This window comes from Hevea brasiliensis, chromosome 17 (assembly GCF_030052815.1).
Source record: "Hevea brasiliensis isolate MT/VB/25A 57/8 chromosome 17, ASM3005281v1, whole genome shotgun sequence".
In the NCBI taxonomy this organism is placed as follows: Eukaryota; Viridiplantae; Streptophyta; class Magnoliopsida; order Malpighiales; family Euphorbiaceae; genus Hevea; species Hevea brasiliensis.
Window position 1 is genome coordinate 55,005,981 of NC_079509.1, and position 69,381 is coordinate 55,075,361.

The 69,381-nt window shown below is 28.9% G+C and overlaps 1 protein-coding gene, 1 non-coding gene and 1 pseudogene across 2 annotated transcripts; 2 read left to right on the forward strand and 1 right to left on the reverse strand.

Annotated features, from left to right (window-relative positions):
* Window positions 1-315: 315 nt before the first annotated feature.
* Window positions 316-24,508, forward strand: LOC110642844 (60S ribosomal protein L30-like; annotated as a pseudogene).
* On the forward strand, window positions 7,171-7,277 carry LOC131175647 (small nucleolar RNA R71). The gene has a single exon (XR_009145840.1). It is a non-coding gene; the product is annotated as a small nucleolar RNA R71 (small nucleolar RNA).
* LOC110642843 (uncharacterized) lies at window positions 23,767-25,560 on the reverse strand. Its single transcript, XM_021795021.2, has one exon. It carries the CDS (start codon window positions 25,456-25,458, stop codon window positions 24,673-24,675), a length of 786 nt encoding a protein of 261 aa, XP_021650713.2. The 5' UTR covers window positions 25,459-25,560; the 3' UTR covers window positions 23,767-24,672.
* Between the last annotated feature and the right edge of the window lie 43,821 nt (window positions 25,561-69,381).

Genomic DNA, 69,381 nt, shown 5'->3' on the forward strand with positions numbered 1-69,381 from the left:
GTTGTACCCTCCTATCCTTGAGTCTCTTAAAAGCTGCTTTTTGAATTGTATCAGGAAGAGGCCAAGGTAGCTTCGATACCTGTGAAGCTACTGAAATTGTCTTTTTGCTGGAAGAGGGTGTGGAGGCTGGAGTTTTTGGCTTTTTGGGTGGTGGTTCCGACAATGGGGTGGGTGGTTCTTTGCGTTTGGATAGAGGAGGGGCAGAGGACATGGGTCGCACAGATTTCGACTGGATTTTTCGTTTGTACGTGGTTGTGGGAGGTGGTGGGGGTGTCGCTTGTGGAGGGGAATCGGGATTGGGAGGTATCGTGGACAATGGCGAAACCTGGAGAGGGGAAACTGGACGGGAATGGGGAGGCGACTCCATGGGATCCCGATAGTGAGAATGGAGGAGGTGAGTGAAAAGAAGAAAATTGAAGAAGAATGAGAATTAGGGCAAATGTAGTGAGAATCAAAATGGAGAAGAAGGAGTGAGGAGGAGTTATGCCGGAATGAGGATCGTGAGAGGGGAACAGTGAACAGGGATATCGGGGGGGTGAAGGTGGGAAAGAAAAAAAAATTTGCCGAAAAGAAAAGTTTGATTTAAACGGGTTTTGTAAAAACTGCATAAGGGGAAAGTGAATGTGCATAGCTTATGCACTAGCTTATGCAAGTTTCGCCCTGTTTTGAAGTTCAGAAAAATATGTCATGCGGAAGTGCATAAGCTATGCACTCCCCTTATGCACCTCTCGGCAGCTTTTGAAATTTGGGAAGTGAAGTTATGCGGGAGTGCATAAGTCATGCACTCCCCTTATGCACCTCTCGGCAGCTTTTAAAATTTGGGAAATGAAGTTATGTGGGAGTGCATAAGTCATGCACTCCCCTTATGCACCTCTCGGCAGCTTTTAAAATTTGGGAAATGAAGTTATGCGGGAGTGCATAAGTCATGCACTCCCCTTATGCACCTCTCGGCAGATTTGGTTTTTCAGAGAATCGGGTCATGCAGAAGTGCATAGGTCATGCACGCTGCTCATGCAGACTTCGGCAACTTTTGGAATTTGGGTTGGTGGTCATGCAGAAGTGCATAAGCTATGCACTCTGCTTATGCACTCTTCGGTGGGTTTTGAGACTCAGAGTGTGAGGTCATGCAGAAGTGTATAAGTTATGCACTCTGCTTATGCACCTCTCGGCAGGTTTGGAGATTCAGAGTTTTTGGTCATGTGGAAGTGCATAAGTTATGCACCCTCCTTATGCAGACTTCGACAGAGAGAGAAAATGAGGAATTTGAAGTTATGCAAATGTGCATAGGTCATGCACTCTGCTTATGCAAGTTTCTAAAGATATGAAATTTGACAAAATTAGGCTATGCAGAGTTGCATAAGCTATGCACTCTTCTCATGCACTTTGCAACAGGGATGAAAATGGTAAAAATTGTGGTTATGCAGGATTGCATAAGCTATGCAGTTGCTTATGCACAATTCAACAAGATTAAGATTGCAATGGAACATGAATTGCAAGTGTGAAAAATACTTTAGAATGAAGAAATATAATTCCATGAAGCATAAACCATGAGAAATTTTCACCAAAAACACATCAATATATACAAAGTTCATCAAAAATGCATCACACAAGCTTGTAGAAGATGGATCCTGCATAAAAGGCATTTGTGACCCATGCCATTTTCACTCAAAATCTGTAAATCAACATTTAGCACATTAAAACTCAATAAAATCTGCATAAAGTTGTATCTATTCACAAATGATGAACTCCCCAAGTCATGCCAAAAAAAAATGCAGCATTTCCACCTTAAATCCCACAACCCAAATAAGCTCATAACTGCAAAAATGGCTCACTTACCACCATATTAACATTAAAAGCACATTTACTTAAAAGTTACACACCCAACCTCACCAAGAACATAAGCCATCTACTGCAGACACCCTCTTTACTGCAGAATGTCATTTTTTTGCTCTGCATAAATCAGGTAGCAACCCAAGGACATAATTCATCTGCTGCAGACCTTTCCTTGCTGCAGATTTCATTTTTCCTCTCTGCATAAACCAGGTAGCAGACCCTGCACTGGTTATGCAGCAAAAATCAATCAATTTGTAGGAGATTTAAAGAACATAATTTCAGGTTAAGGGTCACTCCCCAGCAGTTCACCAACCTTCCTCCATTGAAATACATCTACAAGGGACAAAATTCAACAAATGTCAAAAATTGAATTTGGGGAGATTCAAGATAAAAACAAAAGTAATGAAAGTAAAAGTAAATCAGCAAAATAAAAATAAAAGGACTTGGGATGCCTCCCAAGAGGGCTAATTTATAGTCCTTAGCTGGACTCTTCATGAATTTCAGTGAAAAAGAGGTGAGGGATTGGAGAGCTTATAACAGCTTGCTCCCTTTGTTGGGTCTCCAGTTATGTAATGCTTCAATCTATGCCCATTGACCTTAAAATTCCCAGATTTTTCACTCCAAACTTCAATTGCTCCATAAGGGAAAACCTTAGAAACTCTATATGGACCAGTCCACCTTGACTTAAGTTTTCTAGGGAACAATTTCAATCTAGAGTTGAACAACAAAACTAAATCACCCTCTTTGAATTCCTTTTTCCTAAGATGCTTATTATGCCAAACTTTAGTTCTTTCTTTGTAAATACGGGCATTTTCATAAGCATCCATCCTTAGTTCTTCAAGCTCATTAAGTTGTAATAATCTTTTCTTACCAGCTTGCTTAAGATCAAAATTCAAGGTCTGAATGGCCCAATATGCTCTATGTTCTAGCTCCACAGGTAAATGACAAGACTTACCATACACCAACCTAAAGGGAGTAGTTCCTATAGGGGTTTTGTAGGCAGTCCTATATGCCCATGAGGCATCATCTAGTTTGATAGACCAATCTTTCCGAGAATTGTTCACTGTTTTCTCCAAGATATGTTTGAGCTCTCTGTTAGAAATTTCAACTTGTCCTGAAGTTTGAGGATGGTATGGGGTAGCTATCTTGTGCACTACACCATACTTCCTCATTAAGCTCTCAAATTGCTTATTACAAAAATGGGAACCCCCATCACTAATTATAGCCCTAGGAGCTCCAAATCTGCTCAAGACAAATTTCTTCAAGAATTTCACTACCACTCTAGCATCATTAGTTGGAGTTGCAATGGCTTCCACCCACTTTGACACATAGTCAACCCCAACTAAGATGTATCTATTACCATATGAAGGAGGGAATGGCCCCATAAAATCTATTCCCCAAACATCAAATAATTCCACTTCAAGAATATTATTTAGGGGCATTTGATCTCTTTTTGACAAATTTCCACTCCTTTGACATTTATCACAATCCAACACAAATTTCCTCACATCCTTAAAAAGATTTGGCCAAAAGAAACCAGCTTGCAAAATTTTACTAGCTGTTTTAGAGATTCCAAAATGTCCTCCATAATCAGAAGCATGGCAATGATGCATAATACTCTGTATCTCCTCTTCAGGAATACATCTTCTAATTAGACCATCACAGCATCTCTTAAATAGTAAAGGATCATCCCATCTATAAAATTTCACCTCATACAAAAACTTTTTCTTTTGTTGCCATGTCATACCTAGGGGTAAAACTCCACAAGATAGATAATTCACAAAGTCTGCATACCAAGGTAGTTTAGCAACAAGAGAGAAAAGTTGTTCATCCAAGAAAAACTCATCAATAGGGATTTCATCCAATTCTTCTTCATCCAATTTCAACCTACTAAGATTATCAGCAACTACATTTTCAGCTCCCTTCTTATCTCTAATCTCCAAATCAAACTCTTGTAGCATCAGAATCCACCTAATGAGCCTAGGTTTAGCCTCCTTTTTACGGAGCAAATACCTGATGGCTGCATGATCTGAAAATATAACCACCTTTGAGTCAATAATGTAAGGTTTGAATTTTTCTAATGCAAAGACAATTGCTAAAAATTCCTTTTCAGTTGTTGCATAATTTGTTTGAGCCTCATCCAGTGTTCTACTAGCATAATAAATAGCATAAGCCTTTTTGTCCTTTCTTTGACCAAGAAACACCCCAATTGCATAGTTGCTAGCATCACACATAATTTCAAAAGGTAGGCTCCAATCGGTGGTTGCATGATTGGTGCGATGATAAGAGCTTGCTTCAACTCGCAAAAGGCATCCAAACACTCTTGGTCAAATACAAATGGTGTGTCATTACTTAACAAATTAGACAAAGGTTTGGCTATTTTAGAAAAATCCTTGATAAAGCGTCTGTAGAACCCGGCATGTCCTAGGAAACTTCGAATTCCTTTGACATTGGTAGGAGGAGCCATCTTCTCTATCACTTCAACCTTGGCTTTATCAACCTCTATTCCTCTGTTAGACACCAAATGTCCAAGCACTATCCCTTCCTGAACCATTAAATGACACTTTTTCCAGTTTAACACAAGGTCAGTATCTGCACATCGCTGCAAAACTTTAGAAAGGTTAGCCAAGCATATGTCAAATGAAGATCCATAAACAGAAAAATCGTCCATAAAAACCTCCATTATGTCTTCAATGAAATCTGAGAAGATTGCCATCATGCACCTTTGAAAAGTGGCTGGTGCATTACACAACCCAAATGGCATCCTCCTATAAGCAAAGGTTCCATATGGACAAGTGAAAGTGGTTTTCTCTTGATCATTTGGATGGATAGGGATTTGAAAAAAACCTGAGTATCCATCTAAATAGCAAAAATAAGAATGTCTAGCCAATCTTTCTAACATCTGATCAATGAAGGGAAGTGGAAAATGATCTTTTCTAGTGGCAACATTTAATTTTCTGTAATCTATGCACATTCGCCAACTAGTCACCGTTCTAGTGGGAATTAATTCATTATTTTCATTTTTGACTGCTGTCATTCCACCCTTTTTTGGAACAACATGTACTGGGCTCACCCAAGTACTGTCTGAGATAGGGTATATGATCCCTGCATCAAGCAACTTCAAAATTTCCTTTTTAACAACTTCTTTCATATTTGGGTTCAACCTCCTCTGATGTTCAATAGATGGCTTACAATTTTCTTCCAAAATGATTATGTGCATGCAAAAGTGTGGGCTTATTCCCTTAATGTCATCTATGGTGTATCCCAAAACTTTCCTAAATTGCCTCAACACTCTTAACAACTTATCAGCCTCTAAGGTACTCAAGTTTGCATTTACAATTACTGGATAAGTGTTATTAGTGCCAAGAAATTCATACCTGAGCTGAGAAGGAAGTTGCTTAAGTTCTACCTTAGGTGCATCTTCTTCCTTGAATGATGGTTGCTTAAATTCGGCTTTTTCCTTTTGTGTGAGTTGAAAAACTGGAGCAGAAATAAATGGTGGACTACCCTCTAAGTGTTGAGCATATGCAGCCACGTGAGGGTTGTCATAGTCTATGCCTCCTCCATGAACCAAACAATTTTCAAGTGGATCTTCTGGATATTTCTTTCTGAAATGTTCTTCAACCAGCTCATCAATAATATCATTTCTCAAACAAGTATCAGCTTCAGAATGATGCTTCTTCATAGTGTTATTAATGTTCAAAACCAATTGCTCTTCACCAACTCTAAGAGTCAGCTTTTCTCTCTTAACATCAATCAATGCTCCTGCTGTAGCTAGAAAGGGTCTCCCCAAGATAATTGGAATATTAGAATCCTCCTCCATGTCCAAGATGACAAAGTCAACAGGTATATAGAACTTTCCAACCTTCAGAGGCACATTCTCCAAAATCCCTTCAGGATACTTGATTGATCTGTCAGCTAACTGAAGAGAAATGTGGGTTGGCTTAAGATCTCCCATATTGAGCTTTTCATAAACGGAGAGGGACATAAGGCTAACACTAGCCCCTAAATCACATAAAGCTTTTGTAGAACATGATTCCCCAATGTGGCATGGAATTGAAAAACTCCCTGGATCCTTGAGCTTTGGAGGAAGTTTCCTTTGGAGGATAGCACTACATTCTTCTGTCAAAGCTACAGTTTCATGGTCTTCAAGTCTCCTCTTATTTGAGAGAATCTCTTTTAAGAATTTTGCATAAGAGGGCATTTGTGAAAGAGCATCAACAAAAGGCACATTAATGTAAAGCTTCTTCAAAACCTCTAAGAACTTCCCAAATTGCTTATCAAGCTTGGCTTTTTGAAATCTTTGTGGAAAGGGAAGCTGTGGCTTGTAGGGCTCAGGAGGTATATATTTCTCTTCTTTCTCTTCAACCTCCTCTTTACCTTTTTCTGCACTCTCTTGTTTTTCACTCTCATCAATTTCTTTCTCATTTTCTCTCTTCTCACTATTTTCACTTTTCTCATTTTTTTCACTCTTCTCATTATTTACAACTTTCCCACTTCTTAAAGTAATAGCTTGACACTGCTCTCTTGGGTTTTCTGGTTGACTTGGTAGTTTTCCAAAAGACTTGGCACTTGAGGAAGATGCTTGTTGTGCAATCTGATTTTCCAAAGATTCATTATGTGTTTGCATCTGTTCTAGCCTTGCTTTCATCTCTCTCATCTCCTCATCATACTTATTTTGGTTAGCAAGAATCTGTTGCAATAAAGCTTGATGGTGGAATTTTGTTCTTCTTTGTTTTGGTGGAGGATTCATATTTTTCTGAAAATTAGGCAATGGTTGCCTATTTTCTTGATATGGAACTCCTTCTTCTTTGTTGTGGTTGAAAATTCTGATTTGAAACTTGACTTTGCTGATTTCCCCATGAAAAGTTGGGATGATTCCTCCAATTTGGATTATAAGTTTGAGAATAAGAATTCCCCATTTGCTTGTTTCCATAATTACTAACATATGCAGCTTGTTCTCCATAATCTACTCCACAACTGGTAGTTCCTTCTGCATAAGCCACTTGTTGTGAACTTCCAGATGATGATGATGAACTAACCAACATACTCAAATCTTCCATCTTCTTAGCCAAAACATTTGTAAGTGCATCGAACTTTGCATTAATCATATTGAATGGATCAAGATCATACATTCTAGCAGCTTGCCTCCTTTGAGTTGGTGCTGGTCCTCTTGGACTACTCCAAAGATGAGTATTCTTTGCAATTTTCTCCAATAGCTCATAAGCTTCATCTTCATGCTTCATAATAAATTCTCCTCCTGTTTGAGCATCAATAATCCCTCTAATTGCAGGAGTGACATTTGTGTAAAAATTCTGGTTTATCATCCATTTCGGAATGGCATGATGTGGGCATAGTCTCTCTAATTCCTTCCATCTCATCCATGATTCATAAAGAGTTTCATCCTCTCTTGGTCTGAAAGCTGTCATTTGATTCCTCAGTTCTTGAGTTTTTCCAGGTGGAAAATATTGTGCAAGAAATGCATCAGTGAGTTGCTCCCAATTTGTAATGGAGTTGTGAGGTAAAGAATCAAGCCAATCCAATGCTCTATCTTTCAAAGAGAATGGGAATAGCTTCAATCTTGCTGCATCATCAGACACTCCAGGTTGTTTTTGCATGTCACAAATCATAGCAAACTTCTTCAGATGTGTGTGTGGATTTTCAGAAGGATGTCCTCCAAATTGAGAATTTTGAATCATTTGAAGAACTCCAAAATCCATCTTGTAACTATTTGCATCAATCCTTGGTCTTGCTATACTTTCTCTCAAGTCATCAAAACGTGGAAAAGCATGATCCATCATACTTCCCCTAGGCACGTTTGCATTAACAACTTCTTCACCTTGGGCTTCATTTTCATTGTTTCGATCATTTCCAATATTACCACCAATTCTAATTCTTTCATCAGCCATGTCTGTTTCTAATTCAATTTCTCTCAAAGCTTCTTTTCTTTTTCTGGTTTCTTTCTTGTTGGCCTTACAAAATTTCTCAATTTCAGGATCAAACAATAAGGATGTGTCACTTGTGCTTCTAGCTCTTCTCATAAAAGATTAAAAGTACCTGAAAAATAACAAACAAACACAAAATGAAAAGATAACAAAAACTAAAATAAAACTATAGACAATTAAAATAATCAAGAATTCAATCTTAAACAAACAACTCCCCGGCAACGGCGCCAAAAACTTGATGTGGCCCAACCGCAAGTGCACGGGTCGTACAAATATCTGAGAAAGATATCGTTCCCACGAGGAGTTGAGTTAATGATTGAATTTTTGATATAAAAGTTGACTAAATCGAAGTATTTTTTTGAAATTAAAGTAATGAATTGATGGGTATTGAGAATGTGAAATCTATATGTGCAAAATTAATATTCTATTCATCAATGTATTAATTAAACTAAAATTGCTTCAAATTGAAATAAGCAAGTTCAAATATGGCAAGATTCTAAAATGACAAGCAATTAAATTCAATTGAAAATTAGCAATGATAAAAAGGCGATTCCGGAGTTCGGGATTTCATATTCGAGCTATTTTGGGATTTTTAATTAGTTATCCAATCTTGTGAAACTAATGGGTTTTAAGGAGATTAATTCTTAAATCCTTTGAACTCCCTTTCGAGTGAGACAAAGAGTGTCTTAATCAATCTAATCCTACTTTCGTGGACTTAGAATTAATTAAGACCCATTAAGTTCTTTAATTAATATGTGAATCCTCTTAATCCTTAGCCTATTTCTAGGTCTAAGTTAATTAAGTCCAATTTCTTGATTATCTATCACAAGGCCTTCTCCTTTCGGTGCTTCAACCATGGATTAAGAACATTACTTAATGGGATCCTACACTAAGCATGTCATTAAGCACACAAGAAATGAATAAAACTCATTAAGACCACAAAATATGGATTACCCAATCAAAATCCACAAAATATCTCAAATATTACAACCCTTACTCCAGAATCAAAGGTAAAACTACTCACTATCCATAATGCTTACAAGATATATTGAGTTTAAATGGAAATAAAGCTTTAATCTAAGCTAAGGAATAAGAAATTAAATACTAGAAATATAGAAAAATGTAAGGGAAGAAAGAAATCTGCAAATCTTGGTTGAAAATGGTGTGGAAGGTGAAAGTGACTCTTCAAATTCTGCCTCTCCTGTCCTTTCCTTTTCTGCTCCTTGTCTCCTCCCCTAAAATGGGAAAATGAGACTATTTATAGCATTTTTCTGACATGGAGCCCTAAAATGGTATATTCTAGGAGGAATTATCTGAGGGAATCTTCTGCCAGCTCATTAATGAACTCTTTATGGGACTGCATAAGTGGACTGCATAAGTTATGCAGTCCCTTATGCGATTTTAGCGATCTGGTTCACTTATGCGAAACTGCATGACTTGGTGCATAGGTTATGCAAAATTCCGTGAAGGTGCATAAGGGAGGCGAGAATGTGCATAAGCTATGCAGTCTCCTTATGCACATTTCGGTTGGTTCTGGAATAGTGATTTTTCTCCTTATGCAGATCTGCATAGCTTATGCGGCAAGTTATGCACAATTTGATCAATGCATATTTCAGCTTGAAAACTTGTTTTTGACATCTTTGGCTGTAGAAGTCACTCCTCAATGGCAAAATTTCTCTTCAGTCCTTCAAAAACACCATTTTCCCTACAAAACAAAGTAAAAGATACAAATTAATCCAAAATTGACAATTATGGAAAACTAACTAATTAACTAATGAAATTAGCTAAAAAAATAACTAATAATAGAATAAAATAGCTATGAAATTAGACCTAAATGACTATGCAAAATGTATGCATCAAATTTCTAAAAGAATAGTGTTATAAAAAAAAAATTTTAATTGTCTTAGATGAAAAATGACGGATAATTATTCAAAAAATAATTTTTCTCTATTTAGATCATTTTTGTATAAAAATTTTTAAAGTTCATATTCACTTTTTTTTTCTCTTATAATAAGTTATATTATATTAATATTATGACACTTATTAATAAATTAATAAATTTTTTATGTGTAGAAGTTTATTAAAGAAAACAAAAACAATTACATATAGAATGTGTTAAATTTTGATTTCAACAATTAATTTAATTTGAATTATTTTATTTTGAAGTTATTCAAAGTTTATTTAATCTGTATAAAATGTGATAAAATTAAGGGTAAATTCAATGATTTATGTAATCGGATTCAAAACAGACTATTTAAATTGTCTCAATGTAACTCCAAAGTTATATGAATAAAATTAATATATATATATATATATTGAGAAAAAAAATATTCCGTAATTTGTAAATTACTTTCAGTTTAACATAAATTATTTTATTTTATAGCAAGTTGGATGGATAATCAAAATCTATTTAATTAATTCGTCATGAAGTCACCCAAAAGAAATAAATTTAAAATATTCGTAATTTAAAATAACCCAAATGGTCTAAAATGATTCATAATTATTTTATACTTGACACTATAAAATTAACTTATAATATTATTTTTAAAAAAATAAATAGTAAGAAAAATTATTATTTAGTCCATGTATTTTAATGGAACGAATTATTTAATTTCTGTATTTTGAAAAATATATTATTTAGTCTATGTATTTTACTTTTGTTAAATTCTTTAGTTCCTCAATCAAATTTTCTATTTGTAATTAGCAGTCAAACTATTATTTAGTCTATTTACTTTAGTAAAATTAATTATTTGGTACCTATATTTTAAAAAAATACTATTATTTAATCATCTATTTTAATAAAAATAATTAGTTGATCTTTGTAACTTAAAAAACACAATATTTTAAAAAATATATTCTTAGATGAAAATGAAAATTTTATTGTACGAAAAATAAATATGAATTTACATTTTTTAAAATTATTCAAATATTTTTTCAATTGTCTATACATCATTTTTATGTTTTTCTTTATTGGAAAATGTTTTGTTGGATTATCGCCTTAATTACTTGAAAATCTTAGGGAATTGATTAACCATTTTATATAAATAGCCTGTACTATTTTCTATTGAAAGAAAAAAATAGCAAGAAAATAAGAAGGAAAATAGTGTAAGTGTAAATGGAGCGAATTAAATATGGCAATAAAGAGAGTTGAAATAGTTTGGGCATAAATTACACTCTACTTTCATTTTGCTTTTATTTTTAAAATTATATTTTATATTATAATAAAGATTGACAATCTTCAGAAAATATGATTAATAGTTGAAACATCAGTTAATAATATTTAAAATATATAAAATATTTTTAATAATTTATAGAAAATAAAAAAATAAACTCTATATTTTTAATTTCAATTTAATTTCTAACAAGACGAGGGTGAAAATAGCAGAACGAGTTCTACATATTACATACCATTTCTATATATATATGATTCTTGGGAAAATTTTATCATAATTTAATAAAAAAAATTTTATCTGTGTAAAAAAAATTATTTTATCAATTACAATTTTTTATGTATTGAAAAAAATTCTATAATTAAATAAAAAATTTAAAAGTAAAGTTAAGATAGAGGCACCAATAATGATTTGTATATATGCTAAGTTAATATTGACAATTGAAGACTAATTAAGGAGGCAAAGGGCCATCAAGAGTTCTTTTTACTATAAACTCTCTCTTGTAGTTCAAGTTTAGAAAGCATGATTAACTCTCTCTCTCTCTCTCTCTCTCTATATATATATATAAAGGAGATTGAAAGAATATAAGATGTTAATTAAGAGTCAATTGTGTCATTGGTTGCGTATTTTAGCAGTCCATTTGATTTTGATGTATCCATTAATTAGCTTTGGAAATAACCTTCATTCTCATTATTGAATGCATACTTTCTTACTTCTTCAAGTCTACTATGCCATTATTGCCCGACAAAACCATGTCTAAGATTTTTGCCTTTCAGGAGAACGATTTTTAAAATAGTGTTTAATATTTTGATTTTAATTAAAATATTATTTATACTATTAAGCAGAATATTATTTATAGTTTAAAAAAAGTGAGATATTTTTACACTAGTATTTAGAGGTTGAGGTAATTTTTCATGAAATATTATCTTTTTTAACTTTTAGGCCTTGTTTAACAATAACTTTTAAAGCAGCATTTATTATGTTGACTATAGTTAAAATACTATCTCTCTTATTTATATTATTTGATGGAATATTATTTATACTAATATTTAGAAGTTGAGACTTTTAGGCCCTGTTTGACAACAACTTTTAAAGCGGCGTTTATTATTTTGACTATAGTTAAAACACTACCTCTTTTATTTATACTGTTTGATGGAATAATATTTATACTAATATTTAGAGATTGAGAGAGTGGCTCATGAAAATTTATCCCTCCTAACTTTTAGATATTGCATAAGTATTTTGATTAAAGTTAATAAGATTATATCACTATTTTCATATTTAACAACTAATCTAACAACTATTTTTACTGAACACTTCTGCTTTAATAATTATATGAATAGCTAACTACTAACAATTAATATCTAATAGATAATGGCTAGTAAAATAGTTAGTAGCTACTATAACAGAAGATGATACCACTATTTTTACATTTAATAGCTATTCAATAATTATTTTTATTGGACATTTCTAAATTATTATATAAATAATTAATATCTAATAGTTAGTAAAATAGTTGATAGCTATTATAACATCTAACGACTATTAAAACAATTAATATTATTGAACATATCTTTTATAACAAAATTTAAGAAAATATATAAATTATTAATAAATATAAACTCAATTTGAGGTTTTTTTTTTTTTTCTCATTTGTAAGTATAAAAGATATATTTATGTTGTAATATGTTTAATAATAGGTTGTAGAATATAATAATAGACTTAATAATTTATTGAGTCATATATATTTTTGTTAAGTTGTTTGTGTCTTTTTGGTAATGATTTGTTTTATTTTATCATATTTTTATGGAGTTGTTTTTTCTAACTGAGGATTTGTTCATAAAATATTTGGATTTTTTTTTTAATTGGATTGCAATATGAGGTGTAATTTTTTACCCTAATAAGATTATTAGATTGGACTTGTATAAATACTATAGAATCAAACAATGGGCGTAAATCATCACAAAGTATAATATTCCTTTTATCAATTGTTCAAACTAAATATTTGTTAATACGATTATGCTCTTTAAATTAAAATAATTATTATATTTATTTTTATATATGTGATTTATGTTAAATTTATTTATGTAAAAATATAATAACACAATGTTTTGTATTTTAAATTTATATTTATATTTTAATTAATAAAATATATTTTTTCTAAAATATTATTGAGTCATAGATTTAAGGCAAGTTTTTTCCCCTTTTTTTAGAAATTGAAATGCTAATTTGCGTTGAATGTTTCATTGAAAAGGACCAAGACCTTGAATAAATCAACAAAATTACTGCTTTCAGCTATTGAACCGAAAGCATCCTCTCACGTCTCAAATCAATCCATTTAATGACAATTTAATTCAAGGGAAAGACCCAAATCATCAAATTTCAAAGGACTATTTGTCAATCTTTGATTAAAAAACAGCCAATTATTTAAAATTTTTATAGTTATGTCAATTTTTTTAATTTTAAATTTATTTAATCATATTGAAATTTGAAGTTAAAAAATGCTTACATAATAGCTGAATGAAACAAAAATATTATTTTAAATTATGAAATCCATATAATTATAATTAAAACATTACTTTAAAAAAAATTTAGACCCAAATATATAATCCCACTAAAATAGAATTGCAAATAATTTTTGAAATTGAAATAAAATTACTATAATTTTTTTATATAATTGGATCTAACTGAAAAATTACTATAATTTTAATAAAATTATAAGCTAAAATTATAAGCACCATGAAAAAAAAAAATTCCTTCATTTTCTCATATTATAAATTCCTTGAAGAGTATGTTAGCATATATGGTATTTGTTTTGTGTTGTTTCCATTAGCAAAGTCATAATTCCAGCATTATAATTATTATTGACAACATTATATTTAGTGTAATGATTTGGGGAATGGGCACACTTCTCTAATCCTTTGCTTCATACACCAAAAAATAAAAATGTATTTGTTTCGCATGGCTATTAAGAATGAGTAGAAGAAAGCAATAATAGGCACCAAGCTATCATAATATGGCTTTAGTTTTATTATTATTACTATTATTCAAACCCTTTTAAAAGATAAATTAAATAGTATTATATAAGTTTGAGCCCCAACTAGTGTTTCAAGACCTTATTTTTTGGAATTTTAAAAAGTTGGGTTTATTAAAAATGATAATAATATATTTATTAATAAAAATTATTTTTTAATTTAAATTTAATTTCTAATCTTAATTCTTAATAAATGGTTTAGTGATTTGGAGAGAATGTTGAACAAATTATATATTAGTTTATTTTTAATATGAACTTATACGAGTTATTAAGTTATTTTGCATATTAAAACGACTAGTCAAATTAATATTGTAATCTATTTCATTATATTCACACTTTATTTTTTATAATTTTTGGATGTGAGATATGTAATCCCAACATATACATATTTATATTATATATTATATATAAAAAAATGAATATAACTTTTTTTATCTTGTAATATATTGTGTTAATTTATTGATTTTTTGCAATAATATATATATATAAATGGCCTTTTAATCAAAATTTCTGCTTATCATTGATCATTATTCAAATTTTAAAGAATTTTATTAATGAAAATAGCAATTTAAATATTCTTTGAGGAATACGAAATTTTAAAAGTTATAAATAGAGATTATATAAATTAACAACTCAATTTATTAAAATAAAACAGGTTTTGAGCAAGTTCTCATATAGTATATCCAAATAATTTTTTCTAGTTATATAGCAATATATTCAAATAGTAGAATTATTAAATAATATTTTTTTGAAAGATTTTATTATTATTAAATAAATTTAGATAAACAGTAAGGCAATTTTTTGCATACTCCACTTGTTACGTTTTTGTCCACTGTTAACCTTCTACTTTGTGAAAGTTTGATAATCTTTACGACTTTCTCTAATGATACCATCAAAGTTCTAATTAAGTACTGGCAATTATTGAGGTAATAATTAAGTACTTTGGGTTTCAATTTGTTTTTTAATGAGCTCTTTAATAATTTAAAATATAACATAAATTCTTAACTCTTTTTAATTAAAAATTTTAAATTTTTTAATATAAATAATAATTTTTTATCAAAAAAGTTAGGTAAAATGGTCTATTCCTTCATTAATATTTTTTGATTTATGTGACTACAAAAACAGCAAATTTTTAAAAGAATAATGTTGTAAAAGTTTTTTTAATTGTTTAAGATAAAAAATGACGTGCTATTATTAAGAAAATTGTTATTTAGATCATCTATGAATAGAAATTTTTAATTTTTAATTTTATATTTTTTTTTTCTTATGTTATATTTATGTTATGATGTTTATTAATAAATTAATAATTTTTTTATTTAAAAGAAAATTATATGTAGAAACTTGTTAAAGAAAAAAAAATTATATATAGAAGGTGGTAAATTTTGATTCGAACATTAATTTAATTTGAATTATTTTATTTTGAAGTTATTCAAAATTTATTTAATCTGTATAAAATGTGATAAAATTAAGGGTAAATTCAAATTCAATGATTTATATAATTAGATTCAAAACAGACTAATTTAAATTGTCTCAATGTAACTCGAAAGTTATATGAATAAAATTAATTTAAAAAAAATAGTTTGAGAAAAAAAAAAATCCGCAATTTGCAAATTACTTTCAGTTTAACATAAATTATTTTTTTTTTTATAACAACTTGGATGGATAATCAAAATCTATTTAATTAATTCGTCGTGAAGTCACCCAAAAAAAATTTAAAAATATTCGTAATTTAAAGTAACCCAAATGGTCTAAAATGATTCATAATTATTTTATATTTGACACTATAAAATTAATTTATAATATTATTTTTTCAAAAATAATTATTAGAAAAAATTATTATTTAATGTATATATTTTAATGAAATAAATTATTTAATTCCTATATTTTAAAAAATACACTGGTCAATACATTTTACTTTTATTAAATTCTTTAGTTCCTCAATCAAAATTTCTATTTGTAATTGACAATCAAACTATTATTTAGTTTATTTACTTTTGTGAAATAAATTATTTAGTATTTACATTTTAAAAAATATTACTACTTAATTTATCTATTTTAATAAAAATAATTAGTTGATCTTTGTAACTTGAAAAATATAATATTTTAAAAAATATATTCTTAGATGAAAATGAAAATTTTATTATATATAGACTAAATCTGAATTTGTATTTTTTAAATAATTCAAATATTTTTTTTTAATTCTCTAGACATCTTTTTTATGTTTTTCTCTATTGAAAAATATTTTCTTGGATTATCGTCTTAATTACTTAAAAATCTTAAGAAATTGATTAACCATTTTACATAGACAGCTTGTACTATTTTCTATTAAAAGAAAAAAAATAGCGAGAAAATGAGAATAAAAAAGTGTGAGAGCAAATGGGAAGAATCAAACATGGTGATAGAAAAATAAAGGAAGGTAAAAGAAAAAAGACGAAGAGAAAATTAGGGTAAGTTGGGTATAAAAAGTAATCAAATTGACTAAAGAGTTAATAAAATAAAATTATATAAATTAACTAGTGAGTTTTTCTAAATATAAGGATAGACTAATTAATTTTACTAAAATATAATAATCAAATTATATTTTGATTGACATTAAAATTTTTAATTATTAAAAAAATTAAATAATTTAATTGATTAAAAATAAAGAAACTAAATAATAAATTTTTTAAAATAATAAAATTAAATAATTAATTTTAATAAAATATAAATAATAAATAATAATTTTTCCTAAATATTATCGTCTAGTGCTCGACCAGCAGACTAGTCGAGCTGACTGGTCGACAATAATAAAAGCACAACCAAAAAGTTGAAACGCAAATATTTTTAATGATTTATACAAAATTAAAAAATAAACTATATATTTTTAATTTCAATTTAATTTCTAACAAGGCGAGAGCGAGAGTGAAAATAGCAAAACGAGTTCTATTTATTACATACAATTTCTATATATGATTCTTGGGAAAATTTTATCATAATTTAAATTTTGAACAAAATAAAATTTATTTTATCTGTGTAAAAAAAAATTATTTGATCAATTACAATTTTTTATGCATTGAAAAAAATCCTATAATTAATTAAAAAAATTAAAAGTAAAGTTAGGGTAGAAGCACCAACAATGATTTGTATATATGCTAAATTAATATTGACAATTGAAGAACTAATTAAGGAGGCAAAGAGCCATCAAGAGTTCTTTTTACTATAAACTCTCTCTTGTAGTTCAAGTTTAGAGAGCATGATTAACTCTATATATATAAATGAAGTTGAAAGAAACTATAAGATTCTAATTAAGAGTCAATTATGTCATTAGTTGCGTATTTTAGCAGTCCATTTGATTTTGATGTATTCATTAATTAGCTTTGGAAATAATCTTCCTTCTCATTATTGAATGCATACTTTCTTACTTCTTCAAGTCTACTATGCCATTATTGCCCGACAAAACGGTGCCTATGATTTTTGCCTTTGTGATAATTTTTAAAATAGCGTTTAATATTTTATATTTAATTAAAATATTATTTATATTATTCGGTATGATAGTATTTGTAGTTCAAAAAAAAGTAAGGTATTATTTATACTAATAGTGATTTATAAAACTTACTCTGAACTTTTAGGCCTTATTTGACAATAATTTTTAAAGTAATATTTATTATTTTGACTATAATTAAAATATTATTTCTCTTTATTTACACTGTTAGATGACATAATATTTATATTAAGATGTAAAAGTTAAAAGAGTAACTCTTGAAAAGTTGCCCCTCTTAAATTTTAGAGATTAAATATGTATTTTATCTAAAGTTAACAAGATTATATCACTGTTTTTATATTTAACAGCTAATCTAACAGATATTTTTACTGAACACTTCTGCTTTAACAATTATATAATAGCTAACCACTAACAGCTAATATTTAACAATTAATAGCTAGTAAAATAGCTGATAGCTACTAAAACAGTTAACAACTACTAGAATGAAAGATAATACCACTATTTTTACATTTAATAGCTGATTAATAATTAGTTTTATCGGACTCTTCTAAATCGCTATAAGCTAATATCTAATAGTTAATAAAATATTTGATAGCTACTATAATAATTAACGGCTATTAAAATAATTAATATTACTGAACACATCCTATATAATAAAATTCAAAAAAATATATACAAATTATTAATAAATATACATTCAATTCGAGTTTTTTTTTTTTTTTCTCATCCGTAAGTATAAAAGGTCTTTTTATGTTGGCATATGTTTAATAATAAATTGTGGACTATAATAATAGACTTAATAATTTATTGAGTCATATATATTTTTGTTAAGTTATTTGTATCTTTTTAGTAAGGATTTGTTTTATTTATCATATTTTTATAGAGTTATTTTTTCTAATTGAGGATTTGTTCATAAAATATTTGGATGTGTCTTTTGTTTATTTGAATTGGATTGCAGTATGAGTTGTAAATTTTTGCTCTAATAAGATTATTAGATTGGACTCGTAAATCATCACCAAGTGTACCTTTTATCAATCGGTCAAACTAATATATTTATTTTTATATATGTGATTTAGATTGAATTTGCTTATGTAAAAATATAATAACACAACTTTAAATTTATATTTATTTTTTAATTAATAAAATATATTTTCTGTAAAATATTATTGAGTCATAGATTTAAGGGAAGTTTTTTTTCCCCTTTTTTTAGAAATTGAAATGCTAATTTGCGTTGAATGTTTCGTTGAAAAGGACTAAGACCTTGAATAATTCAACAAAAGTACTGCCCATTACAATTTTCTGCTATTGAATCCAAAGCTTACTCTCATGTCTCAAATCAATCCATTTAATGACAATTTAATTCAAGGGAAAGATACAAATCATCAAATTTCAAAGGACTATTTGTCAGCCTTTGATTAAAAAAAAGTCAATTATTTAAAATTTTTATAGTTATGTCAATTTTTTTTAATTTTAAATTTATTTAATCATATTGAAAATTGAAGTTAAACATTGCTTACATAATAGCTGAATGAAATAAAAATATTATTTTAAATTATGAATTCATATGATTATTATTAAAACATTACTTTAAAAAAAAATTTTAGACCCAAATATATAATCCCACTAAATAGAATTGCAAATTATTTTTGAAATTGAAACAAATTACTATATTTTCTTTTATATAATTGGATCTAACTGAAAAATTACTATAATTTTAATAAAATTATAAACGCCATGAAAAAAAAAATTCCTTCATTTTCTCATATTAAAAATTCCTTGGAAAGTATGTTAGCATAGGGTATTTGTTTTGTGTTGTTTCCATTAGCAGAGTCATAATTCCAGCATTATAATTATTGTTGACAACATTATATTTAGTGTAATGATTTAGGGAATGGGATTAAAAAATAAAAATGTATTTGTTTCGCATGGCTATTAAGAATGAGTAGAAGCAAGCAATAATAGGCCCCAAACCATCATAATATGGCTTTAGTTTTATTACTATTACCATTATTCAAACCCTTTTAAAAGATAAATTAAAGAGTATTATATAAGTTGAACTCCAACTTGTGCTTCAAGACTATATTTTTGGGAATTTCCAAAAGTTGGGATTATTAAAAATGACAAAAATATATTTATTAATTTTTTTTTTGTCTAAATTCAAATTGTAATCTTAATTCTTAATAAATAGCTTAGTGATTAAACTGTTAAATTTAAAAAGAGTATTGGTCAAATTATGTATTAGTTTATTTTTAATCTTTTGAACTTATATAAGTGATTAAATTACTTTATATATCAAAATGATTAGTCAAGTCAACATTGCAATCTATTCACTTATATTCACCCTTTAGTTTTTATATTTTCCAGATTTGGAATATGTAATTCCAACGTATAGATATTTATATTATGTATTATATATAAAAAAATAGATATAATTTTTTTTTTATCTTGCAATATATTGTGTTAATTTATTGATTTTTTGCAATAATATATATATATATATATAATTTTAAATGGCCTTTTAATTAAAATTTCTGCTTATCATTGATCGTTATTAAAATTTTAAAGAATTTTATTAATCAAAATAGCAGTTTAAATATTCTTTGAGGAATACTAAATTTAAAAATTATAAATAGAGATAATATAAATTAACAACTCAATTTATTAAAATAAAACAAGTTTTGAGCAAGTTCTCATATAGTATATCCAAATAATTTTATTCTAGTTATATAGCAATATATTTAAATTGTAAAATTATTAAACAATATATTTTTAAAAGATTTTATTATTATTATTATCATTAATTAGATTTAGATATACAGTAAGGCAATTTTTTGCATACTCCACTTGTTACATTTTTGTCCCCTGTTAACCCTATACTTTGGGAAAGTTTGATCATCTTTATGACTTTCTCTAATGATACCATCAAAGTTCTAATTAAGCACTGGCAATTATTGAGGTAATCAAACAGTGGTTAATTATCCATTTGTTTAAGTCCTTAATTACACCAAATTATTTTTTTAGGGATCATATTAAAAATACTTATCAAATTTGAAAATTTTTTCTTTCATTTTTACTTATTATTATAGATAGCTTAATTATGACTACAAATGCAGCAATATAACTTACAACCTCTATCTACTTTTATCTATTACTTTTTAAAAATTATGTTGTCTAAAATTATTTATTATTTTAAGAATATTAAAGTGTATTAATTAATATTTTTTAAAAAATTTTATCTTATTTCTAGTAATGAAAATAATTATTTTTACAATTTTTTATGACTCATCTTATCACATTCTCTCTTTTAATTAAGTGAGATAAATGGTAATTTAATTAAATTAAGAAAAAAATTTTTATAATTTAGATAATTTATTTATTTGATCATTGTTACCAAGTATATTTATTCTCCACTTAATTAATTAGGGTGTTTAATTCATGGGCCAATATCAAGAAAGTAATATTTGACATATACTAAGCGCTAGGGTGTGTTTTTTGAGAGATTATATGGTGACACTCGACCCATTAATTATTTAACACGTGGATATTTATAGTTACTTTAAAAAAATTACTCCCTCCATGTTTTTTAAAGTTTTTTTTATAAAAAAATATTAATAATTGATTAAATTATCTTTATATTTAATTAAAATAGAGAAAGGTGATAAGGAATAGATAAATGTGTGAGGATAGCATAGAAATGAATAAAGTTAAAAAAAAAATTAATGCTTCCTTAATCTTCTAAAATAACAAGTAAAATAAGAAAAAAATTTTTGAAAAAATATCACTTGAAATGAAACGGAGAGAGTATTTGATAGTATTTATTACTAGAGTCCACTTTCATATTTACCGGACTTACTTTCATCTATATATTTTAAATTTATTGGTTTAGCATCTTATGATCTGTTCGCTAACAATTTTTAAGGTAGCGTTTAACGTTTTTATTATAGTCAAAATACTATTTTTCTTATTTATACTGTTCGGTAATAGTGTTTATATTGACTTTTACTAGTTGAGAGAGTGATTAATGAAAAATTATCCCTACTGACTTTTACAGGTTGAGAGAGTGATTAATGAAAAATTATCCCTTCTATCTTTTATAGGTTGAGAGAGCGTTTAACTAAAGTCAATAAAATTTTATCATTATTTTTATATTTAATGCTATTTTTACTGAACATTTTTACTTTAACATCTATATAAGCAGCTAATCACTAATAACTAATATATAACATCTTATTGCCAGTAAAATAATTGATAACTATTAAAACAGCTAACAACTATTAAAACAGTAAATATTACCGAACAATGGCCTATGTAGAATTGCTTATATGTTTTACTTCCTTTTTCTTGTTTACATGTTTTCACTTTATTAATTTAAATTTACTTATTTAAATATTAAAATCTTCAATTATATTTTTAAATAAAATTAAAAATTTTAATACTAAAAATGCCTTCAATATCATTCATCAATTTTTCTTGAATGATTCATGCTTTAAATTATCAAAAAATCTTATTTTAAAGAAAAATAAATTTTGTGTTTTTAATGCCAACAGCATCTTTAATATATATTTTTTTAATCAAAGATCAAACAGCTCATTTTTTCACTAGAAATAACTCAGCTAATTTTTTTTTTTTAATACCAGAATATTATAGAATCAAACTTCTTAATAATTTGATATCAATTAATAAGTAAGGCATGAATCCAAAAGAAAACGTTTTTATTGAGAAAGCACCTTATTTTTATATATGCCATATGCAAACTTCTAATAAGAATATGAAAGAGGTCCTTATCTTTGTCATCTTAGGATATGGCTCTCTCTTGTATAATTGACAAATTAATGGGGATCATTCTTATGCTCTTCACATTAATTCAACAATGGCAATGTCATTAATTTTTTTCTTTTGGGTATAGTAAGCTCTAACTAAAATTTGAGCTAAAGACCTCACAATCATGGAAATTAAGAGTGGAACCATTCAATGACCAGAGGACTATAGCCTCCAAAAGTTTTTAAAATTAAAATTGCATCCATAAATTTCAATTTATTTTTTCAAAAAATTATTATTTACCTCTCAAAATTTTTAAAATTAAAAATTTTTATATAAATTTTAGTGTATTTTTTAAAAAATTATTGTTTGCCCACCAATATTTTTATATATATTTTAGCTTCTACGTAAATTTTATTCATATTTTTCATATTATTTAATTTTAATATTTTATATTTTTATTTTAATCTCTATAGTTTTATTAAGATTTTATTTAATTTCTTTTTAATAATTATTTTTTACTCTCAGATAAATTTTTGGTTCTACTCTTGTTATAGACAATTAACTGAGTTAAAGTTTTTAACTTTTTAATGATTATAAAGAAATTTTCCTTTTTATATAGCATTGTCTTCGACTTAAATGAATCATAAAAGACTTTTATCTTAATTTAAACTTATTAAATCAACTTATAAGCCTTAAAAATATACTAACATATTTATTTATAATAATTTTTTACTTTATAAATTATGCTTAAAAACTAAAAAAAAATAAGTTGAAGACCCAATTTGAGTTTGATAAAATATTTTAATTATTTTCATTTAATTTTTAAAATTTTATCATAAATTTTATTTAATATTTTTTAATTATTTTAATAATAATATATTTATAAATTATTTTTTATTAAATACATTAATTATTTATCAACCACTTATATATACTTTAATTATATATATAATTACTTAAAATTTTAAATATTTATAAGCCATTAATTTTTATAACATAAGCCTAACACCTCCATAATAACTTAATAATATAATATATTCAGTAATTATTTTATTAAATATAATCTTTTACTTTCTATATAAGTAAAAGGTGTTGCGTCTAATCATCTCTTCTACCTAAAAGGTGTAAAAGCCAAATCCAAAATAAAACATTTATGCGTAATATCAAATGTCCCATTAGAATTGTACCAAAATGAAACAATTTTCTAGTAAAAAAAAAACAATTTTATGAGAAAATTTCGTCACATCTCTTATCCTCCAACAAGACAATTTTGAATGTTCAATAAAACAAAGTTTGATATAAAACTATTTTATGGTAAAGTTTATTTATCATATTATGGCCGGATTTCCTTATACTTCACCAACTCCAAAAATAAAGAGGCAAAACACATAATTAATTATAATATATAATTTTTTTATTATAAAATATAATTAATACAATTCTAAAAAAAAATTAATAATTATATTATTAATAAAGAAATAAACATGGAATTTTATGTCAATATTGACATCCTTGTGATCAGCATTCAATGCCATGGCCAACTAACCACACAACAAATTAAATAAAATATATATTAAAAAATTTTAATTTTCATCCACTAAAGGGGAACATTATAAGCCATGTTCCGTCGGTGTACCCTATCATCCTCCCTTCTAGGTCGAAGCAATATTTTGTCTTTTTTACCCTTTCAATCTATAATAAAATATCTACTTTCTGACCTATTTACCCCTCTGACTTCAAGCCACCATCAAACTCTTATAGGGACAAGATTGTCCATAAAATCACATGCGCGCACGTCCATGGCACGTGACAACTATCAACTGTGTCTCAACCGCGAGTAGTTATACGGCAGCCTAGAATTGTGGGGTTTCGGCGGCGGGACTCCCACTGAAGCAAATCCCTAATCAACTCAAAGATATCAGCTTTAATCCACTGCGAAAATGGCTAGCTGTTGGCAAGAAAGCTAAAAAGACCCATGAGAGCATCAACAACAAGCTCGCTCTGGTGATGAAGAGCGGAAATTTCACTCTCTGCTACAAAACCGTGCTTCGCTCTCTCAGGAATTCTGAAGGCAAACCTATTATAATTTCAAACAATTGCCCACCGCTCAGAAAATCGGAGATTGAGTAATATGACATGCTTGCAAAGGTCGGCGTCGACCATTACAATGGAAACAATATTAACTTGGAAACTGCTAGTGGCAAGTATTTCCGTGTTTTCTTGCTTGAGAAATATTGACCCAGGTGATTCTGATATCACGAAGAGCCTCCCTGGTGATCACTGATCGGATTGCATATCTAGTTTTATCTTGCAGCAGAATTGTCTCTTTCGGCATCTTCTTTTCTTCATAGAACATGTCCAATACCCTTCAATGTGTATTGTTTTTCCCCATAAAGTGCTTGTTTATCAAAAAAAAAAAACAAAAGAAAAAACTACCAACTGTGTCTTTTATGCCGGGGGTATGTAAAACGACGTCGTTACTGCAACGCTGGCGTGATCCCTGCAGCTCAATACTCTGAGAAGCTTACTAGAGCCCTTGCCAACCGGAGGCTTCTTCACGGTATCGGAAAGAGGTGGCGGAAACATCATAGTTGAAGAATTCCGTCGAACCTGACGGCTTTTTATATCTCTTAGCTCCATCTCTGTAGGAGGCTTCACCACTCCAAACATAAGCACGTACCATCTTGGCTTCGCCGCCTTTTTAACCATTCCATCAACTTTTCCAATACTTCTTACGGAGGAGTTCCGGTCAATAGTTTTATAGGATTCCGGTGAAGTTCTAGAGGTGGAAAACCTCTCAAGTTTACGGTAATCAAGAGAGCGACTATTTCTCATCATGAGTTTGGTAGCATTGATACTATTTGAACGAGAAACAGAGCTATGCAACCCAGAAAGAGACTCAGATCGGCGGCAAAAGGAATTGCGCCGTTTGTCTTGATGAGGGTGAGTTTTGAGGGTTTGGATTGGAGGGGAGAGGTCTTTATTTAAGGGTACAAGCTTGCCGCAGAAGATGACGTCATCAGCTGAGCACATCTCGGAGCTGAGGTCGCTGAAGAACTCGAAGAATTCAGACGGCTCTGAGGATGTTCTTCGACTGTGGGTGGACATATTTGAAATCATTTCTCTATTGTCATCTTCTAGTGGAAGGTCGCAAAGAGAGAGTGCCTCTTCTTCTTCCTCTTCTTCTACTTCTTCTTCTTCTCGGTGGCAGCGGACACCTGTGTATTCTCCCATTGATTTTGGAAGAGAGAGAGAGAGAGCAAATGTTGAAGAGGTGAAGTTTGAATTGTGTTTTCCAAATGGAAAAGAGGTCAATGGTATATATATATATATATATATATATATATATATATATATATATATATAATTTTTCTTAATTAAATCATATCATACATATAACATATGAGATATATATCAAAATTCACCTATAAATATTATATCTTCGAGCTAAGAAATCATATTATAAAATTGTGATTTTATGTGAACAGTTTACAAGAAATGGCAAGCTAATAGAAATTAAACGTATAAACAATTGTAATTATTAAATTTTAAAAAAGAATATTTAATAATTATTTAGTAATTATAATTTTATATAATTTACTTATTTATATATAGCTAAGTTTTATTTATTTGTCATTATGTATAGGTTATATAATTATTTTTTGGATTCATAATTTTATATATATATAAATTATTTATATTTTTATTATTGGTTAAATTTAAAAAATAATAATAAGAAAATGAAAGAAAAAATTGTGCATTCAAATTTCAAACCCATCCCCAACAAGCGGCTTAGACCATTATACCAAAGAGTCAAACCATCATTTTCTAAATTGGCCCCGTTTTCTTAATATAATAATATTATATAGCAAAATAAAAAATAATTTAAATAAGCTACGCACGTCAACATGGCATTATCATGCGTTTATTCAGAAAAAAAAAAGAAAAAAAGATTATCATGTGTTTCCTCATGGTTCATAATTCTCTATCAAACTATACACGATGATAATGTCAATTTAACTTGATTGTCTTTATTTATTTTTTATTTTTTCTTAAAGTGTGGTTGGTTTTGAGCTTACTCCACCTTATAAACAATTATATATACAAAAGCCTTTATTATTTTTTTCTAGAAACTCTTCTTTTTCTCTATATGCCTCATTATTTCTCTTTCTTTCATTTCTTCTTTTTCTCTTTTAAATCTCTTTTTGAGTTTTTTCGAATTAATGTTTTTATTATTTTATTATTATTATTATTATTTTCTTTTAATAAACTCTTATATCTATATCTATTTAAAATCACTGTAACAAATATTAGAATTAACAACAAAATTTTATAGTAATATTAATTTTATTGCCTATAAAGCTAATATAAAAATGTAACATGAACAGTTAATACTAATAGTAAATAAAAAAAAATATGGCAAGAATTGTTTTTATTATTAAAAAATTTTTACAACAATAATTGTTACTACCGGTAATTTTTATTTTTCAATAATTATAATTTTATTATAAAATATTTATAATCATAATTTTATAACAGTAGCATACAGCAATTCAAATATTGCATTTTCAATCTTATTTTAATTTCTAACAACGTGGGGTTGAAAATGGCAAAATGAGTTGTTTACATTACATGTCATTTTTATTCCTTTACTTGGGATATAGAATTTTATAAGAATTTAATTTAATTGATTTCTTTTTTTTTTCAATTTTTATGTTTAAAATAAAAAATTTATAACTTAAAAAAATATTTTTAAATAAATAAAAAATAAGTATTGACTGTATGAGAATTCAAATGAATTCTTTTATTGCATTATTGATTTATTCCAAATGAAGATAATATGATTTTTTTAGAAAAATTTTAATTTTATTTTTGAACAAAATAAAATTTGTTTTACCGATTACAATTTATTGTGAATTAAAAAAAAATTCTACAATTAATTAAAAAAAAACTTAAAAGTAAAGTTAGGATATAGGAGGCACCAATAATGCTTTGTATATATGCTAAAATAATAATGAGAATTGAAGCATTAAAAAGCCATCAAGGATCCTTTTTACTGTAAACTCTCTCTTGTAGCTCAAGTTTAGAGAGCATGATTAACTATATATATATAAAAATGAAATTGAAAGAAACTATAAGATGCTAATTTGGAGTCAATTATGTCATTACTTGCGTATTTTGGCAGTCCTTATGATTTTGAAGTATCCGTTAATTAGCTTTGGAAATAATTTTCCTTGTCATTATTGAATGCATATTTTCTTACATCCTCAAGTCTACGATGCCATTATTGCCCAACAAAACCATGTCTGCGATTTTATAACAAAATTCAAGAAAATATATAAATTATTATTAATAAATATAAATTCAATTTGAGTTTTTTTTTTCTCTCATTTACAAATTTTAAAAGATCTTTTTATGTTGGGATATGTTAATAATAAGTTGTGGACAATGTTAATAATAAGTTGTGGACAATGATTATATATATATATATATATATATATATATATATATATATATATCAACTTTAATGAGTTAGAATTAATACTATTCACGTTGAATCGGTTTATTAAAGGATAAAACGTTTTTAATGTATATCTTTTTTATTTATAAGAATAAAAAATATAATATTATTTAAGGGATAAAAGTCCTGAATCATTCATATTAAGCAGTTGTTTGTATAAGAATAGACTTAATAATTTATTAATAGATGTTAAATTATTTATTTTTATAGATTTATTTTATTTTATCTTATTTTTATCGAGTTATTTTTTGTTTATTGAGATTTGTCCTGTCTTCATTTTATAAAACAAGTAGTTTGAAATTTATTTATTTGCAACAAATAAGCAAAATGCAAACTCCAAATTATTCATAATGTTGAATATGTCATTGAAAAGGACAAAGACCTTGAATAATTCAACAAATTACTGTGCCTATTAGGATTTTCTCCCATTGAACCCAAAGCTTACACTCATGTCTCAAATCAATCAATTTAATGACAATTTAATTTAAGGCGGAGACACAATTCGTAAAATTTCAAAGCACTCGTTGTCAACCTTTTATTAAAAAGAAGTCAATTATTTAAAGTTTTTATAGTTAGGTCATCTTTTTTAAATTTTAAAATTATTTAATGATATGGTAAATTGAAGTTAAAAAATGCTTAAATAATAGCTGAAAGAAATAAAAATATTATTTTAAATTATGAAATTCATATAATTATAATTAAGGCTCTGTTTTTTTTTTTAAATTAACTTATATATGAAAAATATTTTTTATGAAAAATGTTTTCTAAAATAATATTTTTTATAAAAATATTTTTATTATTTAATTATAATATTAAATTAATAATATGTATTTATATCATATATGTATAAGTATTTTTATATTTTAATAAAATTATCAAAGTATAAAAAATAAAAAATAATTTTCTCTTTTAAAAAGAGAAAGTCATTTTCCTTAAAATTAATTTAATTTTTTCTTCTGCTAGAAAAATATTTTTTGTTAATTTATTTTTTTGAGTGACTCAAATGTTAAAAAATATGAAAAATAGTTTTCTAGAAAATATTTTCCATGAAGCTAGTGGCGGATAAGAAAAAAAAATCTCTTCGGGGCCGATATATAAGTAAATTATATAATATATTTAGTACACTAAAAAATAATACATTTAATACTCATATAAAAGCAATTTAGTCTTAAATTTAGAAAAATAATATTTACACTATAAACTACAAGCACATAATAATTTACTCAATTAATTAATTTTCGGGATTAATACTTAAATTTATAAAAAATCAATTTAAATAGATATATAAATATATAAGGGTAATTTAAGAAAAGAGAGGTGGATTTGCTCTGCGTAGAGCAAATGGAGCCTCAAACATTATTTTAAAAAATTTTAGACCCAAATATATAATCCCACAAAATAATATTTTCATCCTAATCAACCATATAAGCACCTCTAACTTTAATTTTGGCTGTGGAATAGAATTACAAATAGTTTATGAAATTGAAATAAAATTATTGTAATTTTAATAAATTATACTTACAAAAAAAAAAGAGTGTTACGACCCAAATTCCTGGGCCTGATTGGCACTAGAATTTGGGTCAGCATGAGGCCCTCAAATCCCGTAGTAAGCCTAACTATCCCTAACCCAACCATAAGGCCCATAACTGTAGTCCAAATTTAAGAAATCAAATAGACAGAGTCCGATCATAAATTAGACTACCCAATAGAGAGTATTAACTCACTTGACCTGTAAATACAAAAATAACTCAACTTGGGGAGCTCAACTCATCCTCACGATCCTCAAAACAATAAATAATCAAATGGGAGCTCGGCTCCCTCATTCAAAGTGGATACTCATCTCATACATTCCAACATATCCATATAATAGGTTTACAATTTTAAAAGAAATAGATTATTACAATTCTAAAAAGATTAAAAAACTACTAGCAAATGCGTAGTTCTATATTATAAATCAAGGAAATAAAATATAACTAGGCTGCTGCTAGTAAACTTGCGAGAAATGAAGCAGGTTATTCACAAAAAGCATCCATCTGTTACCTGAGGAAAAATAGTTGAACAAGTGGTGAGCATTCAACTCATAGAACAAGATATTGATTTTAAATACAATTTCTATAACTATCTAAAACTAATGCATTGCCTGGATCTGAAATGTAGCATAGTCACATAATATCAAATAATTCAAGCAATATTAGCACAAAAGATAATTTGGAGTACACACACGGTCACATAGTATCAAACAATTCAAGCAATATTTGCACAAAAGATAATTTGGAGCACACACACACCATGTGTCTCATCAACATATATATATATATGGGAGCTGATTCCAACGAGGTTAACTTAAGCCAGACTGTCGCTTAATAATCCAACTGCAGGAGTCAATGAGATCAACTAAAACCTGTACTCACCCCAACTTATCTATATATAAGAATCGGGTCCCAGCGAGTCAAGCTCCAGTCGCGACTACCCGTCTTACTCATATCCATATCCACACCACATGCACGCCGACACACGCGCACAACTCCAAATTATCTTAAGGCGACATTCACAATAATTTCAACAAATAACTATGCAATACTGTAGACCCTTATTTTGTGATTTATTATGAGTATGTGCATTGAGGCTGTGGAGAACCCAATGATGAAAAATTATATGAATGTAAGATGTAATTGGAGGCATGGAGCTGAATTATTAATTCTATGGCAAGATCTTGAAAAACAATAATAATATATTTTTGAAAAATTAATTTAATTAAATTTAAATAAAATTTTATTTTATTTAAATTTAATATGGGTAATTCTTAAATGGACATGATTAAGTTTAATTGGGTCCCATGGGCTTAAAAAAGCCTAGTTAAAAATTTTAAATAAAACTAATTTAATTTATTTTCTAAAAATTAAAATAAAAAAATATATTTTTCTCTCTCCCTCTCCCATACAAACTCTGTCTCCCACTTGTCCCCACTCTCTTCCTCACTCTCTATTGGTACCGCCCCCTTTTTCCTCTCTTCCTATTGGTTGAAATACCTCACCCATATCCCAGTCTCACCCAAATTCCCCAATCCCAGTTGTTTAAGTTATCTGAACCTTATTACCCTAGGACTCCAAACCCTACCACACCTCTTTTCCTCTCACATACAAACTTTCTCTCCCACTCGGCTCCACTCTCTTCCTCACTCCTTATTGGTGCTGCTCTCTTTCCCTCTCTTCCTATTGGTTTAAACACCTCACCAATATCCTAGTCTTATCCAAATTCTGCAATCTCAGTTGTTTAAGTTATCTGAACCTTATCACCCTAGGACTCCAAACCCTATCACACCTTTCTCCCAAAACTCTATAAATACCCTACTGGGGTAGAGAAAGAATGGGAGGAGGAAGAAAAAAAGAGGAAAAAAAAGAGAAAAAAAATGGAAAAAGAGGAGAAAAAAAGAGAAAGAGAGAAAAAAAGGAAAAAAAAAAAGAAAAAGAAAGGAAAGATTCATAAATATTTAGAGCTATTTAGAGATATTTTAGAGCTATAAAAAATTTAGAGATATTCAAAAACTCTTTTAGTTTTTTCTTATCTTTAAGAAGATTTTCCTGCAAGATTTCTTTAAGGTTGGTTTTTGTTATTTTCTTTTGAAGATCTATGCCACGTAATATTAATTCTATATTCTTTGTTTTTTTAATTTATCTTGCATGTTCATGTGGATAATGTAAACATGTTTAATTTGAGGGGATACACAACTCTGTACATATTTAGTTTTCTACCTTCTAGTTTTTATTACTTTCCGTTATCTTATGAATCTGTAAAAATTTTAAAAAAATTATACTCATATTTTACACAAAATTTTATTAATTTTAGGCTTAAGAATCACTGAAAAAGTTTTTGTATTTTGTAAGTTAGGACTATTTGAAGTTAGGGTTCCTGCAAAATCTGATTTGTAGCATATTCGAATTGTGAAGCCCATATCTCCCTCGTTTCTTAACGTTTTTGTATGAATATCATATCTAAAATTAAGTTTAGAATCTTATGAATCTTTTCTAATTAGTTTTGCATTTATATTTATTGTGGTTGATGAGTTATGAATTTTACAAAAAAGTAGTGCGATTCTGTCACTAGAAAAAGTTATGATTTGTATAGACCATTCGGCTAGGGTTTTATTTGGTCTATAAATTTTATGATCTTGTATGATGTTTTGGCTATCTTCAGTAATTTTTTTCATAATTTTTAGGCATGTTTAACTATTTTTAAAAAATTAGATTTCTTACTACTATCAATCTACTAGAATCTGAAAATTGTATATTTTTATATGTTCTTGCGTGTTCTTAGGTTCTAAATGATATTTGATCTATTTTTCTGTGTTCATTTAATTCAAGAAGTGTTATGAAGTGTTTGGAATATGTTAAAAGACTTGGACCCTTAGGTAGTCGTAACTAATTAGGAATCTTAACCTTTTAGGAGACTAGAGTGAGAATCCAATGTGAATTGTTATTAATATTAATAACAATTTACATTGGATTCTAACTCTAGTCTCCTAAACTATCTCAGGGTTCAAATCTTCTAACATATTCCAAGCACTTCATAACACTTTTTTGAATTAAAAGAACACAAAAAAATAGATCAAATATTAATTAGAACCCAAGAACACACAAGAATATACAAAAACATATAATTTTCAGATTCTGGCAGATTAACAGTAGTAAGTAATCTAATTTTTAAAAAGTAGTTAGACATGCCTAAAAATTATGAAAAAATTATAGAAGATAGCCAAAACATTATACAAGATTATAAAATTTATAAACCAAACAAAACTCTAGCCAAATGGTCTATACAAATCGTAACTTTTTCTAGTGACAGAATCACACTACTTTTTTGTAAAATTCATAACTCATCAACCACAATAGATATGAATGCAAAACCAATTGGAAAAGATTTATAAGATTCTGAACTTAATTTTAGATACGAGATTCACACAAAAACATTTAGCAACAAGAGAGATATAGGCTTCAAAATTTAGGTATACTGCAAATTGGATTTTGCAGGAACCTTAACTTCAAACTGCCATAACTTACAAAATACAAAATCTTTTTCAGTGATTATTGAGCCTAAAATTAATAAAATTTCGTGTACAATATGAGTATAATTTTTTTAAAATTTTTACAAATTCATAAAATAACAGAAAGTAATAAAAACCTAGAAGGTAGAAAACTGAATATGTGCATAGTTGTGTATCCCCTCAAATTAAACATGATTACATGATCCACATGAACATGCAAGATAAATTAAAAAAAATAAAGAATATAGAATTAAATATTACGTGGTATAGATTTTGAAAAAAAAAAAAACAAAAATCAACATTCAAGAAATCTTGCAAGAAAATTTTATTGAAGAAAAAAAGAAACAAGAAAGAACTAAAAGAGTTTTTGAATGTCTCTAAATTTTTTATAGCTCTAAAATATCTATAAATGACCCTGAATAATTTTGAATGTTTCTTTTTTTTTTTTCTCCTTTTTTCCTGTCTTTCATTTTTTTTCTCCTCTTTTTCTTTTTTTTTTTCTCTTTTTTTCTTCCTCCCCCCATTCTTTCTCTACCCCAGTAGGGTATTTATAGAGTTTTGGGAGAAAAGTGTGATAGGGTTTGAAGTCTTAGGGTGATAAGGTTCAAATAACTTAAACAATTGGGATTGCAGAATTTGGGTTAGACAGAGATATGGGTGAGGTGTTTAAACCAATAGGAAGAGAGGGAAAGGAGGCAGCACTAATAAGGAGTGAGGAAGAGAGTGGGGCCGAGTGGGAGAGAGAGTTTGTATGGAGAGGAAAAGAGGTGTGGTAGGGTTTGAAGTCTTAGGGTGATAAGGTTCAGATAACTTAAACAACTGAGATTAGGGAATTTGAGTGGGACCGGGATATAGGTGAGATGTTTCAACCAATAGGAAGAGAGGGAAAGGGAGGCAGCACCAATAGGGAGTGAGGAAGAGAGTGGGGCCGAGTGAGAGAGAGAGTTTGCATGGGAGAGGGAGAGAGAAAGATATTTTCTTATTTTAATTTTCAGAAAATAAATTAAATAGGTTTTATTTAAAATTCCTAACTAGACATTCTTAAGCCTATGGGACTCAATTAAACTTAATTAGGTCTATTTAAGAACTGCCCATATTAAATTTAAACAAAACAAAATTTTATTTAAATTTAGTTAAATTAATTTTCCAAAATATATATATATATATATATATATATATATATATATATATATATTTTTTTTTCAAGATCATGCCACGAAATTAATAATTCAACTCTACATCTCTAATTGCATCTTACAGTCATACAATTTTTCATCATCGGGTTCCCCATAGCCTCAATGCACATACTCATAATAAATCACAAAATAAGGATCTACAAATACAAGGCGAACCTAGAATTTAACGATATGCATATATTTATAAGTGAATGCATGGACATGCCTTGAATATATAATAGTATTAAAATTATAAATAAAATTAATATCTACTCATAGATTATCCAAATATCACTAGGGTGGCTGAGAAGATGAGGAAGGTTGACTCGGATCACCTAAACAATCATATTCAAGAAATTTATCAATATTAACTCAAAATAAAGAATTAAAGAGCCTAAGACACCCTAGGTTTATGCCGAAAATCCAGCAGAGTTTCTCCTATACTTAGGACTTACCCAACCTGCAAAATAACTCAACTAACACTTCTCGATCTAAAAGGACTCAGACCTACAACACAACACAATAGCCCTCCTAGGCCTGCCAAACCAATCAATCCTCACATAAAATAATTATTTAAAAATTTAGGACGTTACATTCTTTCTTCCTCATAGAAAATTCATCCTTGAATTTTTATACAAGGCAGAATAAATACACTGAGTTACATACTAAACAAGTATGAGTACTTGTTGCGCATTTCCCACTCTGACTCCCAGGTGCATTCCTCTACAGATTGACTTCTCCACAGGACTTTAACCATAGAGATCTATTTTGACCAAAGCTGCCTCATTTGATAATCCACTATGGCCACTGGTGGTTCCTCAAAGTCAAGTTCTCATTTAACTCTACTATGTCTAGTTGCAGCATATGAGAAGGGTTGGGAACATATTTCCTAAGCATGGAAATATGAAACACTAGGTGGACATGAGAAAGGTTTGGTGGCAACTCCAACTGATAAAAACTGCTCCCACTCTATCCGTGATCTCAAAAGGTCCTATATAATGGGGTGCCAACTTGCCTTTCTTTCCAAATTTCATAAATCTTTTCATAGGAGAGGCCTTTAAGAATACATAATTACCCACTGTAAATTCTACATCTTTCCTCCTAGGATCTGCATAACTCTTCTGCCTGCTGAAAGCTGTCTTTAAATGTTCCCTTATCAAAGGAAACATCTCTAAAGTGTACTGCACCAGATCTAAATCATGGACTCTCACCTCTCCAACTTCTGTCTAACACAGAGGGGACTTATACTTCCTGCCATATAATGCCTCATAGGGTGTCATTCCAATACTAGAATGAGAGCTGTTATTATAAGCAAACTCCACTAATGGTAGCTGATCATCCTATTAACCTCCAAAATCCATGACACACATGCAAAGCATATCCTCTAACATCTGAATTATCCTTCTAGACTGCCCGTTTATCTGAGAGTGGAAGGTTGTACTAAAATTCAACTGTGTTCCAAGTACCTCCTAAAGTTTCCTCTAAAACTGAGAAGTGAACTAGGGCCCTCTATCACATATTATAGAAGTAAAAACTCCATACAATCTGACTATCTTATGGATGTACAACCTTGCATACTGAGCAACAGAATAGGTGGTTCGTACAGACAAAAAGTGAGATGATTTCGTCAAATGATCCACAATCACCCATATAGAGTCATACCCACAAGTAGTGCAAGGCAACCATGTCACGAAGTCCATGGTGATCATTTTCCATTTTCACTCAGGGATGGGAATCTCCTGTAGCTTCTCTAAAGGCCTCTGATGCTTAAACTTTACTTTCTGAGAAGTTAAGCACTTGGACACAAAATCTGCTATGTCTCTCTTTATGCCATTTCACTAGTACTTATCTTTCACATTGTGGTACATCTTTGTAGATCCTAGATGAACACTGTAAGGTGTATAGTGTGCCTCCTGCATAATTTCATTTCTTATGTTGTCCACATCTGACACACATACCCTGGAGCCTTGCATAAGGGTACCATCTCTATGAAATCCAAATTCACAATCTTCTCCCCACTGTACCTTTCCATAATTCCCATTAATTGTGGATCTCTGTGCTGGGAAACCCTAATCCTGTCTCATAGATCCTATCTTACTTTGAAATGAGCCAAAAGTGCATCTAAATTAGTCATATCCAAAATCAAACCCTGATCCAATAACTCACGTAACTCTCAAAACAATAGACTCCTCTCCATTGATATATGTGCCAATCTGCCAAAAGGTTTTTTGCTCAAAGCTTCTGCTACCACATTTGCTCTCCCTAAATGGTATTGGATGGTACAGTTATAGTCCTTCAGAAGCTCCATCCATCTCCTCTACTTTAAATTTAAATCTCTCTATTAGAAGATGTACTTTAAGCTTTTATGGTCGGTGTATATCTTACACACTTCACCATACAGATAATGTCTCCATATTTTTAGTGCAAAGACTACAGTCGCCATTTTCAGGTCATAAGTGGGGTAGTTCTGCTTGTGTTTCTTTAATTGCCTCGAAGTATAAGTCACCACTTTACCATGCTGCATCAAGACACACTCCAATCCCACTCTAGATGCATCATAGTACACTGTATATCCTTCTCCATTCACAGGCAAAGTCAATACAGGAGCTGTGGTTAAACAGTCCTTAAGCTTCTGGAATCTTTCCTCACATTCATCTGACTAGAAGAATGGGACATTCTTTCATGTCAATCAAGACAGAGGGGCTGCTATTTTGGAGAAATTTTGCACAAAAGGCCTATAACAACCTACTAGGCCTAGAAAACTTCGCACCTCAGTGACTGTGGTAGGCCTAAGCCAATTAGTTACTACTTTAATTTTCTTGGGATCTACCTAAATACCTTCACTGGGGACTACATGTCCCAAGAATGAAATACTCTCTAGCTAGAATTCACATTTTGAAAATTTAGCATACAGCTGGTGCTCTCTCAAGGTCTGCAACACCATCCTTAAATGCGAAGCATGTTCTTTCTTGGTTCAAGAATATACTAAAATGTTATCTATGAAAAAAATGACAAAGCAATCTAAGAATGGTCTAAACACCCTGTTCATTAGATCTATAAAGGTTGCTAGTGCATTAGTGAGTCCAATCGATATCATTAAGAACTCATAATGACTATACCTAGTCCTGAATGTTGTTTTTGACACATCCCCACTCCTTATTCTCAGCTAATGATAGCCCATTTGTAGGTTTACCTTAAAGAAGTATCTTACTCCTTGTAGCTAGTTAAACAAGTCATCAATTTAAGGGAATCGATACTTATTCTTAACTGTCACCTTGTTCAACTGTCTGTAGTCAATGCACAACCTCAATGACCCATCCTTCTTCCTTACAAATAAAATAGGAGCACCCCAAGGTGATGTGCTTGGCCAAATAAAACTCTTGTGTAGAAGCTCCTGTAGCTATTCTTTCAATTCTTTTAACTTCGCTAGTGCCATCCTAGAGGGTGGTACAGAATAGGGTTTGTACCTTGCACAGTATTTATACAGAATTCAATCTCCCTATTAGGTGGCATCCCAGGAAGCTCTTTAAGAAAAACATCCATAAATTCTTTAACAATAGGTACATTTTTCACACAAGTACCTTCAATAGATGTGTCCCTCACTAGTGCCACATGACCTTGACAGCCACGCCTTAACATTTTTTTGGCACTTATGGCTGACACTAGATTGTATGGAGCTACACTCCTATCACCATCAAAGCTAAACTCTTCCACTCCAGAATATGAAAATACACTTTTTTATTATTTCTTAATCCTAACTCTGTGATTGGTTTCCACCAACACATCCACCATATAGTAACATACTATAGTACTAATCTACTACTCATTTTATGGAATACAGGCCATTCACCATGGATGATTCTTCCTGTATCTTCTTCTTAACATGACCATCAAAACATTATCGTTCCCTACTATCCTTTGTAAGGAATTGCTCTTCATGGTTAGATAAGTTTTCTTGAACCTATAATCTCCACCTGAACTATCATGGTACTGAGAAATGGGTGTTGTACCACAATTCCAGACAAGATACTTTACATATTCATTCTTCTTGATATAGCCACATCTATTGGCTATAGCTTTCTAGACTTTAGCCTCAAATTTACCCATATCTCTTGATCCTCCTTTTCAATTTTCATCATCTCTTCACAATTATTGTGCTCTACCTATAAGATTTCATTGTACCAACTCCTTATTGTACCATTACTCTGCCTGGCATATAATCTTATAATTTACTATATTTGTTTACACTCCATTTGTATTTCATACCTAGCATCATTATTCTATGTCCCTGTCTTCTGTGGTATTCTAGAAGATACCTCTCATTATCAAATCCTTCCAGAACTATTTCTAGTTTTACATTTATTATTTTGATCTTTGTACTTCTTAGTAACTTGTGAGTAACATTTATACCTATCCTGTCCTCTACTATTGTTCTGTTACCTATTATCAAACTGTCACTCATGTTTCCTCATAAAGTTACCCAGTTGGTCACACTGAAAACAATTGCTTAACTCTCGATTACAGATTCTAAGTCTCACCATTTTGAATTCTAGTATCAAATTGCTGTGCCATTATCCCTCATTCTTTTCTCTCATTAGGCATATTTGAATCCATTAGGTTGAGTTTTATTCAACTTACTATCCACTGACTTCGCTTCTTTGTCTGATAAGACAGTTCAAGTTACCATTGCACACCCTCTGGTTACTACTTACTTTGGTTGCATATCTCACCTAACTTTCCTTATACTATTAACAATCTAAAAGGTTCTCATCGCATTGTTCCTTATTCTACGTTAGGGATAGAAAACAGACAAAGTCTATTTCAAATCCTACAATTCTGAGCTTCATGTTTTAGCTCCTAACACTGCACCAACTACGACCTGCTCTGAGTTTTGCATTTTTGGATTCTATACCGTGACAAATGTTCTCCTTAATGTCCTCCTTTTCTAAGCTCTCTATCTTTACTTTTCTTATTACGTCGTTTACTTGTCCTAGAATCCCATTTTGTCTCCTCTAAATCCTGACTCTTCTCTTCCTAATCTTATCCTAATTTAGGCCTTTCAGTTTGTTATTTAGCCAACTCCTTTTATCTTACGCAAATTTGAACTTTGACTATTTTATTCTTTAGCTCTATTCTCTTTCTTGACCTGACTGTCATATCAGAAATTTATACATTTTCACTGTCTTTACCAAGTCATCTACACCTTAATATTACTCAGAATTGGTCCTTTGACCACTCTAGCTAGTATTTCCACTGGCATTCAGGTTATGCTGTATCTGCAACCAACTGTTAAAATTTTCATTTCTACACTTCCTATATTTACTGGCATTCTGTAATTTTCCTTTGATGATTTACTGCCCTTAACATTATTCTGTTTAGAGTATACTTTTTTCTTGAGTAATAAGAAGTTGAAAAGGAACTCAGGGAATTGCAGCCATGCATTTATTGTGTGATCTCTGTCTATATCCTTTAGAGTACATACTACCGCCTATTACCTCAAGAAGGGGATCTGCAGGGATTCTATTTTTCCAAATCCACTCAATTAGCTAAAACTTAAGATATTGGGTACCTAAACCCATCATTCAATTTAAAGGCTTTATATCCATCATGATTTGATCACTTATCATTCCTACAATGGAACTTGTACCCATTCTAGGATACCTGAGATAATAACTCTCTACCTCACTCTACAATCCCATTTGGGGTATTATTCCGTAGGTCACCATCACCAGTAGTAACCTTCTGTCTGTCCTGAAATGATAAGACTATATACTACATCACAACGAACTGCAAAGGAGGTACTGCATCTGTTACCTTGCCACAACCATGTCAGGCTATATGCTCTTTTATCATACTATAAACTCCTTAAAGCGTCATTTCACAGGCTATGAACACTATTCATAACATATGGTCTCTTTTTTAGGGGAGTAAAGTCATACTCTATGCCTTGCTGCCATACAAAGAAGATACTATTTTCACTAAACTTTAGGCAAAATGTCAATTGTAATGCTAAAACTATCTAAGACCCCATATTGGAGACCAGATGGTCTCACTCTGCAGGTGCTACCTTTACTTGCGATTATACTGGAACCTCTAATCTTATGATAACTCTTGACGTAACTCTAACTCATGTTAGGGTAACTGAGTCACTGACTCTAGTTACCACCTAACTGGGACTTTCGATATTCTAACTAGGAGTTTCAAACTCCTTTGCAAAAACAAAACTCTATTTTGGTATATCCATATCAAAACAAAGGCTAGCTGTAAACATCCGCATAGAAAACATTAGGGATACATGTAGTTCTACACAATAATCTCATGTCAGTACCGTAATCTACAGCTTACCGCACAAACAATGAGAGCATTACGAAGGTTACTATGATACGTCCCAATAGATCAAGTTTTCTAACCTCTTATCTCTCTTTAACCCACTGATACCATAAACTTGCCCTGACTAGGCTGTCCACTGATAATTGCTAGCAATGGTACCCTTACCTCCATCTAGGGCAGCTATACTACTATAACTCACATTTATGTACTCATGCCTTACACTAGATAGGCACGCTGATTAGCCCTATTTTGACAGAAACATGACATTTCTTAGAGTGTGTATCCTCTTGGCAGACCTTAACATATTTGCTAGCTCAAAGTCACATCACCATGTACTCCATGAAGACTGAGACACTAAACTGAAGCACTCTTACACTACCCAAAGAGTAACGTAGAATCTAGAAACAAAGAGTTATAGGAAAAGATAAAATAGGAACCTATACTCTGTATGTAACAACTCTAGGTGCACACTTTCCCATAAATCTAAAGCCTAAGCTCTAATACCAACTTTTGTCACCACCCAAATTCTGGGTCGGATCGACACTAGGACTTAGGTTAGCATAAGGCACCCAAAGGTCATAGTAAGCCTAGCTATCCCTAGCCCAACCATAAGGCCCATAACTGTAGTTCAAATTTAAGAAATCAAATGGATAGAATCTGACCATAAATTGGACTACTCAATGAGAAGTATTAACTCACCCGACTTGTAAACACAAAAATAACTCAACTTGGGGAGCTTAGCTTATCCTCACAATCCACAAAACAACAAATAATTAAATGGGAGCTTGGCTTCCTAATCTAAAGTGGATACTCATCTCATACATTCCAACATATCCATATAATAGGTTTATAATTTCAAAAGAAATAGATTATTACAATCCCAATAAGATTAGAACACTACTAGCACATGCGGAGTTCTAGATTATAAATCAAGAAAATAAAATATAAATAGGCTGTTGCTGGTAAACCTGCGAGAAAGGAAATAAGTTATTCGCAAAAAGAGTCCAACTGTCTCCTAAGAAAAAAATAGTTGAACAGGGGGTGAGCGTTCAACTCATAGAGTAAGATAATGATTTTAAATACAATTTCTATAACTATCTAGAACTAATGCATTGCTTGGATATGAAATGTAGCATAGTCACATAGTATCAAACAATTCAAGCAATATTCACACCAAAGATAATTTGGAGCACGCACACACCTGTGTGTCTCATCAATATATATACATATGAGAGTTGATCTCCTATACAGCTCTCTTAATTTCAATACTCGCCAGCGATGTCAACTTAAGCCAGACTTTTGCTTAATAATCCAAGTGCAAGGGTTAGCGAGATCAACTCAAAGCCGTACTCACCCCTACTTACACTACAAGAAAAGGGTTTTTTAGGGAAGGGAAATCCGGTAGCTAAAAGATATGTTCCTGTTGCTAAAATTCAATAGCGTTAAAAAATATCTCGCCACATGCCGTTGCAATAGGCTTCGCCGTTAAAAGTTTTACGGGGTGGGAAAAAGTCATCGATCGCAATTGGATTTTAGTGAAAATATGTATCACGGTCGCTAAAACATCAATTTGCGACCGTATCTTAATGGTAATAGCGACAATAATACCTTAGCAAAGTGAAAATCATGGATTTGTATTCTTAAAAAATTGCGATGGTTTGTTAAAGCTAATTGCGATGGTAATACTCTCACTATTGGAAATAATGAATTTATATTCATGTACAATTGCGACCGAAAATTTTGATCGCTCTAAGCTATTATCCTACACTTTTGCGACCATATACTATGGTCATAATTTTGTTCATGAATAAGAAGCTCAATGTTGAATCTACTTGAACCTAATTATTTAAAAAATTAAAAATATTTCACATAATGTAAATAATAAAGAAGAAATTATTAAGCATTATAAAACTATTTTCATATCTGGCACTTAAAATGTAGTTGTCATACAAAATTTGTCCAAAATACATTGTCATATATAATCAATATAAAGTAGCCCTAAACAAAATAACAAAATGCTAACCCCGACTAAAATATTAACATTCCTAATTATATCAAAAAAGAATGCAGATGAAGTTCATTCCTAAAAGAAGCTAAATGAACTTCATATCCAAAACGAATTGTTGCATATGGTTGACTTCATTCAGACACCTGCAATAAACAATAACATATAACATTTAGAATGTTTCAAAAAGAGGAAAATGAATTGTAATAAAGAAAAATAAACTTCCAAGTGCCAATAAGTGTGGAATTGAATATTTACCTCAAAGAAGTCATTAAATTCACTAGAGTCAATTATCTATACTTCAAAATATCATACTTAATTGGAGAAGGGGATGGAAAAAAACATAAACGACCTAAATATTAAAAAAGTAACTCTAAATGGAGCACATGAAATCTGAATCAAGAGCACAATAATAGGAAGAACATTAAAAATAAGAAAATAGAATGATAAGGTAAGAACATAAAATAAAATCATGCTTCAAACTAAGGGAAAGTTTCAAGAATTTCAATATGAAACAAAAATGAATGTCGTAGAAAGATAGTAAAGGACCTTTCATTGATCTATGTTGAAGTTGATGGTGATTTGGTAGAGGGTGAGGAAGTTGGAGGTGGGGCATTGTGTTGGGACAACAACATTTCTTTAAGCATTTGAAGTTCATTTTCCAATGTATTTAAGCTACTTTTCATGGTTTTATTTTCTTCTCGACTTTCATGAAGTTGAGCTTTTTAACAAGATGATTCCCTTAGATGTTTAAGCTTTACTCCAGCACCAAAGCCAACCGCATGACTATATCGTTGAGGTCCAAAACACTTTTCAACAACTTCCACATTAGAAAGATGGGGCTCCAATTGCATTGCTTCTTGAATTTCATCCTATAAGATATATAAGAAGAGCAAAAAATATAGTTGCCAAATTTGGTAGATTACCATCTTTGCCTCTCTTTACAAAAAAAAAAAAAAAAAAAAAGGTAGCCATATTAGTATGTATTATTTTTTTTCTGTGCCGATTCAAGTTCATTTGCTATGCTTGTATTGCCTTACCAATTTATAAATGAGCTCTCTCATATGCTTGCTACCGGTATGAGGAGGCATTGTTAAATTGACCCTATTCTTTGAGTTTCGAACACTTAAATCCTAAATATACAAGTCAAATAAAAAGAAATCAGATATGTTAACTAATATAAAACATTAGAAGAATAGTTAAAAATTAAATTAATAAATCGATAACTAGGAAATTAAATTAAACGAAGTTAGAGCTGGATTTAATTATGAAAAGGATAAATTCTAGTCCATTATCTCATTATCAACCAAATGCATGAATTTAAACCAAACAAAGATCCAATGCCATTTTCTATTAATCAAAGAATTGATAAAGTAGAAGCAAGCACATGTATAATTCTCACAAACATCCAATTTTAATTTAGCAAAATAGGACAAACCAAAAGTATAATTTTGTTAGACCTTGAATTTTTCACTATATGTACCTTGAATTTTTCAGCATTAAAATGATCCTTCACTAACCATTCCCAATCATCTTTATTTATGCCAGTAGGCACTTTCTTCAAAGCTTCTTGTGTGGTTTTGTTTTTTACGTATGTGATATGCAACCTTCCTCTCTAATTATTCCATAACTCTTGCATGTGTTTAAGAACATCATCTTTATGACTTTCTAAATCTTCACTCTCAAATGATTCCTATAGGCATTGTCAAATGTTTAAGAACACATTCAATTAAAGGAAAATAAAAAAGAAATACGAATTTTCTGTCAATACCTTGACTGCTTCCCACATATGGTCCTTTTTATCACCATCAATATGTGCCCATGAGCAGCTCACTCGTACAGGACAAATTTATCGATTACGAATAATCTTCCCTAAGTGCCTATAAAATGACTTGAGATACTTTCCAACATTGCGATTGTTGTAAAATATGACTTTCAGCTTCTCCCTCTTTTTCAAACTTGCCACATCTTTCACTAGATTCCTTCCTCTTACCTTTTTCTTCTTCGGGTAGCACTTGAACCTGTAGTCATGTTATGTTTTGCTATTATAAATAGTCTATGTGCTACTATAAGCAGAATATGAAAATAAAGAATAAAATGTATCTAAAAATCCGCAGAAATATCTTAGTAAGAAAAATAAAGAATGAAATGTATCTAACCATTAAATTTTGAATCCATAATAAAATCAATTCATACTACATATGACCCTTCACATTGTGTAGCCAAATTGTTTTGCCAAACAAGTTATAATATTAGGTGCTTCAGCTTCTTTGAATAGGTTTTTTTTTTTTTTGTTTTTTAAGATTATGGTAAAATAAAATAAAATAAAGAGAGAAATTGTTGTGGGTTGCTTTTCATTTTCTAGGTGCTAGTTAATGTGTTACATGAGACGACAAGTGGGCCTTAGGTTGTTTTAAATTAGTGGTAGATGGTTTTGTAATTTAAAATTTTCTATGTCTAATTTCATTTTTTTTTTTTGAAAATGTAGAGCCTTTGGTGCTAGTTTATCCAACATGAAGTACTTCTCAGAAGCATGTTGCATGACTACGTGTCCTATTATTTCTATGTATTCTTTATACCTAGTCATTATTCATGTTTTATTGTCTCTTAAAGTCTCTTAATCTAATGAAAACCTGACAAATTCTAAATCCAAAAGGAAATATAGTACTAATTTTCTAGAAAGCAGTACCTGTGACATTTTTTCAGCAATCCGCCACCTTTTATTGGTGCAGATTCTTGAGTTAAAGAAGCATGGTTTGTCATTAGCATGGTTGGATTACTTTTAGTTGGTCCACATTCCCCATGCAAAGGCACTTGATTGTATTGATAAGTCTAAGCAAATCAAACCATAAAAAAATATAATAGAGCCAAATCAGTATTCAATGATTGTTTCAAGATGAAAAATGAAAATGCACCATACAAGAAAAGAAGAATACATTTACTAATTTCCCCTACATCGTTATCTTCATATACACCAAACCTTGAACGCATAGTCGAAGTACTTAAAGATATTTTCAATGAGTTGGGTGCACCAATGTTATTTTGGGAGCATACTGATCTCAAACCTAGTCCACGCATCACACTCAATGCACCTGGTTTCACGTACGCATGCTTACTTGGCCTCAAGTTAGAATCCAATCCATTTCTTGCTGTGGTTGGCTTCATCATTATCCTAATAAGAGTTAAAATATGTGTATAGTATTATCAATAAAAGAAACTTCAACCATTACATAATAGCAACAAACAAAAAGTCAATTCAATCAAAATAACTAATACAATCAAGGCTAACAAAAATGACAATTTGTTGCTTCTTAAATTGTAATTAGGTTTAGACCTTCAATATTTTCTTTTTCTTTTTCTTTTTCTTTTCCTTTTCTGTTGTGAAGATGCTCCATCTACAACCATCGGCTCCAAATCCTTTCTACTCAAACTGATTTCACCTTCAATGTCCATTGAAGTGATTGGATCAAAATTTGGATGAAAGGATTCACCATTTTGATAAGCTTCATTTGCATGGTTAAGATTTTCAACATCATCCTCCATTTGTAGTGGCATTGCATATGAATCACAAGGCTGGATCTTTCTCATAACTTGCCAACCTTTGTAATTATTGTCATTAGCATAAAACACTTATGATGCTCGGCTAGCTAATACAAATGGCTCTTTTTTTTTCAAAATTCGTTGGGAGTCAACACTAAAAATTTCATATTCATCTATTTTAACTCCTTTTTCTCTATCATATAGAAGGGGAAATATATATAAAAAGTTAATAAACTAAGTATATTAGATTAAAGTTCAAAAAAGTATGAATTTTATAACTATTTAGTTATGTTATTATTTCTAATAGTCATACATGTTAATAAAATTAAAGGAATTTTATAACTATTTAGTTATGTTATTATTTCTAATAATCATAAATATTAATAAAATTAAATCATTTTAACGTTATTTTTTTTATCTTGTTCTGTAGATAACAATCCAAATATCCCTTTAAACTAGTTTTTTTATCCAGCTTTTCACGAGAGCAATCTAAAAACCTAACCGATGATGAATTCTATCCTGTGAATTGGAAAAGGTATTATCAAAACATAAACTTATGTACACTACAACAGCACAAATTGTCCCTTAGTACCAATTCTATTCTTTCTTCACAATCTAAAAGGAGAATGGTGTATATGAAACAAATGGATGTGAATTTATATTTCAAATCAAAACTAAATGAAAATCAGATTTATGCTTAAATTAAAATATACTATAACATGCTAATGAAAAAAATAGAGTGCAAGTTTCTGCTTCATGCCTGTATGAGTATAAATATCCATGTATAAACAATCTCTTTGATATAGTATCTCTACAAAGATGTGTTTAATTACAAGCAAGGAAAAAAGGGAAAGGGGGGAGTCGGCAGCCAAATTGAATGCAAAGCTTATAATTATTAATCAAAGAGGCGAATAGCAGCAAATAGATGGAATTCATCAACTATATGTTTATGCAAATGCATGTAGAACATGAGATTTTACTAAAACTTTAGAAGAAAGAAATTAGCAAGGATAATTTAATATAATATGTACTATTAACATGTAACACCCCTCACCCGTCTACAGTGTAGCCGAGCAAAGTGTGCTACATTCGGTGCTGGAGCACCCTATCCTTTCTTATCGTGTACAATAGTAATTTAATTATATTATCTTATGTATAGGAAATTTTTTTTTTATCCCATTTCATTTTTTTTATGGAGACTCGGGTAGAGTCTCTTCTGTTCTTAATTAGTGCATAGCGGCTTTTTACTGTTACCTGTTAAAACAATTTATATCTATTTCATCTATTAATTCATCACATCATGTCTCATTTGCTCATATAAATTTTTCAAGAAAATAGAATAACTCATGTCATTCATATAAAGTTTACATATACAATAATTTACAATTTATATACAATCCAAAATTATTTATATCATTTAATTACATACAATATCAAAATGCAAAATCTAATATGTACATGAGCCCTACCAAAATAACTGATGAGGTGACAACCCACATTGTAGCATATCTGGTCCAAGTCCGGTCTAGGCACTACTGCTGCTACTGCTCTCCAGTACCTATGTGTGGTGAGAACCAACGCGCTAAGCATATTGCTTAGTGGTGCATAAATTGAAATAAAAATATCAAAATAATTGAAATAATTATCCTGCGTATAACATTATAAAGAAATATACAATTATATGAATTTATAGTCTTTTACATGTTTATAAAGCTTTGGAAGCAATTAAGTTAATTGGGATCTTTTTATTCATGTATATTATATTCGGTCTTATTAAATCCATGACAGTGATCTCTTAATGTACTTATTTAAATTTAAGATGTGTTACTCATATCTGCGCCCAAGTAACCTATGACAGACTATAAAGACTGGATACTTGGGAGTTTACTAGTTAGACATCCGTATGTCTATCCAGTATACAACGGTCATGTCAGGCACAAGGCTAGCGGGCAGGCATAAGCCAGAAATAATGAAAATTGCCACTATAGCCATCGGGCAGGCATAAAGCCAGTAGAACAATCATCTTAGACATATGTTGTCTGTTAATGATTATCCTGTGGGCAGTACTGCAATATGTAGTCCTTAATTGGTAAACCAATTGATCCAAGCTATATAAATGAGTCTAGGTGTACTTTGGGCATAATAATATTATTAAGTATTTATAATTTCATTAATTCTTGTTATTTTTATGTTCAACAATTTATTCTAATTCATTTCATCTCATATACTCAGTTATTTTATGGACCTTTCTCAAGGTCCAGATTTAGTGTCTTCAATTCATCTAACCAATTGGCCAAGATGTGGCCACTGTTTGGCTATACTTCCTTCATGGAAGTTGTCCCTCTATGTCTTGTCTTTGTTTTTCTTTTTGAATCATGTCATTTGAAGTTTTAGAACTCAAGTTATGGTCAAATAACCATAACTGGTTCACTGTCTCTTTCTGGGTCCAGAATTAGGCAGATTCTGGAGTCTGTCTTGGTCTAATTAATTGGACCTGTTACAGTCATTTTTAGACCTAATGTTCTTCATAAAAGTTATTACACTATGTCTTATGGTCACTCAGAAATTTTAATTACAATTTTCCAAATTTTGTAGAATTAGTTATGGCCAAATCACTGGCCTGGACTCAGGTACCCTGTGTCCTCAGGGTCCAGGTTCAGGTCAGTAACTTTGACCTCCATTTTAGGGTTCTTATGTTCATAGTTTGAAGACCATGTCTAAAACAAAGTTGGATCCCTGTTTCTTAGGGATCAGTATGGCTCATCCTAATTGGAGTTTTCTAGTGGTAGATATGACTAAATAAGTGTTCTGGGGTCAAATGGTCACTTAGGTAATTTCCAGAATTCATATACTGAATTAACCTAGTAAATTGACCTAGTTTCCTTGATTTCTGGGTTTTGGTCAATCATCAATGTTGTACATCTATGTCTTGTGGAAATTTTGCCACTGGTTTCATTGGATTTGGGTTTTTATAGTTCAAGTTATGACCATTTTGCCAAAACTAGTCGGGTAGGCTTATGTCCAAAAAATTCTGGGCAGAATGGATTCTGGTCAGTTTGGTGACCTCACTTGGGCCAGCAAATTCATTTGGTTAGAGGCATTTCTGGGCTTGGTGTTCTCAATGAGAGTTGTAGTCCTATGTCTAAGCTTTCCAATGCCACAAAAATCAGGTCATGTGGACCTATATAGAGGAAGTTATGGCCAAATGAACAGGGTAGTCATTTTTCTGGATTCAGGATTTGGTAAGCCGGATTGGACTAGCAAATTGGTCAACTTATGGACAGAATTTGGACAGGATTTCTTCATAAAAAATGGGATATTTTGGGTTTAGTTTCACCTTCAATTGGCCTTATACCAATTGGAGTCACACAATTTCAGTTATAGCTCAAACAAGTCACTGGACTCATAGGTCCGAATTTCCTACAAAGAACATGCACTCCCTATATTCATTCCTCCTTACTCCCAAATTACAATTTATCATTCATAGTACTTCAATTAAGCAACAATCAGTCTCAATTTGATCAATTTCAAGCACATAACATAAAAGCCTTAATAGTTAGGTCAAACCCTAACTCAATTGTCCAACTTATGCAACACACTTCATTCAACTTCTAATACACTTAATATCATTAATCATCATCACTAAACAAAATAAAGTAAATCAAAATAATCAAGATCTTATGGTTACTAAGGCTGCCGAAAATTTAAATTCCCACATACTCAAAATTTTCTTTTAATTTCATAAAAATTATACTTAATTTAGCATGCTTCAACTAGTTAAGGAAGAAAGGAAGGATGTTTAGTGCACTAACCTTACTTAGGTGTTCCTCTAAGTTGTCAAACTTTGAGATTTCCACTCTTTCTTGCTTCAAATCTTCTTACCATGGAAAATTATCAAGTTTTTGTTTTGGGAGCTAGGTCATTTATGGGATTTTAACGTGAAAATCAAGCTTAAGAAATGAAGAAAAATGGAGGAAAATTCTCCATGGGTTTCGGCCATATGGGTCTATGGAAGAAGATGATGGATTTTTCATTTGATTAATTTCTTTTTACGTCTTCTTAATGTCTTTGTCAAATTTTAATTGGCTAACAACTTTTAATTACATTATTATGACATCATATATGTGATGTCATAAATGGATTTTTAAATTCATTTCATTTATTTTCTTTTCTTCTTTCTTTTACTCATTTTTAATTAAATTTTTAGCAATATTTATTCACATTTTATGTCATATAATTTATTTACTCAATTGGACAAGTTAGTCAAAAATCATCTATGAAGGTAAAATGACCAAAATGCCCTTCGTTTAGCGTAACGGACTAAAATTGTATGTACTAATTGATTTGATTATCCTTGCATTTTCTTAACAATCTTCTTTCATCGAAACTTCTATAACTCCTCCCTAGAGTCCCAAAAATTATTTCACGGGATTTTCCTCGGGTTTAGGGCTACTAGCTATGAAGATAGTAACTTCCCGTTAGGTCACCTATCGCTAGGGCACCAACTCATTTAACTTCATTGTATTTAATTGTTAAAATTTTTCCTTTGTTTTTCTTGGTCTTTATTCAGTCAATTAATGCCTCCTCACTCTAGTTGAAGTGTAGTTCTAGACATTCTGACTGTCCGGACAGACATTAGTCGTCAGAACAGTAAAATGTTCAGACTACCTAAAGTGAGAGTGTTACAATTCTCCCCCTCTAATAAAAATTTCGTCCTCAAAATTTACCCGGTGTAAATAGTCAAGGAACTGCTATCTCTTTGTCTCCTTAGTCTATCTTACTAAATCTAGCTCTACAATCTCATCCTCAACTAGTTTTGCACCTATTTACTTTCACCTCGTATACAGAGTCTATCATTACATATACTAAAGTATTATAAAAAGAGAATATACCTCTGATAGTATCTACTGGATCTGGCTCCTCCTGTGCCCTCATAGCGTATACACGAGGGGCTACTCAAGCCTTAGGTCACTCAATCGTCTCTGAAGCTGGTCTCTGTGAGGTACCCGTCACCTCTAGCCTCGTAGGTCGTCTACCCCTCTAAGCTGGGGGGGCAGATCTCTCAGTCGATGGTGGGTTAGTGGGAACACTTCTGTGGGGACAATCTCATAGGAAATTATCAGTAGCTCCGCATCGAAAGCATCCCCCAGTCAACAGTTGGCACTCTCCTCGGTGCCTCCTCTCACAGTGGGTACATAATGGTATGGAGGCTAATCGCCCTACTGCTATGTCTAGAGAACTCCCCACTGATGCTCTAGACTGTCCTCCTCTCTGGCTAAATTGAGACCTCTGTCTCTGGCCCTGGCCTTTGGAACCCTTGGGCCTCTTACTCTCAGAAACTAGTGTACTAGACTGGCCCTGTCTAGAACCTCTCTTTCGCTGTCTATCCTTCCTAGACAGCTACATTGAACACCAGAGCCGCTGCTGCTCTGGTGTTCAATGTAGCTGGTTCAACACTCTCTCAGTCCGCTCTAGCCAATGCTCAGCAGCGGCTGGGTGATCCTCCTTCTTACCCATAAAATCGACGGCCCCATATTTTCTTAACTTCTCTAGTGGGGACCGTTGTACTAGTTGTGGCTGTGACTGCGGCTATGGAATGGCCCCAGTAAACTGGCGGAGCATCTGGGTCATCTGCTCCAAGAACGCCTGCTGTGCTCTACCCACTGCACCATGCGATGACTCTTCTCTTTGGTCTCGCTCCTGACTACGAGTAGGTATATAACTACCAATCTCCTCCTCCTCGGGTCTGAAAGATCCTTGCTCTGAAGGATCAGACTCTATCAATCCTATAAAACAAATAAAGAATAGATCTGCATTAGTGTCACCTCGACTCCTAAAGGGCTCATGTATGTTATGCACACTATATCTTTCTATCTATCTATGCCTAGGAATGCCTAAACCTTTGCTCTGATACCAATAAATGTAACACCCCTTACCCATCTACAGTGTAGCCTAGTAAGGTGTGCTACATTCGGTGCCGGAGCACCCTATCATGTCTTATCATGTACAATAGTAATTTAATTATATTATCTTATGTATAGGAAAATTTTTTTTTCCCATTTCATTTTTTTTATGGAGACTCGGATAGAGTATCTTCTGTTCTTAATTAGTGTATGGCGGGTTTTACTATTACCTGTTAAAACAATTTATATCCATTTCATCTATTCATTCATCACATCATGTCTCATTTGCTCATATAAATTTTTCAAGAAAATAGAATAACTCATTTCATTCATATAAAGTTTACATATACAATAATTTACAATTTATATACAATCCAAAATTATTTATATCATTTAATTACATACAATACCAAAATGCAAAATCTAATATGTACATGAGCCCTACCAAAATAACTGATGAGGTGACAACCCACATTTTAGCAGATCTGGTCCAAGTCCGGTCTAGGCACTACTGCTGCTGCTGCTCTCTAGTACCTACTCGTGGTAAGAACCAATGCGCTAAGTATATTACTTAGTGGTGCATAAATTGAAATAAAACTATCAAAATAATTGAAATAATTATCCTGCGTATAACATTATAAAGAAATATACAATTATATGAATTTATTGCCTTTTACATGTTTATAAAGCTTTGGAAGCAATTAAGTTAATTGGGATCTTTTTATTCATGTATATTATATTCGGTCTTATTAAATCCATGACAGTGATCTATTAATGTACTTATTTAAATTTAAGATGTGTTACTCATATCTGTGCCCAAGTAACCTATGACAGACTATAAAAACTGGATACTTGGGAGTTTACTAGTTAGACATCCGTATGTCTACTTAGTATATAAAGGTCATGTCAGGCACAAGGCCAGCGGGCAGACATAAGCCAGAAATAATGAAAATTGGCACTATGGCCATCGAGCAGACATAAAGCCAGTAGAATAATCATCTTAGACATATTTTGTCTGTCAATGATTATCCCTATGGGCAGTACTGCAATATGTAGTCCCTAATTGGTATACTAATTGATCCAAGCTATATAAATGAGTCTAAGTGTACTTTGAGCATAATAATATTATTAAGTATTTATAATTTCATTAATTCTTGTTATTTTTATGTTCAACAATTTATTATAATTCATTTCATCTCATATACTCAGTTGTTTTATGGACCTTTCTCAAGGTTCAAATTTAGTGTCTTTAATTCATCTAACCAATTGGCCAAGATGTGGCCACTGTTTGGCTATACTTCCTTCATGGAAGTTGTCCCTCTATGTCTTGTCTTTGTTTTCCTTTTTGAATCATATCATTTGAAGTTTTAGAACTCAAGTTATGGTCAAATAACCATAACTGGTTCACTGTCTCTTTTTGGGTCTAGAATTAGGCAGATTCTGGAGTCTGTCTTGACCTGTTACAGTCATTTTTAGGCCTAATGTTCTCTATAAAAGTTATTACACTATATCTTATGGTCACTCAAAAATTTTAATTACAATTTTTCAAGTTTTTTAGAATTAGTTATGGCCAAATAACTAGCCTGGACTCAGGTACCCTGTGTCCTCAGGGTCCAGGTTCAGGTCAGTAACCTTGACCTCCATTTTAGGGTTCTTATGTTCATAGTTTAAAAGGCCATGTCTAAAACAAAGTTGGATCCCTATTTCTTAGGGTTCCAGATCAGTATGGCTCATCCTAATTGGAGTTTGCTAGTGGTAGATATGACTAAATAAGTGTTCTGGGGTCAAATGGTCACTTAGGTAATTTTTAGAATTCATATACTGACTTAACCTAGTAAATTGACCTAGTTTTCTTGATTTCTGGATTTTGGTCAAATCATCAATGTTGTAGATCTATGTCTTTTGGAAATTTTTCCACTGGTGTCATTGTATTTGGGTTTTTATAGACCAAGTTATGGCCATTTTGCCAAAACTGGTCTGGTAGGCTTATGTCCAGAAAATTCTGGGCAAAATGGATTCTGGTCAGTTTGGTGACCTCAATTGGGCCAGCAAATTCATTTGGTTAGAGGCATTTCTGGGCTTAGTGTTCTCAATGAGAGTTGTAGTCCTATGTCTAAGCTTTCCAATGCCACAAAAATCAAGTCATTTCGACCTGTCTAGAGGAAGTTATGGCCAAATGAACAAGTTTGGTCATTTTTCTAGATTCAGGATTTGGTAAGCTAGATTGGACCAGCAAATTGGTCAACTTATGGATAGAATTTGGATAGGGTTTCCTCATGAAAAATGGGGTATTTTGGGTCTAGTTTCACTTCCAATTGGCCTCATACCAATTGGAGTCACACAATTTCAGTTATAGCTCAAACAAGACACTGGACTCATAAATCCGAATTTCCTACAAAGAATATGCACTCCCTATATTCATTCCTCCTTACTCCCAAACTATAATTTGTCATTCATAGCACTTCAATCAAGCAACAATCAGTCTCAATTTGATCAATTTCAAGCACATAACATAAAAGCCCTAATAGTTAGGTCAAACCCTAACTTAATTGTCCAACTTATGCAACACACTTCATTCAACTTCTAGTACACTTAATATCATTCATCATCATCACTAAACAAAGTAAAGTAAATCAAATAATCAAGATCTTATGGTCACTAAGGCTGCCAAAAATTTAAATTCCCACATACTCAAAATTTTCTTTTAATTTTATAAAAATTATACTTAATTTAGCATGCTTCAACTAGTTAAGGAAGAAAGGAAGGATGTTTAGTGCACTAACCTTATTTAGGTGTTCCTCCAAGTTGTCAAACTTTGAGATTCCCACTCTTTCTTGCTTCAAATCTTCTTACCATGGAAAATTATCAAGTTTTTGTTTTGGGAGCTAGGTCATTTGTGGGAGTTTAACATGAAAATCAAGCTTAAGAAATGAAGAAAAATGGAGGAAAATTCTCCATGGGTTTCGGCCATATGGGTCTTTGGAAGAAGATGATGGATTTTTCATTTGATTAATTTCTTTTTATGTCTTCTTTATGTGTTTGTCAAATTTTAATTGACTAACAACTTTTAATTATATCATTATGACATCATGTATGTGATGTCATAAATGGATTTTTAAATTCAATTTTTTTGTTTTCTTTTCTTCTTTTTTTTCTCATTTTTAATTAAATTTTTAGCAATATTTATTCACATTTTATGTCATATAATTTATTTACTCAATTGGACAAGTTGGTCAAAAATCATCTCTGAATGTGAAATGACCAAAATGCCCTTCATTTAGCTTAACGGACTAAAATTATCTGTATCGATTGATTTAATTATCCTTACATTTTCTTAACAATCTTTTGTCATCAAAACCTCTATAACTCCTCCCTGGAGTCCCAAAAATTATTTCATGGGATTTCCCTCGAGTTTAGGGCTACTAGCTATGAAGACAGCAATTTCCCGTTAGGTCACCCATTGCTAGGTCACCCATTGCTAGGGCACCGGCTCATTTAACTTCATTGTATTTAATTGCTAAAATTTTTCTTGGTCTTTATTCAGTCAATTTATGCCTGCTCACTCTAGTTGAAGTGTAGTTCCAGACATTCTGACTGTCCGGACAGACATTAGTCGTCAAAACAGTAGAATGTTGGGACTACCTAAAGTGAGGGCGTTACAAACAAACCCAAAAAGCTAATCAAATATCCAACATATCTCTTGCAGCAACATCTTTTAAAGGAATTAAATATATATATATAAAAACAGAGTCTGCAGAACTAAACCAACTAGTCATAATCAAAAGAGCCAATTGTTAGGATGAACAAAATGTGCTTCTAAGCAATACAAGCATGTGAACATGTGTTTGCACTGACATACGCTATAAGAAGTTTTGGAATAGGCCTATTTATCTAACTTATGATAAGACCCTATAAATTTGGTCTTTCCAAAGAGTATCCAAGAGACAGAAAGTTGAGATTAAATGTGAGAAAATATAAGGCCAAGGCAAATAACTTAGAGTAGAAAGCTAAATACATGTGAGCTGAATTAGTAATTGAATGACTATTAATAAAATACCACAAAAAATCTCAGTGAGCTATTTTAGATATAAACGTTTTTTATTAGAAAGGTATTAATGACTGAAAAACAACACCCACTCCAATCCAAACACTAAAGAACTAATTATACCAATCATGTAGACAGCTTGTTTAGAAAAGCAAATATAGGTCATACCCAAAAATATGAAAGGAAAATATATCAGCTTGCAGACTGCATTTGAACTCAGTGCCAAAAAAAATTATTTCAGAATATATCATTAAATTACCCAAAAATCATTAACTAAATAGAAGTTATGATTAGGTCCCTTGTTTTAGATGTAATAGTATTTCTAACCTGCGAGATGAAGGAAAATTTATTCTCAATACAAAAAAGTGGATGAGCAACAACAGCAGCAAATGGGATGTAGAAAAGAAATCAAAACTAATAGTGGAAGGAAGCAAAGTTTAGGATTTGGGTTTGCCTTTTCACTAAGGGATAGATAGAGGGAGGCGTAAAGTTATAAAAAGAGAAAAATTTCGCATAAATTAAAAAAAAATAACAACAAAATAGAACAAGTAAAACTTGAAATTAAGTAGAGGAAGAGACGAAGCAGTTGCCTGGTTGTGGATGGAGAGAGAGCAGAGTGAAAGGAAGGAGCTTAGAGACCATTCTTACGCTTCAATGGCGAAGGAAAGGAGTAGATTTCCACTTTTATTACATTGAAGGAAGTGAATGGTATAATTTTAGGTTTTACATTTTATTTTTTGGTCTTGAAAATTAATTTAATTTAGTTTTTTTAATAAGCAAATAGAATTAAAAGAAGCGCCTTCCTTACCCGCTTTTTTTTTTTTCTCAATAGCGACGGTAACCCATTATCAATAGTGACAAGATATTTTACCCTTCTTAAAAGGGTCTAGCATTCGCGATGGGTAATAAATTTGGTCTTTAATACCACCCTATTACGACCACATTTTGCACCCTTCACAAAAAATTGGTCGCTAAAAATTCAATTTCTTATAGTGTTATCTATATATAAGGATCGAGTCGCAACAAGTCAAGCTCCAGCCGTAACTACCCGTCATACCCATATCCATACCCACACCACACGCATGCCAAGACACGCACACAGCTCAAAATTATCTTAAGGTGACATCCACAATAATTTCAATAAAAAAATATGCAATACAAGGCGTACCTAGAATTTAACTATATATATATATATATATATAAGTGAATGCATGGGCATACTTTGAATATATAATAATATTAAAATTATAAATAAAATCAATATAAACTCACAGATTATCCAAATGTCACTGGGGTTGCAGAGAAGATGAGGAAGGTTAACTCGGATCACCTAAACAATCATATTCAAGAAATTTATCAATATTAACTCAAAACAAAGAACTAAAGAGCCTAAGACACCTTAAGTTTATGCCAAAAATCCAACAGAGTTTTTCCTATGTTTAGGACCTACCCAACCTGCAAAATAACTCAACTAACACTTCTCAACCCAAAAGGCCTCCGGCCCACAATACAACAACTACACAATGCTCCTCCTATGACTGCCAAACTAGTCAATTCTTATATAAAATAATTATTTAAAAATTCATGACGTTACAAAAAGCTTTTTTCTTTGCCATGAAAAAAATTCCTTCAATTTCTCATTATAAATTCCTTGAAGAGTGTGTTAGCATATGGTATTTGTTTTGTGTTGTTTCCATTAGTAAAGTCAGAATTCCAGCATTATAATTATTGTTGACAACATTATATTTAGTGTAATGATTTAGGGAATGGGCACACTTCTCTAATCCTTTGCTTTATGCGTCAAAAAATAAAAATTTATTTGTTTCGCATGGTTATTAAGAATGAGTAGAAGCAAGCAATAATAGGCCCCAAACTATCATAATATGGCTTTAATTTTATTATTATTACCATTATTCAAACCCTTTTAAAAGATAAATTGAAGAGTATTGTATAAGTTTGAACTCCAACTTGTGTTTCAAGACAATATCTTCATTATTGGGGAATTTTAAAAAGTTGGGATTGTTAAAAAAAATTAATACTCAAAGTTTAAAATAATAATATATTGCCTAATATAATTTATCCAATGGTGAAAATATATCACTCAGTAGAAAATTCAAGTTTGAGTTTCCATTTCTACAATCTCTTACTAAAAAAAATAATAATATATTTATTAATAAAAAATTATTTTTTTAATCTAAACTAAAATTATACTCTTAATTCTTAATAAATAGCTTAAAAAGCTTATAGGAGCGATTATATATGATACATACTATATAAACAAACATGGATATATATTTTTTTTTGTCTTGTAATATTATTGTGGTAATTTATTATCTTTTGCAATTTTATAAATATAAAATTTTAAATAGGCTCTTAAGCTCCATTTGGTTTACAGAAAATAACTTATATATGGAAAATATTTTTCATAAAAATATTTATCATTATTTGTTAAATTAATGATATTTATTTATTTCATATTTATATATATAAGTATATTTATATTTTAATAAGATTTTCAAAATATAGAAAACAGAAAATGATTTCCTCTTTTGAAAAATGAAAAATATTTTCCTTAAAAATGACTTAGTTTTCCTTTAATCAGAAAAATATTTTTCATTGATCAATTTTCCTAAGTGCTCTCAAATACCAAAAAATACGAAAAATACTTTTTAGAAAAAAATTTTCTATATAAAACAAACGGAGCTGTAATTAAAATTTCTGCCCCCATAATGTAAAGAATTTTAATAATCAAAATAGTAATTTAAATATTCTTTAAGGAATACTAAATTTAAAAATCATAAATTCATTTTAAAATTGTAAAATAAAGATTATATAAATTAACAACTCAAGTTATTAGAACAAAACAGGTTTTGAGCAAGTTCTCATATGTAAAGTATATCCAAATAATTTTATAATAATTAATTAGAAATATATTCAAATAGTAAATTTATTAAATAAATTTAGATAAACAGTAAGGCAATTTTTTTGTACACTCCGCTTGTTACATTTTTATCCCCTGTTAGTTAACCCTCTGCTTTGGGAAAGTTTGATCATCTTTGTGACTTTCTCTAATGATACCAGTAAGGTTCTGATTAAGTACTGGCAATTATTGAGGTAATCAAACAGTATTTTAATTATCTCATTGTTTAAGTCCTAAATTACTCCAAATTGTTTTTTCAGGGATCATATTAAAATACTTATCAAATTTGAAGACTTTTTTTTTCATTTTTTTACTGATTATTATAGATAGCTTAATTATGGCTACAAATACAGCAAAATACAACTTAGTTAATAAATATATTTAAAAGGTGTTTATTTTAATTTATACATTGTTGCTGTGAAAATATACTAACCCATTTGTTTATAATAATTTTTGAGTTTATAAGTTGAAAATAAAAGTTGAAGACCTAATTTTTTATTTTAGTAATTATAAGTGCGATACTTTTAAATTAGTTTAGCCAAATATTTTACTATATTATTTTTATTTAATTTTTAAAATTTCATCATAAATCTCATTTAATGTCACTTTTAGTGATTTTAACAATAAATGTACTTATAAACTATTTTTTATCAAATATATTTATTATTTATCTACTACTTATAAATATTTTAATCAAATATATAATTATTTAAAATTTTAAATATTAATAAATCTAAATTAGCTTATAAGTATATTTTTATAAGTTAAACTAAATACCTTCTTATTTTTCTCTTTATTAATTTGTTAACACCATATTATGAAATATTATTCCCATTTTGAAGATAAACTTAATTTCCTTTGAAACATTAGCGAACCCAATTTATTTCAATAATTAATGCTATTTGTCTTTCGATTCTCTTATTTAAAAATTAAAATAAAAAATCTTTCAAAATGATCAATAAGTCAATAAAGCCATTTGACCGCAATAAAAATATCAATTTATTCCAAATTTCTGTGGATAATGATTCTTATAAATTAACCGAGATTTTTTTACGCCACATAAATGTTTTAATTCAGTTTCCATTTGCTCTATGAAAAATATTTTTTTAAAAATATATTTTTATATTTTTTAATATTTAAAATATTAAAAAAATTAATTAATAAAAAATATTTTTTTATCAATAAAAAAATTAAATTATTTTTAAATAAAATAAAATTTTTTATAAAAAAGATATTATTTTTTATTTTTTAAATTTTAATAATTTTATTAAAATATAAAAATATTCATACATATATACACATGCTATTAATTTAATATTATAATTAAATGATAAAAAATATTTTTATGAAAAATATTTTTTAATATAAAAATTATTTTTCTTAAAAAATAAACGGAATGAGTTATTGAAAATGAACTTTAAAATTTAAATCTCATTAATATAATATTTTTAGTACTTCTAAAAAATCTTTAATGTGATATAAATTAAAATCATGTTTATTAAGTTAAATTTACTCATTTAAATATTAAAAAATTTCAATATAATTTTTAAATAAAATTAAAAATTTTAATACTAAAAATGCCTTCAATATCATTCATCAGTTTTTCATGAACAATTTATATTTTAAATTATCAAAAAATTTTATTTAGAAGAAAATAAAAATTTCCTTTTGAATGCCAACAGCATCTTTAATATTTTTTTAATCAAAGATCAAACAGCTCATTCTTTTACTAGAAACAACTCAGAAAATTTTATTATTATTTTTTAGTGCCACAATATTTTAGAATCAAACTTCATAATAATTTGATATCAATTAATAAGTGAGGTTTTTATTTCAAAAGAAAAGATCGCATTAAGATTTTCCTTACCTAAATTTATTTTATTATAAATTTAAAATATATAAAATATATAATAAGATTCATCTATTAAATATATTAATATTATATATTTATTTTTTAAATTCATAATAAATTAAATTTAAATAAAAAATTTCCTTTATTGAGAATGCATCTTGATTTTATATGGCATATATACAAACTTTAATAAGAATGAAAGGGGTCATTGTCTTTCCCATCTTAGGATTTAGCTCTCTCTTGTATACTTGACAAATTAATGGGGATCATTCTTATGCAAATCACATTAATCCAAGGATATCATTGTCATTAATTTTTTTTTTTTATAATCTATTCTAATTAGAATTTAAATTTAAAACCTCACGATTGTACAAATGACTCTAATACCACTGGGCATCAGATTGATATTAATATTGAGAAAAATATTTTTTTTAAAAAAATATATTAATTAAAAAATATTAAAAAATAAATTTAATAAATTTTAATTATAAAAATAATAAAATATTTTTTTAAAATTATTTTTTAATAATATTTAAATTTTTTTAAAAATAATTTTAACTTTCCAACTACAATGTTAAACAAGCGTTATTCGGATTGGTATTAATTCTAGTAATTGAATAATTTTTTAATAGCATTATCTTCAATTTGGATCACTCTAATAAATAAAAAATAATAAAATGTTAAGTAATGTTTATTAAATTTAATCTTTTACTTTCTATATATGTAAAAGGTGTTGTGTCTAATCATCTCTTCTACCTAAAAGGTGAAAAAGCTAAATCCAAAATAAAACACTTATGTGTAACGTCAAATGTTCCATTAGGATTATACCAAAATGAAACAATTTTGTGGGAAAATTTTGTCACGTCTCTTATCCTCCAACAAGACAATTTCAAATGTTATGTTTGAAAAAACAAAGTTTGGTATAAAATTATTTTATGGTAAAGTTTTTTTTATTATATTATGGCCGGATTTCCTTATAATTCACCAACTCCAAAAATAAAGGGACAAAACTCAAAATTAATTATAGTATATTTTATATTATAATATAAATTATCATAATTCTAAAAAAAATTAATAATATTATTAATAATGAAGAAATAAACATGGAATTTTATGTCAATATTGGGATCCTTGTGAACGTAACCACACAAAGAATTAAATAAAAAATATATATATTTAAAAAAAATTCCAAGTTTTATCTACTAAAGGGAAACATTATAAGCCATGTTTCGTCGGTGTACCCTATCATCCTCCCTTCTACGTCAAGGCAATATTTTGTCTTTTTTACCCTTCCAATCTATAATAAAATATCTATCCTCTGACCTATTTACTCCTCCGACCTCAAGCCACAATCAAACTCTTATAGGGACAAGATTGTCCATAAGAGCACATGCACGCCCATGGCACGTGAGAACTACCTGCTGTCTGTTTTATGCCGGGGCATGTAAAACGACGTCGTTACAGCAACACTGGTGTGATCCCTGCAGCTCAATACGCTGAGAAGCTTACAAGAGCCCTTGCCAATCGGAGGCTTCTTCACGGTATCAGAAAGAGGTGGCGGGAACATCATAGTCGAAGAATTCCGGCGAATCTGCCGGCTTTTTATATCTTTTAGCTCCATCTCTCTAGGAGGCTTCACCACCCCAAACATAAGCACGTACCACCTTGGCTTGGCCGTCTTTTTAACCATTTCATCAACTTTTCCAATATTTTTCACCGAGGAGTTCCGGTGAATATTATTATCGGATTCCCGTGAAGTTCTAGAGGTGGAAAAGCTCTCAAGTTTACGGTAATCTAGAGAGCGACTATTTCTCATCATGAGTTTAGTAGTATTGATACTATTTGAACGAGAAACAGAGCTATGCAACCCAGAAAGAGACTCAGATCGGCGGCGAAAAGAATTACGCTGTTTGTCTTGTTGGAGGTGAGATTTGACGGTTTGGATTGGTGGGGAGAGTTCTTTATTTAAGGGTACAAGCTTGCCGCAGAAGATGATGTCTTCAGCTGAGCACATCTCGGAGCTGAGGTCGCTGAAGAACTCGAAGAATTCAGGTGGCTCCGACGATGATCTTCGACTGTGGGTGGACCTGTTTGAAATCATCTCCTTACTGTCATCTTCCAGTGGAAGGTCGCAAAGAGAGAGCGCCTCTTCTTCTTCATCATCATCTTCTTCTTCTTCTCGGTGGCGGTGGAGACCTGTGTATTCTCCCATTGATTGATTGAGAGAGAGAAAGAGAGAGAAAATGTGAAGAGGTGAAGTTTGAACTGTGTCTTCCCAATTGAGAAGAGGTCAATGGTGTATATATATATATATATATATATATACACACACATGTATACAAGAAGGGCCTAACGTACAAAAAAAAAATAATAATAGTAAAAAAAGAAAAGATTTTCTAAATTGGATTATTTATGGCTCTTATTATATGTATCAAATGTATTATTGAAAAGATGGATATTCTATCATAACTTTAATTTTATTAAAGGCGAATTGAACAATAAAGTTCAAACGTTTAGCTAAATGTTTTAATGCTGAATAATAAAATCCTAAAGTTTAAATTTTATTGCAATGACAAAATTTATAATTTAATTTTTATATTTTTAAAATTAAATTTTTATTTTTATTTTTTTATTATGTATATAAATTAATTTTTTTATAATTTTTTAAAATATTGTTAATTTTAATTAAAATAATTAAAATACTTTTATTATATTTCAAATAAAAATTTAAAAATCCAAAAAAAATATCCAATTCAATTGTTCCTTCTGAGCTCCTTAATTTAGACATTAACAATAATATTAGATAAATCTTATATAGAAAAGTAATTGTGTAGTTGAATTTTGTTCACTTCCAAGTAAACTTGCTCATGAATTATTTTCCCATATAAAGAAACAATAAATACAAATACTTATTCAGTTCGTAGTTGTGAATATTGACGTGTAAAATTAACCATGACATCATTTGAAAATAATTAGTCTAATTAAAAAATTTAAAATTTTATTTCACAATAATTTTTAAAGTAATATTTAGTTTATATTAGTGTTTAGATAATAATTGAGAAGATAATAAAATATTATTTTTTTAACTTTTTAGATAGTATTTAATATTTTAATTAGAGTAAAAAAAATAATATTATTATTTTTATATTTAACAATTAATCTGATATTTATTTTTGTTAAATATTTTTACTTTAAATTATCAATAATAATTTCAGTATCAATATTATATAAATAATTAATTATTAATAATTAATATAAAATAATTAGTCACTAATAAAATAATTAATAACTGTTAAAACATTAGTATTACAGAATAGATTCTAAATCCCTCAACTTTTTTCAAAGTAAAATCTTTAACTTTAACTTTTATTATATTTTTATATTCATTATTTCACTTTAACAGATCTAATCAATGGATTAGACTATCATCCTAATTGAGCCATGATTAAGTAAAGAGACTCCATTAATCCAACATAAATCTAGCTTGATCAAAAAATCAATATGTTTGCTCTCGAGTCTTCTTCTAGTCCTTATGGATTGAAACTTTATCCCCTATCAGACAATGTTTCTTAGTTTCTCTGATTTTTTTTTTCTTTTAATTCTTCGAAAACAATGTAATATTTTTATCCAATTATTTATTTAATTTTAATTTATATTCATAATTTTAGAAATAATTTTAATATATAAAGAATATTTTAATAATTTTTACTAAAATTAATGATAATATGAATACAAAATTGAATGAAGAGATTAACCTATATATAAAATAAAAAGTGAGGAATTAAATTATTTTATTTTAAAAATACAGAGAGAGACTGAGTTATAAATTTAGCCATTGTAATTTATCTTTAACCTTTTAAATTTAATTTTGTCTTTTAATTACCTAATTTCAAATGTTTATACTTTATTATCCAAGATTAAAATGTTAATTATAATCATGAAATAATCTAAATGTTTAGGCTTAATTATTCAATTGGCCTTATTTTATTAATAATTATACATAAATGAATTAATTAGTAATATAAATAATAAAATTAAAATAAAGGAAAGAAATTTATTTTTAATTCAATATGGCCGAACTTGTGTTGTTAAAATTGGTTCAACAGCTATGAGATTCCGGTTCGTTAATGCAATGCATTTTTCTATCAACAAAAAATAGTTGAAAAAAAAATTACTTAATGAAAGATTTCATTAATTTAAGTGATTTTATTTTTTTTTTTAAAGTGATTTTATTTGATAAAAATTTAATTAGAGCTCGAAGTCGAGACTTCACAACTCTTGAATTGATTTAGTATCATTGAGCAAAAGTTATTGATAAAATAATAATTTTTTTAAGATAATTATTCTTTAAAAATTAAATTTAAAAATCTTCATTAATTAAACTAAATCCATCATTAAATATGTTGATTGAATATGATTTTCACTTAACATTATAAATTTTACGATTTTTTTTTTTTTCAAAAACTCTCACTCCTCTGCCCAATTTTTTAAATTTTCATTTTTACAAAAAAATTTTAAAGTGCATTCATATATTAGTTAAAATTCTATTTTAATTTGTATTCAAATAATATGTCCATAAAAATAACTCTTTTATTAATTTTTATGATTAATTTTTACTATTTTCTTTAGGCAATTAGAACATTCCAAATCAAAATTTACCAATAATTTATTGGGAAAGATAAAATTTATTTTTAACTTTTTAATTATTTTTAATTATGTAATAATTAAAAATTTTTAATCTAAAAAGTATGAATGAGGAGGGCAAGCTTATGAACAAATAAAAATATCCTTATATATTTATATTATTTATAAAAAAAATTAACTAATTAAATTAAAATTTTAATCCTATTTTAAAAGTAATTCTACTTATATAGAAAATTTAATTTTGTAATTTTATAATCTTAACCCTACAATTAAATATATTTAATTTTTTTATATTTATAAAAATACTTGAAGTATTAAAATTTATTACTATTTTTCCCATTCACCTTTCCTTCTTCATTATATTTAATTTAATTGTATTTTTATGTTCCCTTCCTCATTCATATTTTCTATATATATATTGCATTTTTATATTATATTTTAATAATCATATTTATTCTAATTATATTTTTAATTTACATTCAATTAATGGGCTTAGATAAAGAGCCTTAATCAATTCTATTATGATTTGAATTAAACCATGAATTCTAGTTCTATTTTAATATGTATATTAAACTATTATCTACAATTCTATTTTAATTTATATTTAAAAATATGTCTATAAAAATAGCTCTTTATTAATTTTTATGATTAATTTTTATTATTATATTAAAGTAATTATGGCATTAAAAAAGATTTTATAAAATAAAATTTTAGTTTTAATTTTTAATTATTTTTATCTATTATATTAATTACATAATAATTTAGATTTTTTTAAATCTTCATCAAATGCCTTATTATGATTCCATTTGTACTATATGTAACCAAAAAGACTCTTTTGTTTGTCTTTTTAAGGCCTATTAATTAGACCATTTGCATTAATTTACATTTATAATTAATTTACATTCATAATCAATCCTTTTAATTTTGGATAATAAAACCGAATATTTTCAATTAGATGCAATTTTAAATAAAATGCTAAATTGATTTTGAGAAAATTATAATATAGTTTTTGATGTTTTGTTTGATTAACAAAATAGTTGATTGATTAAAATTTTATATTTTTTTAAATATATTTTGTATTTATTATATATAATAAATATAATACTCTTATAATAAATATATTTTATATAATAAATACTTATTATAAATAAACTCTTATTATGATCACATAAATATAATATATTTATTATATATAAAAATATTTCATTAAGTGTGTATGACTATTATAAATTATGAGCATATTATATAACAATGCACAAAATTTTATATAATTATTGAAATCCTAACCATTTCACCACATTTAATAGCACAAACATTAAAGCTAAAAATCTATGTTGCCAATGATTCAGCTTTCTATGGTTCTCCCATCCTTTCAGCTACATGGATTTTCAATTGTAATGATGGCCTCTTTGATGTAATTTGTTTGTCTTCAAATTAGAGTAATAAAATTTTAGGACGCGATTAAATTTGTTTGATGTAATTTTAATTAAAGTTCTTTTATATCAAAGTCTCTAATTAAACTTCTTTTTTCTTCTTTTTTTCAATGGTTGAAAAATAAATTTTATATTTTATTCAAAATTTTTAATTTAATTAAATTTTTTACATCAAAATTTATAGTTATAATAATTAACATAACCTTAAATTAATAAAATTTATTGATAAATAAAATTTTATTTAATTTAAATTTAATTATTTAATTAAATTAAGTGGCAGCATTTTTTTTTCTTTTCTTTTATATAATGTGGACACTTATGTAATTAAAATTTATAGCTTTAAATCCTACTTATTTTAAAATTAAGTTTAGTTTTTAATAGCCAATTAAATTTAATACTTCATTATAATAACACTATGTTATTATGGGTAATTTTGGCAAAGCTAGTATCTATAAATGTATATAGATTAGTTTATTTATTTAATTATTTTATTTTTATGATTATTTATTTTTAATAAATAATATTTTAACATTAAATATTAATACACTTAAATAATATTTGTTTTTCTCCTCTCTACTCTTTACTCCCCATTAATATTAAATATTTTTATCCATTAATAATGTATGAATTATAAATAGACTATCTTGCTATATTATTAGGGTATTCATTTGATTTGGTTTTGTTACAAATTGAATCGGATGAAAATAAATTAAAATTGAAATATCAAAATATAGAAAATTGAATTAGCAGAATTAAAAAAAGAATTAAATTAATTTATTTTTTTAATTGAATTTTTATTGTTAAATAATAATCACAAAAATATAAAATTTTTATTTTTCACTGCTATTTATTTTTATTTTTTATTTATTTTTAAATAATAATCAAAATGCATACCTTATTTAAATAAATAAATAGATATTCATTGTCTTGCTTGCTTGCTTGCATTGTAGCCAATTGGGTTCTAGAAGAAATAGAGAAGATGATAGAGAAAAGCATATAGAAAGATGAAAACAAAGAGAAAGAAACAAAAATATTTAGTAAGAGAAAGAAAGGCATATAATAATGACTAATGTGAAGGTAAGGTTTTGTTTCATTTTCAAGCACTTTCGGCCAAGTCTTTTGGCAGCTTTGCTTCTCCTCGTTTATTCCTAACCTTTCAACGTAATTAGATAACCTTACCCACCGATAACAATCTACGAGGGAGGGATTTTGATAATCCTCTATTTAATATAATCTTAATTTAGATTTTGTTTAGTTCAATCTTATAATAAATTCATTTAATTTGTAATGAATTTCTTTATTTGATATACTCAAATTCAAGATTTTTCTATTGCTTACACTTTAAAGATGAAAGAAAACTAATTATATTTATCCTTTGATCGGTATTATGCTGTCATAAAATAAAAATAAAATTATTTAATATTTTTAATTAGTGGTGTTTAGTAAAATTTCATGTGCTGTGTGGATGTTAAGTTTTTTTTTTGAATAATTTTAAGGATGCATATCTCGTATTGATTTGATACATTTAAAATAAATAATTTTAAAATATTTATTAACAAAATCAAATCTTAATTAATAAAAAATGAAATTTTCATTCTTATTAATTAGATTAATCCTATTAGACACAAAATTAAATTAGTAGTAGATATAGCAATTAATTAGCTAAGGCAATTGAAGGAAAAAAAAAAAAAAAGCTAAGGCAATTTCTTACAAGGAAAACAGAATTTTATTATCAATCCATATTAATATTTTCAAATGTACAATATTGAAAAAAATTCATCACTAAAATTATAAAATCCAAGCAGACAAGTATTTATTGTAATTCTTATTATAAAAATGGAAATTTTAATTATGCCAATAAATGAAAAAATTAGAGTCTTTCTAGAGACCAACATTTTTTACTTTTAACTGGGAAAAATTATTTTTTAGTATAGAATCTTACATTAAAATTAAACTAGTCTCCCTTAATTTAGAAAAAAAAAATTAGTATGGTATCAAATATGTAAAATTAAAATGGTCCTTAAATTTAAAAATTTTTATATTTTATTGAGCTATTTACATATTTAAATTTATAATATTTTACCTAAATTTTTTTTAATCTATAATTTAATATATCTATCTTTTTTTTTTATCTTTAATATTTATAATGAGTTTTAAAAAAAATTAATTTTATTACTTAAATTTTGAAAATTGAATTGCTAACTAACATAATATCCCCACTTCTGAAGTAATAACTAAAATGTGAAATCATTTTCACTTTATTTTTAGATATTACGTTAGTATTAGTTTTTTTTTTTTTTAATTTAGTCTTTGAAATTATAGTCAATGCCTTTACTATTAGTAAAAATAATTTTACATATTATCAAATATTAAAATTGTCTTTTTATATAATTACATACAAATTAATATTAATATGTTTATGTTATTTATTTTGATATTTAATATATCACATATATTTTATGAATAAAAAATATTATAAATACAAATATAAATATAAATTAAGTGTTATGCTGACCTCCCTAAAAAAAAATTAATGGAATATAGAAATAAAAAATCAATCAAAATTATTATTAATAAATCAAAAAGATTTGATGACATGTATTTTTCTCTTTGAAAGAGATATCATCACAGACATTGAAGTCTTCCACAAGTTACTGTACATGTGATGTGATTCATTAGACCATATACCTTCCCCTAGAATAATTAAAATTTCAACAAAGCCTACATTTGTTTGATAGAAACTAATTT

Coding starts and splice junctions, on each gene's coding strand:
- LOC110642843 (XM_021795021.2), bottom strand. CDS start 25,458: ATGGGAGAATACACAGGTGTCCGCTGCCACCGAGAAGAAGAAGAAGTA.